The 72,089-nt window shown below is 38.3% G+C and overlaps 2 gene segments (V, D, J or C); both read left to right on the top strand.

Annotated features, from left to right (window-relative positions):
- Positions 1–58,844: 58,844 nt before the first annotated feature.
- Positions 58,845–59,425, top strand: LOC131405500 (T cell receptor alpha variable 3-like). The segment is given in 2 exon segments: positions 58,845–58,913; positions 59,004–59,425. Coding segments are annotated over 2 exon segments (468 nt in total).
- A 7,226-nt stretch (positions 59,426–66,651) lies between these two features.
- On the top strand, positions 66,652–68,861 carry LOC131405314 (T cell receptor alpha variable 4-like). The segment is given in 3 exon segments: positions 66,652–66,776; positions 67,218–67,495; positions 68,610–68,861. Coding segments are annotated over 3 exon segments (324 nt in total).
- Positions 68,862–72,089: the final 3,228 nt, after the last annotated feature.

Here is a 72,089-nt window from a genome sequence, read left to right as displayed (position 1 = left end):
CCTGTTTTCTCTAACAATTCTTGATACCAACTGTATCAGTTTGAATCCTCCAAAAAACATATGCCAAGACATATGTTTTGACAGGATTACACATGCAAGAGGTTTATCGGAGGAAACATCTATGAAGAATAAAGGGATAGGATCTGGAGTAAACAGGAAGGACTTTCAGACTGTGATGCAGATCTGACTCCTGTAAAAAGAGAGGAGCAAATAAGAAGCACTGGACACAGAGAGTCTCAGTCTGCAACATGGTTCTAGGAAAGTTTCTACCAGGCCGATGGGGAATGTGCATGCCAAAGTTGCCCATTAGAGGAGTTCTGCATCTTGCAGGAATGGACTAACACAAGTAACCCCAGCACTCAATTATTGGCTAGGAACAGCTTGCACTTCAAGGTCCCAGTGCAAATGCAATGGTAGATCCAGAGGGATGATGCATGAAGCTATCAGTCAACTATGTCCCCATGTAGGTTCTCTTGAAGGAGACCTGAGAGGCACATTTCGATAGATGCCACAAATAGCACATCAGGAGCGCAATCATAGTTTCTGCTCTTGGCAGGTTTATGACACAACAGAGACTGTAGCCAGATAGGCCTTGAGTACTGGAAGTCCATGTTCTTGAGCCCACACATAACCCTTTCCCATGCCACTTAGTCTGTCAACTCATTGGGCAAGGACAATGTGTCTGATAAAAGAGGTTGACATCTATAAAACGGATCATTCTCTCTGCCTAAATATTAAGATCATCCTTTGCTAAGGTTGCTTTTTGGTGAGAATTCACATGACACGCTAATATTTTTACACTCTATAACCATTCTGAGACCTCTATCCATGTACCTCTTCCCCCATTTCTATGTCACCAGTTATCCAATTGCGTTCAATAAAAGTAGAATCTCCTTTTGTCACAGTCCTTCAAACCCACCCATGAGTGGGATCGCAGTATTACAGATGTCCACTTTGGTGTGGTGCTAACATATTCTGCGGAACAGTCTGTAAACCATGCCTATCTTTTTTCCTCTGTCAACTAGTCATAAGAAACTCTTGATGAGGCCATAGGTGCAAGCTGAAAAAGACGAGGCAGTGTAGCAGAATTAGGAGCCATGGTAAGCTGAGCCACTTACTAATATCAAGAAATGGTCAAGCCTGATCTTATATATACCTCTCCCATGCCTATGCATACCCAAATTTATGGTTTTGTGGGTCAAGCAAAACCCACTTCATGTTGGGCATTTCAGGTCATATGGTAAATTGGTGGTCCATGATCAAATACTTAATCTCTTCTAAGTCCCAGTTAAAAAGCCAAGAACTGCTTCTCAAAAGGAGCATATCTGTCGAGTATGGTATGGTTTTGCTCCCAGATCCTAAAGGTCTGCTCTGTGATTCACCTGAGAGGCCTGCCACAGGCTCAATAGACACATTAAGCATCATTGAATTAAATGTGTCATATGACCAAAGTGGAGAGAAGCTTGCATAGCAGCCTGGACCTGTTGCAGAACCCTCACTTATTCTGGGCCCTATTCAGAATTGGAAGCCTTTTAGATTACTCAGTAAATAGGCCTAGGCTATCACAACGCACCCACATAGGGTGTATGTTGCCTCCAAAATCCAGTGAGGCATACTAAGCCTTATGACTCTTAATGGTAGGAGGGACCAGATGTAGCAACTTGACCTTCATCTCGGAAGAGAAATCTCAACTTGTCCCAGACCATGGAAACCCAAACAAGTTCACTGAAGGAGTAAACCCCTACATTTTTCAGGGATTTATTTCCCACCCTCTGGCATATATGAGTCTTACCAAGATGTGTAAAGTAGTTGTTATTTCATGCTCCCCTGGTCCTTCAAGGTAGTGGATCCATGTGATTTCTTGTGGAATGGAGAGGCAATCAAATCCCTGTGGACTAGAAAAGGACAGGGTTGGAGAGTTGATATATCTCTGAGGTAAAACAATGAAGGTATATTGTTGGCCCTTCCAGATGGAAAAAACCATGCTTCAGGTAGTCTCTGCTAACAAGTATATAGAAGGAAAAATGATTTTCCATATCAATACCCAAATCAAATGTCAAGAGATTTGTTGATTTACTCTAGCAATGAAACCACAACTGGAACAGCAGTTGCAATTGTATTCACCATCTGATTAAGTTTACAATAATCCTCTGTCATTCTTCAAGAGCAATTTATTTATTTATTGTTTTATTTATTTATATGATTATCATATAATTATGAGAAACTTCTTATGATGAAAAATTATATTAAGAGGAATTTGGAAATATTATATGAGGTATTATGTCAATGAATATAATTTTGATTTTTCACATTTTGTGCATATTTGACACAAAATTTCATTATACCACAGAGGCAAATTGTAATCAATTTTTAAAGATATTTTATTTTAACTTAAAACATGAATAAGCATTCATTCCCTAATTAGATTGTGTCTGAAGAAAGTAATTCCAAGGCATCTTCCTTGCATGTAACTCCCTAATTACATCTTTATTTCTGACTTTTTATGTCTTTAAAATGGGATGGGAGGGGAAAGATAATTTTAAAACAATCTGAAGGCAGAATACTTCTATCATCTGAGCAGATTTCATATGTCCCTTTCCAGTCAACCCACCTCCTAAAGATGATGGCTATTCTTATTGCTATTACCATAGATTTATTTTAACTGGTTTAGAACTTCAGATCTGTGGAATCATATGACAGGTACTTTTTTGTGCTTGGTTTCTTTCACTCAGCATGATTCAACCATGTTCTAGTGTTTATCAGTCATTGATTACTTTTTATTAGTGAGTATCTTACTATACAAATATACCACAATTTATTAATCCATTCAGCTGTATCCACCACTGCCTAGACACAGGCTATTTAGGGATGAATCTTTGGTATCATGCATAAATGTGCAAGATACAGGCTGCTCTAGATTCTTGTATCCTGTTCACACAAGATTAGAGTATGTTTCTAATATATTTTAGCCAAAGAACCTATCCTAAATATTTTTATTTGAAGACACATATCTAACATTCATTATTTTAGTTAACATGCCACTAATTTTTGCCGGTAAATCCCCAACATTTGATATTCTTTATGGTATTTAGCAAAGTTTCAGGTATTGATCAATATGTGGATAGCTGAATTGTAGTTTCCTCTGTCATAGCCTTCTATTACAATGCAAGCTGACTACCCCTGGAATTTGCTTTCTTGAGTGGGACAATTGACTCTTCTCAGAATTGAAGCTTAATTTAAATGACACACACACGATACCCTATTGTCTGTGTGGAAAAAGTTTTAATATACATTACACATCTTTACACTTTGGTATATTAGTTCTTATTATATAAGTGACATAGAGTTACTATAAATTTCTGTGGATAATTGTTGGGGCAAGTTCTGAATATCTATAAGCGATGTAACTATAATCCTTTCTAATTAGTTCTTCCAGAGATTTTGTAGTTTAAAATTTAGAGACACTTTGCCATAAAAGATAATTAAAATATTGGAGGTGATGTCAGCATCATGGCGGAGTGAGCTTTCCCGTGAATTCTTCCCCCACAAGATACAATAAAAGCAACAGCCACAGACCAACAACGGAATCCCAGACAGTGAAAAGCTAGAGCAGAGGGATCCACACTGCCGCACATCTGAGAGCGGAACGTGCTGGGCCCCCGGAGGAAGTGGGGAGAGGTAAGGAGAACTCCGCTCCCTCCCCATCAGATCAGCGATCCGGTCCGCGCGGCTCCCAGAGAGGGGGGAGGGGCGGCCCTCGGCGGGAAACTGTAGCTCTTCGGGCTCTCTCAGCCAGTGGGAAACTCCTGCACAGAGGGCTCAGAGGAGCCACAGGGCTACCATCAACATCTGAGCACCCCAGAGAGCGGATAAAGAGGGGCAAACGAGAAGCCTCCCACGTCAGGGACCCAGAGGGCAAAAGAGAGAGCTCCCCCCTCCCCGCAACCCGGGAGTCTGCAGCTCGACCAGATCTAGCGATCTGAGGCAGACCTGAACAAACTGGACTGGACCCGTGGATCGCAGTGGGGAAAACAAAACAAAACAAAACAAAACAAAACAAAACAAAACAAAACAAAACTGCGGATCGCAGCAGAAAAACTGGGGCAGAGCGCAGGGGGCTTAGACTACACAGCCCTTTACCACCAGACAGTGGCGGCAGGTGGAAATTGCAACCAGAGACTTCCAGGATGAGGAAAATCAAAACCAACACAGGAACCACAATGCAAAAATATATGAAATCACCAGACTAGAAACAAAATGACAAGCACCCAGAAATCAACCCCGAAGACACAGAAATCCATAAACTAAATGACAGAGATTTCAAAATAGCTATCATAAAAACACTCAACGAAATACGAGACAACACAGACAAACAATTAAATGAGATTAGGAGTTTCTTCACAAAAGAGATTGAAATCATAAAGAAAAACCTATCAGTGCTGATGGAGATGAAGAACACAATGGAGGAGATAAAGGAGAATCTGGAATCTTTAAAGAACAGAGCTGACAATATGGAGGAAAGAATTAGTACTTTAGAGGATAGCAATACAGATATACTCCAGATGGAAGAAGAGAGAGAACTAAGACTAAAACGAAATGAAGAAAGACTCCGAGAAATATCTGACTCTATTAGAAAATGTAACATAAGAATTATAGGTATTCCTGAGGGAGAGGAGAGGGAAAGAGGAACAGAGAGCCTATTCAAGGAAATAATAGCTGAAAATTTCCCAAATCTGGGGAAGGAGCAGGAAATACCAGTAAGCGAAGCCAACAGGACGCCTATATATATTAACAGACAAAGGCCTTCACCACGACACCTAGTGGTAAGGCTAGCCAGGGTCAACGACAAAGAAACAATATTAAGGGCAGCTAGACAAAAACAAAAAATAACGTACAAAGGAACTCCCATCAGGCTCTCAGCGGATTTCTCAACAGAAACTTTTCAGGCTAGAAGAGACTGGAATGATACATTCAAAATACTAAAAGACAAAAACTTTCAGCCAAGAATACTCTATCCAGCAAAAATATCCTTCAAATATGATGGAGAAATAGTAACTCTCCCAGATAAACAAAAGCTAAGGGAGTTCATGGCCATGAGACCCCCACTACAAGAAATACTCAAGAAGGCCCTCAGGCCTGAAAAAAAGAAGAGAAAGGGAACACAAAGCTTGGAGTAAGGAGAAAAGTAGGTAGACAGAATCAGAGAAATAGTAGATCTTTACCGGAATAGGTTAGCAACCACTTAAATACTAAACTCAAAGATCAAAGGAAGAAATTCACCAAAAATAAATTTAACCTCATCACTGTAAACACACAGCCACAACACAAGATAGAATAAGGTATAACAAGAGCAACTTAGAAGGGGAAGAGGAAAGTGACTGAATTGACTTAGTATAAGGAAATAGGAGGCTATCAGATAATGGACTATCTCATACAGAAGATTTTTTGCCCAAACCTCAAGGTAACCACTAAACAAATAATCAAATTAAAACCACATATGATAAACAAAGAGAAAACTAGAAGAATCATAAGACAGAACAACCAAACTGAATTGGCAGTCCAAAACAAATGGGACAAGAAACAAAGGAAATGCAAAAGAACCAGAAAATAAGTGACAAAACAGCAAAATTCAGCCCTCATATTTCAATAATTACCCTAAATGTAAATGGATTGAACTCTCCAATCAAAAGATACAGAGTGGCAGGATGGATTAAAAAGCAAGACCCAACAATATGCTGCCTTCAGGAAACACATCTTAGCACTAAAGACAAGCACAGGCTCAGAGTGAAAGGATGGAAGACAATACTCCAAGCTAATGGCAAACAAAAGAAAGCAGGTGTTGCCATACTCATATCAGACAAAGTAGACTTCAAGATAAAACAGGTTAAGAAAGACAAAGAAGGGAAATATATAATGATAAAAGGGACACTCCATCAAGAAGACATATCACTTATAAATATATATGCACCCAACATAGGAGCACCAATGTACATAAAACAACTATTAACAAACCTAAAAGGAGAAATCAACAACAACACAATAATAGTAGGGGATCTTAACACCCCACTTACAGCAATGGATAGATCATCCAGACAAAAAGTTAATAAAGAAATATTAGACTTAAATGAAAAACTGGACGAGATGGACCTAGTAGACATATACAGAGCACTCCACCCAAAAACAGCTGACTACACATTCTTCTCAAGCGCGCATGGAACATTCTCTAGGATAGACCATATGTTGGGAAACAAAGCAAGCCTCAATAAATTTAAGAAGATTGAAATCATAACAAGCATCTTTTCAGACCATAAGGCTATGAAACTGGAAATGAACCAGGAAAAAAAAACTGGGAAAGTGACAAAAATGTGGAGATTAAACAACATGCTACTGAACAACCAATGGATCATTGATGAAATTAAAGGAGAAATCAAAAACTATCTGGAAACAAACGAAAATGATAACATGCCATATCAAACCATATGGGATGCAGCAAAAGCGGTCCTGAGAGGGAAACTCATAGCGATACAAGCCCACCTTAACAAACAAGAAAAAGCCCTAATAGGCAACCTTAAATTACACCTAACAGAACTAGAAAAAGAAGAACAAACAAAGCCCAAAGCCAGCAGAAGGAGAGAAATAATAAAAATCAGAGCAGAAATAAATGATATTGAGACCAAAAAAACAGTAGAAAGGATTAATGAAACAAAGAGTTGGTTCTTCGAGAAGATAAACAAAATAGACAAACCCTTAGCCAGGCTAACTAAGAAAAAAAGAGAAAAGGCTCAAATAAATAAAATTAGAAATGAAAGAGGAGAAATTACAACGGATACCATGGAAATACAGAGGATTATAAGAGAATACTATGAGAAATTATATGCCAACAAATTGGACAATCTAGAAGAAATGGATAAATTCTTAGACTTATACAACCTCCCAAAATTGAACCAAGAAGAAATGGAAAATCTGAATAGACCAATCACAAGTAAAGAGATTGAAATAGTAATCAAAAACCTCCCAAAAAATAAAAGTCCAGGACCAGATGGCTTCTCCAGTGAATTTTACCAAACATTCAAAGAAGATTTAATATCCATCCTTCTCAAACTATTCCAAAAAATAGAGGAAGATGGAACACTTCCTGAATCATTCTATGAGGCCAACATCACCCTGATACCAAAACCAGACAAAGACAATACAAAGAAAGAAAATTACAGGCCAATATCGCTGATGAACATTGATGCAAAAATCCTCAACAAAATATTGGCAAACTGAATACAATAATATACTAAAAAGATCATACACCATGATCAAGTGGGATTTATACCAGAGACGCAGGGATGGTTCAACATCCGCAAATCAATCAACGTGATACATCACATCAACAAAACAAAGAATAAAAACCACATGATCGTCTCAATAGACGCAGAGAAGGCATTTGACAAGATACAACATCCATTTATGATAAAAACTCTCAATAAAATGGGAATAGAAGGAAAGTACCTCAACATAATAAAGGCCATATATGACAAACCCACAGCTAACATCATACTCAACGGGGAAAGACTGAAAGCCATTCCTCTGAGAACAGGAACGAGGCAGGGCTGCCCACTCTCACCACTCCTGTTCAACATAGTACTGGAGGTTTTGACCAGAGCAATTAGGCAAGAAAAAGGAATAAAAGGAATCCAAATAGGTAACGAAGAAGTGAAACTCTCACTATTTGCAGATGACATGATTGTATATATAGAAAACCCTAAAGAATCTGTTGGAAAACTGTTAGAAACAATCAACAACTACAGCAAAGTTGCAGGGTACAAAATCAATCTACAAAAATCAGTTGCATTTCTATATGCTAATAATGAACTAACAGAAAGAGAGCTCAAAAAGATAATACCATTTACAATTGCATCAAAAAGAATAAAATACCTAGGAATAAATCTTACCAAGGAGGTGAAGGACCTATACAATGAGAACTACAAGACATTATTGAGGGAAATCCACGATGACATAAAGAAATGGAAAGATATCCCATGCACGTGGATTGGAAGAATAAACATAGTTAAAATGTCTATATTACCTAAAGCAATCTACAGATTCAATGCAATCCCAATCAGAATCCCAATGACATTCTTCACAGAAATAGAAAAAAGAATACTAAAATTTATATGGGGCAACAAAAGACCCCGAATAGCTAAAGAAATCCTAAAGAAAAAGAACAAAGCAGGAGGCATCACAATTCCTGACTTCAAAACATACTACAAAGCAATAGTAATCAAAACAGCATGGTACTGGTACAAAAACAGACACACAGATCAATGGAACAGAATTGAAAGCCCAGAAATAAAACCACACATATACGGACAGCTAATTTTCGACAAAGGTGCTAAGAACATGCAATGGAGAAAGGAAAGTCTCTTCAATAAATGGTGTTGGGAAAACTGGACAGCCACATGCAAAAGAATGAAAGTGGACCATGTGCTATCGCCATTCACAAAAATTAACTCAAAATGGATCAAAGACCTGAAGGTGAGACCTGAAACTATAAAACTCATAGAAGAAAATATAGGCAACACACTATTTGACATTGGTTTTAAAGGAATCTTTTCGGATGACATGCCTACCCAGACTAGGGAAACTAAAGAAAAAATAAACAAGTGAGACTTTATCAGACTAAAGAGCTTTTATAAGACAAATGAAACCAGAATCAAGATGAACAAACAACCAACCAGCTGGGAGAGAATATTTGCAAAACATACATCTGACAAGGGGTTGATCTCCATAATATATAAAGAACTCACACAATTGAACAACAAAAAAACAAACAACCCGATCAAAAAATGGGCAGAGGAAATGAACAGACACTTCTCCAAGGAAGATATACAGATGGCCAATAGGCACATGAAAAGATGCTCAACAACACTAATCATCAGGGAAATGCAAATCAAAACAACACTAAGATACCACCTCACGCCCATTAGAATGGCTATAATCACCAAGACAAAAAACAACAAATGTTGGAGAGGATGTGGAGAAACAGGAACCCTCATACACAGCTGGTGGGAATGCAAATTGGTGCAGCCTCTATGGAAAACGGTATGGAGATTCCTCAAAGAATTAAAAATAGAGATGCCCTATGATCCAGCCATCCCACTACTGGGAATCTATCCAACGCACCTGAAATCAACAATCCAAAGAGGCTTATGCACCCCTATGTTCATTGCAGCATTATTCACCATAGCCAAGAAGTGGAAGCAACATAAGTGTCCCTCGACTGACGATTGGATTAAGAAAATGTGGTATATATATATACAATGGAATACTACTCAGCCATAAAAAAAGACAAAATCGTCCCATTTGCAACAACATGGATGAGCCTGGAGCGTATTATGTTAAGTGAAATAAGCCAGAAAGAGAAAGACAAACACTGTATGATCTCACTCATATGTGGAATATAAACCAACACATGGACAGAGAAAACTGGACTGTGGTTACCCGGGAAGTGGGGGTGGGGGGTGGGCACAAGGGGTGAAGGGAGTCATATATGGGGTGATGGACAAACAAAAATGTACAACCCAAAATTTCACAATGTTAGAAACCATTAAAACATCAATAAAAAAAAAAAAAGATAATTAAAATATTGGAAAGCTTATTTGGTAACTTATGAAGAAAATTCCACTATTTTATTATTTAATATCAAATACACAACACATTCAATACATGTTTCCAATCTTTATAGCACATTAACAAAGTCATTAGGATAATTAAACCTCCATGTACAATTTCTATGGAGATATCTAAAACAAGGAAACTTTCATTTAGCAAACAAGTACACTAAAACATGAGTATAATAGGTGGATTGTTAAAATGTTTAAAATGTTATATTTCTAGTTATGACTTCAAATTGCTTTTTGTGACATGTTTCATATACTAGGATATTAAAATTGACCTTTGTATTAATTTTCTAGGGCTGCCATAACAAAATACCATAGACTGGGTGGCTTACACAACAGAATTTTTTTTTTTTTCTCAACACTGGACTCTAAGGCCAAGATTAAGGTGTTGGTAGGGTTAGTTTCTTTGAGGTCTTCTCCTTGGCTTGTAGATGGCCACCTTCTCACTGTGTCTCTGCATGGCCTTTCATCTATGCCGTGCATGTCTGTGTCCAAATTGTCCTTTTTATAGGGACACCCGTCATATTGGATTAGGACCTATCCATATGACCTCATTTTACTTTAATACTTCTTTAAAGGCCTTGTCTACAAATACAGATACTCACATTATGAGGTACTGGGGGTCGACATATGAATTTGGGGGAGACACAATTCAGCCAGTAACAACCCTCTAAATGAATAAACATGAAGTTCATAAACAAGACAGTTGAGGCCTCCCTTGATTAAATTTTCCCCTACTTTCAGGTGCAAAAATGATTATATATAATTTTGATGAAGAAGGTTCCCACTTTCTCTTAATTTGTTTTTAGAGGATTTTGAAATATACAATTATAAGTCATTTATGAAAGTTATTATTCACATTTAGCTTGTTTATCCTCTGCTCTATCAGATTATGGGAAGTCTTCAATTTTAATTTCATCCTTTGCTGTAAGTAAATCTTAATTTCTTCTTGATATTTCCTCTTTCCAGTTTTCCCATTCTCTTTTCTGTCTGAATATTAAGTGTTTTAAACTTGTCTGCCTATTTCTTCTTTTTTTATTAGATCTCACTTTTGCAGAAGTTAATGTAGTTCACTAACTTGGTGTCTCTGGAACTCCTCTTTTTCTGCCCCTTCAGCAGAATTGACCTTGCTTTAAGGTATCTCTTCAATGAGTGTAGGGGGGTTAGTGGGTGAGGGAGGGGACTTCAGTCTTTGCACAAAGGGGCAGCAGGAAGAACCCTACCATCTGTGCTCAACTTTCTTGGCTGTTTTCATTTATGTTTGTATCTTAAGCAGTATGTAACAAGACATTTTATTTTATTTCAGTCAAATAATCTCTTCACATATGTATTGGTTACTGATATATTTGGACTCATTTCTAATATTTTGGTTTTGCTTCGCATACTCTTGATTTTTTCTTGTCTTTTCTAGTCTGTCTTTTGTTGCATTGATAAAATTTTCTTTTTTTCTCTGTCAATATAAAAAATGTAGTGTCTTTCTGTTCTTATGAAAAGTATCCTTACATTATATATGTGTGTGTGTGTGTGTGTGTGTGTGTATGTACATATCTTATGCCCAAAGTTATTCTCTAACATTTCCCCTTGTATATACCACTCCTTCTTTTTGGTGTACTTTTTCTCTTGCTGACGCACTATCTTTAGAATTACCTCAGTAGCTGATTAGAGCAGACTACACACCAGTTATATGTCAGGACAGTAATTTCAGAGAGAGTTTATCCAATGAGTTGATAAACTACAGTTCCAATGCACATCAAGAAACATAATAAGAAATAAAACCATCCAGCATAATAATCAGAACATGAATTCACTCCGTTCTTCCTCAGAGCCTTTGTCCCAATCCTCCCTCTGCCTGGAGTGATTTTTGCCCATGGACCACATGGTTTGTCCCTTCCCTTCTTCCCAGTCTCTGCTCCCAGAGAAACGTGCGTGTGTGACTAAAGAGGAATGCTCAAAAATGTTTATTGCAGTGTGATATTTCATAGATAAAAATATCAACGTCTTAACTATTCATCAATAGGGGAAGGGTAAATGGTAGTATATGCATAATATGGGATACCGGGGAGCAGAAGGACCTTTGTGTTTTAATAAAATAGGACCTATGAGATTTATTATTGAGTTTATAAAGCAGGTTACAGAAAAGTATGAATGATACATATATTTTGTACTAAATAAAAACTATAAATAAAATGCTACATATTTTCTGTTGATTCAAATCTATACTAAAACACTTGGAAGCATAAACTCCAGGGGGGTTAAGATGAAGAAGGAATTAGGGAAATGAGTGATTAAAGGGTCAAAATTGGGAGTGATGGTCAGAGGGAATTTTAGTCTGTGTAATGTTTTAATTCATTTAATAATTCATATATTGTTCCATTTGTTAAAATTAATAAAAAGTCATAAATGCCATCATAAAGGTTTATCCATATTCCCCTCTATTCTCACCAAAAAAGAGAGAAGGAGAAAATGATCACCTTCTTCACAAGATTTTATCCAACCACCCCAAGTCTAAGTGTTTCTCTCTCGTGTGAGATCAGACAGCTTTTAGATCTCACTCTTCTTAGGTTCCTACTCTTTGACTCTATTATAGTTATGTATATTTATAGGCTTCCCCAGTAGACTGCAAACTAGCATGTTATCCTCTTTTATATATTCTGAAGACCTGGTAAATTACCCCATTTACACTAAAATTTCAATAAATGTTTATGGATTTGTTTGGAACTAAGTAAAAGAAATCAAATAGCACAAGATGAGATTTACCAAATTATCTTAAGATATTAATTTCCATGAAATGGACTTTTAAAAATAGAAATTGGTCAGGTGCCGGCCCCATGGAGTAGTGGTTGAGTGCATGCGCTCCGCTGCTGCCGGCAGGGGTTCAGATCCTGGGCGCGCACTGACACACCGCTTGTCAGGCCATGCTGTGGCGGCGTCCCACATAAAGTGGAGGAAGATGGGCATGGATGTTAGCTCAGGACCAGTCTTCCTCAGCAAAAAGAGGAGGATTGGCACAGATGTTTGCTCAGGGCTGACCTTCCTCACAAAAAAAAAAAAAAAAGAAAAGAAACTGGTTCATTTTTAACCCGCATTTAAGCTAATCAGGCATTTTGTTTTCTCACCATCAGCATTTCCTTCGCCAGGAAACAGGAAGTGACTGTTGCTGGGGTTGTGTGACTGCTGAGTGAGTTGGTCTGAAGCGGTCTTTGTTGATGGTTTCATCCACTAGGGGGCACTCTAGGCTTTACAAAGAATGGCTTTTACTGATGATCCCAGGGTTGAGCAGTTGAGACCAGAAAGCATGTGAGGCAGTCAAATTACAGACAGCGAAGGTGGGACAGGAGGAACAATATTTGTGTAAAGTTCAGCTCAGGTTTTCAGTTCTGCCCTTCCATATAAACCTCAGACAGCTGGAGCCCATGACTATAAATCCATTGTGAGGATGCTTCTCTGAGCAGACGTATGAGGATAGGAATATTAATGGGCATTGTGAGCATGGAAGCTCACCAGACAACATCTCCATTACCTGTTTTCAATTTTTTAATTTTTATGATTAAAGTTCCCAAAATCCACGGACCTAGAAATTATTCCAGTACCCTAGATATCTTTTCATATATCTTCTCTGAGACTGAAAGGAACAAGAATAAGGAGAAGAGAAGAAGAAAAGATAAAAAAATAAGAAACATGACTAGAAGGAGGTAAGGATAAGGACAACATTGAATTTGACCAGCAATGTGTGGCCTGATTAGAATCAGCTGTGTGGGTCCGGACAGGAGAAGGGGAGAGGTGGAAATTAAATTGGAGTGGACATTACACACATATCTTATTTTTCACCAACTGAACTTTTTGAAATCATTTTCTCTGCAGATGGTGGCTATATGGCCTGTATTTCTAGAACTCTCCTGGTTTCAAGAAAATATATTCACTTCTTCAATACACAATGCATGCTGTCTGATTGTTTTCCTTTATCATAATTTTCATATAACTGGATTCTTAATTCTATGTCAAACTATGGGGTCACTCTTCCTATGCTCTTCTTAAGGACTTTATGATTCTTCAAGGCTCTACTTAACCCAGTTGAGACACTGATTCTTTTCAGAAGTATGATCCCCTCTTCCTCACACACTAACACACAAACTTCCCTTACATAAAATGCTTTAAGAAAAAAGCACCTTATAACTTCATACATTGGAAATATTGCCCCTACTTCCCTGCACTGTTTGAACTCACATTTTTTTTGTTTTGTTTTGTTTTGTGAGGAAGACTGGCTCTGAGCTAACATCCATTGCCAATTCTCCTCATTTTTTGCTGAGGAAGACTGGCTCTGAGCTATCATCTGTGCCCATCATCCTCTATTTTGTATGTGGGATGCCACCACAGCATGGCTTGATGAGCGGTGCATAGGTCCACGCCTGGGATCCAGGCCTGCAAACCCCAGCCTAAGCAGAGTGTGCGAACTTAACCAGTATGCCACTGGGCGGCCCCCTGAACCCACAATTTGAGAAAGATCACTGTGCAGTCTCACTGGGACACTATGGGTGGAGGTTCCTGGTAAGTGAATGACAGAGCTCAGATGTGATTGGTGCTCAGTGATTCTGGTGGAACATACTGACTGTAAGAACAAAATTTGCCTGGACCCAGGACTCTACACCCTCCAGACCAGGGGCAAAGGAACCTCAGCAACTGGGCAAGGAGTCATGAGGAGACAACGGGGAGCTCTGCTGGGGCTTCTGTGGGTCCAGGTTTGCTGTGAGTTGGGGCCGTCCCAGATGCAGGACTGGGGAGTGTTCCACAGTTGACAGTGGGATGGAGGGGAAGGGAGAGCTGACACAGAGCTTCTAGAGGGTCCTACATCCTCATGAGTGTTTCTTGGGCTTTTTACAGGTTTAGAAACTGCATCAGTCATTCCTCAGTGACATCATTTGTGGTTGTTTTTCTCTTTCCAAGCAGGGGTGCGAGGGGTGAATGTGGAGCAGAGTCCTTCAACCCTGAGGCTCCAGGAGGGAACCGGTTCTACTCTGAGGTGCAATTTTTCTACCACCGTGACCTCTATGCAGTGGTTCCGGCAGAATCCTGGGGGTGGCCTCATCAATCTGTTTTATATGACTTCAGGGATGAAGCAGAATGGAAGATTAAACTGCACAATGAATTCTAAGGAACTCTATAGTACACTGCACATCACAGCCTCCCAACTGGAAGACTCAGCCACCTACCTCTGTGCAGTGAGGCACAGTGCTCCCAGGTGCTCTGCAGCCTGTACCCAAACTACAGCTGGGCCTGCAGCCCCACCCCTTCCATGGCTGGGGCAAGCAAGTTGTCCCAACAGTAGCCTTTGCACAGCAATCTTGGGCAATCTGGGCTCTGCAGGGCCCCAAAAGGAGTAAACCTTGTTGATAAATTATTATAAAATAAAAGTGTATACATGGACATTGTAATAAAGCACATCAGAGAGAGATTAGAATTCTCAAAAAGTTTAGAAATTCTTGTTTTAAAAATTGCTCAAACATTGGAAACCAAATATCCTTAGGCTAAGAAATAGAAATTAAATGTAAAGATAATAGCTTCAAAGGAAAGAAGATCATTTTCATGTGAAGTTTGAACTAATTCAATGAACCAATTATTAACACAGAAAATAATTAACAATTAATTTTCCTTATATTTAAAGATGCAATGATAAGATGCATAAACAAGTGTTCGGAATTATATACAAATCATGAAGCTACTTTTACTTTCTTATACTCCCTCCACAAGTTACAGAAAATGTCAGAGAAAACGTTGAAATGGTGCTATATAAATTTACATTTAAAATTAAATTCAGACTTACAGGAAACTGATTGGTATGAAGAGTTAAATCATTTATAGAAAAATTGTTCCACCAAAGACATCAGCTCTAGATTTACTACAATTTATATTTCATATTAATTTCTCAGATGTTTATGCTGATGTTGTCACATATAAAATTCTGTTAAGAGCTCTTGTATATGGTATTTGTTTCTATATACAAGAGCATCTTCTAAAGCAAATGATTTAAAAATGATTATTCAAGCAAAATGTAACATGTTTTAAAATCTTTGAAATGGAAAAAGCAAAGCACTATAGGGGTTTAGGATACACAGATATATATGCATTTGTCAAAACTCATGTTCATTTCACTGTGTGTAAAATTTACATTAAAAAATAATTAATAAATATCAAACTCTAGATAAATATCTGCCTGCTGACGTAAAAATAAGAGCTCTTGTATAAGTTGCATTAACAGTAATATCGTTCTCAAAATTAAAAAATATCAAAAATCCTTTTGCAGTCTTGCATTTACTAACAGCAACTGACATTGCTTTCAACAATATTAATTGAAATGAGGCTACTGAAAGTATAAATTTTGATAACCTAATAAATTAATTTGCAGAAAAGCAAGGTAGAAAAATTTTATTATAGTCAAGACATCACACTATAAAGTATTATTAGTTACTGTATTATATAAAATGATGACCCCAAAATATATTTTTGCAATTTATAAATTTATGTTATTAGTTATGTATCATTATAAATCCTATTGTGTTTTATAAATAAGAAAATTTTTTTAAATAGAGCTTTATATTTTATTACAGAATGTCAGTTCTTCCTGCTTTTTGAAAAAGGGGCTCCAAATTTTCATTTTGCACTGGGTCCCACAAATTATATAGCCATCCCAGGCTGGGAATTTTGAACACCCAAGTTAAATCTGGAAGGAGGGAGCTAGAAGCCAGAAAGCAATCAGGCTGCTTAAGAAAGTATTTTTTCCTTTACATAAGAGTAAACTCATCCACATCCTCCGGGTTCTACAAGTTGCTGAGATTTTCTTTTACAAGAAATATATGATATGTTCTAGGTATTCATATAATAAATAAATCTCGAGAAAGGAGCATCTCACCCATGGCTCAGCCATGGAGTCCACCCCCTCTCTCTGCCTGTGGGGATCTCTACACTTAGTGGTAAAGTCCCATTTTATTCCATTTTACTATGGCTTTAGTTTCTTCTTGAATGATTATTGATCTTACAGGAGAAATGAAAACCCAGATAGGAACTCATCCTGAAGACTCCATCTCTGAAGGGGTCACTGAAGAAGCCCCAGTGTTGGTTAGGGGCAACCTCAAACTCACCAGAATGCATGTGGATGTGAAAATATTCTTGACAGTTCCATGATGCAGGACAAATTCTCCCCACTCTCACACCACTCCACATCGTACACAATCTTAGTCTTCAATAAATATTTGCTTCATTAAATAGTATAAAATAATTTTAAAACTAGAAGAGTCCGTAGAAATCCTTTAGACCAACTTTATTTTACAAAGACAGAAACTAAATCCAAGATACTAGTATGAAATGATCACGAATATATTGTTATAAAAAATGTTATAAAAAATGATCATTGGAAACTGGAGACTAAGGAGAACATTGTCCTCATGCAGCCGGCACTCCATGAAGGTACTAGAAAAAGCCTTTCCAGGTCAACACTTTTTGATCATGAGTCAGGAAATATTCAATGAAATAATCACAGGGCTGAGAATTTTGCCCAGGGGATGGCTATATCTGTGCTATAATAAACATATGAAATACTGTGCTGAACAGAGCATGTTCAAACTCTAACATTCCCTTCTGGATGCATAATTCAAAAGGGCCAATACTGACCTAAAGTATCTGTCTCTAAGAAGAGGGAAATTTTCCCAATGTAGGATTTGGGAAGTATATTCTATGGAAGATGGGTGAGAGAGTAAAGGAAGATCCTTAGAAAGGAGAAGTTTTATATGTGTAAAAACACACATCTTATAGTTACATACAAATTTATATGTTTTTGTGATTCTTCATCATAGCTGATCTTAACTCTTTAAGGATGTGAAATATGGATGAAGAATTATATTTATTCTCCATAACTCCAGAGGATCAGTGAGTACAAGTCACAAGAAAGGGGCTTCCACTTCTGGAAATAAGGTAGTCTTGATTTCCCAGGGATCACTTCGCGTAGTCAGTTCTTAGGATCAGTTACCTATTTGTACTATTCACCTAGCAATATTTAGGCTTCCATAGAGTTTTTTCTTATAGAGGTAATTGGAAAATACCAAGTTATCAAAGTAGATGGGAAAAGGTTTTTGGCAGAGGGAGATAATTTTGGAAATTTACAAGACTGTGGAACTTTATCAATGTCTTGGAGAAAGAAAATTGTAGTGGAGTTTGGGAGAAAAATGATAGAGTATAGAATCTGAGCAAGCAATGGCCAAGGCAGCAGAAACCCATGCCAGAAGAGTTGGCTTATAGTTTAGGGGGAATTCCAGTAAGGATATGTGTCAGTCATTGCATTTAGGATATGCCATCCCTTTTGATATCAGAAAATAAAAGCACCCATAGAATAAACTTACATATGGTTACATTTTTTGAATCTGCAGCCTGATGTCTTCTTTGAATTTCGGATCTTTTTCTCATATGTTGCAGTATATAATCCATGGAGCAATAGGAATAGATTTCTTAAAACATTTCAGATTTCTCATTGCAAATCAATCCAATCTATGGGTCGAACTGTTTCCTAACTCATGGAACTTTCCCCCCTGCTCCCTTATCATTGAGATTTGCTACTTTATCGCTTATCACAATCGTCTTTACTGAAGGAAGTTTCCACATTTTGACGGTTGGTACTGTCAGTTTTCTGGGAATAGCAAGACTAGCTTGGAGGAGCAAAGTCTAGGATATTAGGCACTTGAAATATCAAATGATCTTGTCTCTCTTTCTCTGATAACTGCACTGAGGACTAATGAAAAGAACTATGAAACTAATTAATGATAAGAAATACTAGTTTCCAAAAATACTAATTTATTTTTAAGTGCAGAAAGCATTTATAAATAAGCTGCACAAAATATGATAAATATGATACATGCATATAATATATTGTGACTATTAAATAAAACTGACAATTGCCTTTAAAAGAGAGGAAATGTGTAAGAAAGTGTTATCTTAAGAGAAAAAAGGTTTTCTGGTTCTTGCGGTAGATCTGATAGTAGAATTCCCTTCTAACTGTAAACGACTATAAAACGAGAAAACATATGAAACAACTGTTTTCAAGGAGTATAGACAGTGAGAGCTTGCAATCCTTGGGAGAAAAGAAGCCTGCAAAGTGACTCCCACATTCACTCAGTATCTCTCTATTGGGGGTATTTTCTAAACGTCAGCACAAAGACTTGGAGCTGCAGCAGCAAGTGGCAGCCTTGCTGCGTAGAGGAAACAGAGATCAGAATTAGAGATGTTAATATAACCGGGATTTGGAAAATGGTATTGGAGAGAAGCAAGTCTCATACAAAAGGACTCTCAAATCTGTACAGGGGGCTTCCTGGGCCTACACATAAACTGCATGTACATGGAGAGAGACATCGGGGAGCCTAGTAGGAAACAGCTTCTGAGGGTCCAAAAGCCCCAAGGAGATTTTAGAGGTTGCACTGTGCTGGGAAGACATTGAAGTTCTGGCCTTGCTGGAGTAAAGAAATCTTGGTAAACACCTTGGACTTTAAATTGAGTCACTGGAATAAGGGCTGCATGCTAGGAGTAAAGGCTATGTCCTAGGACAAAAAGAAAATTGAAAAAAAACCCCTCGCCCTATCAGAGATTAAAGTAAGCCTCAACAGAATTTAAGTGATCTGCTGATAATTTAACAAAGTTAACATTTTTTAGAGGAAAATAAAATTACCCAGGTCTTTGCATATTATTACCCACATTGTATAGCAAAGAATAGAAAAAATTACTAAAAATGTAATGAAGCAGGAACAAGGGCTAGTAATTAAGTGATAAAATAATGAATAGATGCAGACCCAAAGATGATTCATTTTTGGAGTTAACACACAAAGATTTCAAAATAAATATGACTAGTATGAGTAGCACTTCTTCCTGTTGCTGACTCTGTTGACAAACCAGAACCATATACCTGTCAATGGGCCCATGGATATGGTAGCTACACATGGCAATAGCTTCCCTAGATTTCTCCATGAACTCCCACTTCAAATCACATTAAGCAGCTAGATATGCTTAGTTTCCCAGATTGACTGGTTAGGGATTCCTTCTCGGACCATCCAACTACCCTTAGACCTTCACTTTCCCAGCTCATGTCACAGCTGTGTAAGGCCAAATTCCTGTAATTGAGCCACTATCTCATAGAACTCATAATAATTTTGCTTCACTGACTGTACTTTGGCTGACATACTAGGCAAATATAAATGAATAGAATGAGAAGTTTTTCTGTTTTTATGAAATGTGTGTCAAGATATCTATTGGAAGAAATAATAATCAGAAACCTAGTGCATTTGTTTGTTAGGGCCACCATAACAAAATGTCACAGACTGGATGGCTTAAACAACAGAAATGTATTTTCTCACAGTTCTGGAGGCTGGAAGTCCAAGATCAAGATATTGATCAATTCAGTTTCTCCTGAAGCCTCTTTCCTTGGCTTTCAGAAGGCAGCCTTCTTGCTGTGTAGTCACATGGTCTTTTCTCTGTGCACACACATCTGTGGTGTCTTTGTGTGTCCAAAATACCTCTTTTTTTAAGGACATGATTCAGATTGGATTAGGACCCACCTTAACTGCCTCATTTTAACTTAATCACCTCTTTAAAGGCTTTATCTCCAAATATAGTCACATATTGAGGTACTAGGGGTTAGGGCTTCATTGCACGAATTTTGGGGGGACATATTTTACCCAATAACACCTAGTATAGCCAGGAAAAGAGCAGACTTTCAAAGAGTGTATTTAGCAACATGAGTTGCAATGGAAAGCAGAGAGAAAATAGTGATATGGTTTATGGTAACCTATGTTTCCATGAAGTGTTGAGTGTAAGGAGACATACTTATCACCCTGTAGAGATCTAGGAATAACATACATTTTTTTTATTTTTTATTTTTTGTGAGGAAGATCAGCCCTGAGCTAACATCCATCCCAATCCTCTTCTTTTTTTTTTGCTGAGGAAGACTGGCCCTGGGCTAACATCTGTGCCTATCTTCCTCCACTTTATATGGGACGCCGCCATAGCATGGCCTGAGAAGCGGTGCATCAGTGCACGCCTGGGATCCGAACCCATGCCACCAGCAGCGGAGTGAGCACACTTAACCTCTACGCCATGGGGCCGGCCCCTAGGAATAACGTATTTTTAATTAAAAAATTCTCATCAGGAAGGAATTACTTGTGATATAATTTTAATGAATAATTTTTAAAATATCAGTCTAATTCTGTGTTGTTACAGCAAAGATACCAAAGAAATAAACTCATGTGCCACACGAATTCCTGGTGGTACAACTGAGTAGTCTTTATTAGGGAAGACAGACTCTTTAAACATATCTAGTGGCTCAGGTCAGTCTATGCAAATATGAATGTGGATATGCTCTGACAACTAGTCCCATCCCCCCCCTCAACTAAACCATTTCCTGTATAGAGACAGAGGTGTCACTCATCTCTAGTGATTCTGCATGGAGCTTGTCACAAAAACTGAACAAGGCTGAGGTCCAGGCTCTTAACGTGGTTATTTCCTTAGGAACAAAGTTCCAACACAACTTTTCACAGCATGCTTTGGGCAGTGATAAGCATTCACTGCGTTAATGTGGAAGGTCCCTGATGGAGAGCTGAGCATTCAATAAATTCTTTGGGCTCATCGTCTGCTTTTCTGGAGGCTCAAAGTGCTCAGAATGTTTCCACCTCCAGAAAGGAGTTTCCTGCTTGTGCATGGCTGAGCCATCATCATTTCTTGTAATAATCATCACTGTTAGGAGAAAAAAGTTCTAATCTATTCTAATTGTTCTATGATAAGATTTAGAATCACTTTAGTGACACATATCCTTCAGCATGAGGATCTCTCCTGTTCCACCATTGATATCACAGGAAAAGCAGACTCTCCTGTGCAGTTGCTTGACTCAAATAACCAGGTCTTTGCTTGGGACAGGCTCCAGGGCAGGTGAGGTGGAACTTCTCAACGGAACATACTAAGCAGTCCTTGTTCTCTCTTATTATGTCTAGTATTCCATGCAAGTCCTCCAGCTCCTCCTGAGACACACTTCAGAAGAGAGCATCAGGGGTTTCATATCTGACTTGGACCAGGATGAGCTATCCTTCCATCTGAAGAAACAGCCGGCTAAGGAAGAAGACTCAGCACATACCACTGCACCATGTACTATACTACTGTGCTGCACTATGCCTGATCCAATGACGAGAACTGCAGGGGGACCTGACACTGCAGGAATATTGCCATTTTGCCTCTATATCTGCCCACAGACAACCATCACTGTTTCTTTTTCTCAAAGTATTACAAGGGTAATTCGCCACAGATTAAAAACTATCAGCTGTCAATAAGCCACAATCACCCAAATAGCTTGCTAAAAACAAAACAAAACAAAACAAAAATCAAAACTTGTTCCATCCCATCTCCCAATCAAACCAATTTTCTGTACTGAGAGGGAACGTTATCCAACTCCAGTGATTCTACATGGGGCTTGTGGTTGGTGCCTAAATTTGCGCATTGTGTGTTGTATGTTTTTGTTTTCCTAAGTGATGCATATGTGTGGATGTGTGTGTGTGTGTGTGTAAGAGAGATAGAGTGTGTGTGCATCATAGGCTAGCAGTCCCGCTGGACCTGGAAAATCAGCATTCTTAGTCTGTGACACATGGTTCCTCATGATTTGCATGTGACTGCCCTTCCTAACATCAATTCATAAACTTCCTACACACAGACATTTATCTCCAACTGTAATGAACTGAGGGAGTTGCCTGAGCACTCCTGGCTATAATTTGGCTGCTTACCTTTGAAATTGTCTATACCTTTCCCTGTATAGCCAATTTGTCTATCTTCCCTAATCTCTTAAAATCAAGCTAAAGAGCTCTGCTTTTGTGGGTCTTTCCTGACTCTGCATTGTTACCCTCCTCAGTAGAACTAATTGATCACCATTATGTTTCCCTCATTAAAAACCCTTAAAAATCATCCCATGTTGTAAGGATGTAGCTACACATTTGTTTTTTTCTATTTAGACAACAAGGTATTTAAGACTGAAGACTGTTCCATAATCATGTTGGAAACCCCGAACCAAGCACAGTAGCAGGTACCTCACAGAAACTGAATAAATGTCGATTGACTATATAAGTGCATGAATGAATCAGTGAACATTTTTCACTAGAAACTCTGAATTATATGGGTCTAAATTTTATAATGTGAAATAGGGGTAACTTATCATATTGTCCTGAATTATACAGTTTGTGTAGACTTCATAACATTGTGACTCCCGAGAATATGTTTCATTGTTGTTCAAATAAAATTTTGAAACATTTCTTCCCTTATAAAATTATACCAGAGATTATTTTATTCTGTGTTCTGTGTCTTTGCTCAAATTAATTCCAAAAAAATTATTTAGGCATTTATCCTTAGCTGCAATCATTAGTTGCCCTACTGATTTAGCATTGAAAGCTCAATAGATTCTTCTTGCCTCTTGCATTGGATTAAACTGTGGAGAAATATACTAGATATGGAGCAAGAGTGAAGGCAAATAAATACGTTGCCTCTTTAGTATCTTCTGGTAATTTTCATGATTATGGCCGTGTTTTGTCTATAGATTTTACAGGATTATATCATTGTTTCTCATTTGAGAATACAGAACACACAACATAAATGATCTCATCCGAGTTCCAAGAGAGATAACCCAGTGCAGAAGGTGATTTGATACAGAAGAAAAATTTTGCTGTCTTGACTTGTGTTTTTAAGAGAGGTGTCCAGAATTTTTATCTGATTTAATTATTTTGTGGCATTTATTTAACCAGAGCAAATATGGACTGCTTTTCACACCATGTGAGAATGCAATTACATTAAAGGCAAAACTACCAAACTCCCTGTGTTCTAAATTTGTAACCATTGTATTAAATAAAACATCATATCCTTGTGTGTTCCCAATAAACACCAATTCTTATTAATATTTTTAAATAGGGTGTCTTCCTAAGTATGCTAGTTGACAAAATGCCAATCACTTGACCTTCTATAATTCTCTATATTCTCAGTTATCATTTTCTACTATTGCAAATATATATATATTTGAATCATATGATCTCTGAAACCCTTTCCTTCACTTACAATCTCTTATTTTAACTTTTTAATAGAGAAGGGATTGCAAAACAAACAGATCTTTAGAAAATACAGAAATAATTTTCAGAAACTTTCTACATGTTGACTAAAGTGAACAGTACTTCTTTTCATAAAGATACATCTTTTAGCTAAAAACAGACAAGTCCTACACATGAGTTAAGAAATTCCCTGGACTTAGGGTGTCTAATAGGCTAACCATTCTCCTTTTCTACTTTCAGAGGGAAGTTGCTGGTTTAGCCAAAGCACCCATCTCTGGTGATGCTTTGTTCCCACCAGCTCCTGGAATGACATTAGCCTCTTTCCCTTGTATCCTAAAGGAAAAGATGCATTGGTGATGGGGAAGCCACGGTCCTGCTGTAAGTTCTCCCGGTGAACGTTTGTGTTCCTTTGAGTATCAGCAATCATGTGCTTCATTTTGTGTAAAATCAACAAAATAATCTCTTATTATTGTTTCTGGATAACTATGCCTTTACATTAAATGCATTTAAGAATGTGTATAAGTCATATTCATTTATTTGTTTCTTCACTTATAAGTTACGTCTAGGCATTGCTTCAGTAAATCACTTACAGTGCACTCTCTTTCCCAGGAAGACATTGAACTATTTGACACACTGTCTATCACTAAAAGGTATCACCCAGTGAATCATAATAACAAACAGAGGCATGTCATGAAGCTGAGCAGCTGCAAATCTTGCTATTGGTAGCCATCCTGATTCTCAGTGGAGATGGGTATATGGCACTGAGCATTGAGGATGGAGCTCAAAGTTGAGAGTGGAGAACCAGGCCAAGGTCATTCTAAGATCACAAGAAAGTAGAAGATGTGGGAAATATCTCAAACATTTATTAAGTCAGGGATCTCCAGTAGGTTGTCAGTCAATCAAAAATGCAAGCAGTTTCTAGGAAATAGATGAAATCTATTTCCTTGCAGCCTGATGACTATATGATTCCATTCACCTCATACATTTACTGACCACTGGTTTTATGTTTTTCACTTATGTGATGAATACAAGGAAATTAGTCAACCTGAATTTGTATGAAAAATTTTTCTTCTTCATGCCTAGAATTGTTCTCAGTTCCTTAAATATAGAATTTCAAGCTGAAAAGGAAAAAATGCCAACTATCAGAAGAAAAATAGAAATCAGATGAGACACTGTAGCTCTCCTGAGAAATCAAGAGACTGCTTGCATACATAATGTATATGTAGTGTAGTATTTACCTGTGAGTGGGGTGTGTGTGTGTGTGTGGTGTGTAATATCTGCACAGAAACTTTCTCATCATTCTTCTTCACCAAAAATCTAAAGGTGTGCCTGAAACGTCTTCCTAAGAATAAGATCCTGTGTTGTCTAAGGTGGTGTCTGAGTTAGGAAGCTGTATATATTGCACAGGAGACAGTTTCCGTAGTCATTCCATTTTGGTTGGGCTCAGAGACTCCAGATCTCTGGAACCATTAGAGACATCTAATCATGGAGTCAACATAAAGCTCATTGGAGAGCCTACCTACTCACTGTAATGCAATGTATCCTTATCTTCCAGAAGCCATACCATATGTTGTTCTTTTTAGCACCCATATGTCCTGCTGTTTCTATTAGCTATTTTTACAATAATGGTGCGTAACTCTAAAACTCAGAGGTTTAATACGGTAAATTATTTCACTCATCAATGTGTGAATTGACAACTTAGATTGAGGTCAGCTGAATGGTATTTCTGGGTTTGGATGAACTCACTGTTATGTCTGAGATCAATTGGCTTTTTGCTGGTCTAGAACGGCCCCATCTAGGATAACTAAAAATACTCAACTCTGTTCCATCTGCCTCATCCTCCAGCAGCCTAGGTTGGGCATACACTCACGGCAATCATGGAGGAGCAAGAGCAAGAGTTGAAACATGAAAGCATCTTTTAAACCTCTGCTTCCATCATAACTTGCAATATCAAATTGGCCAAAGTCAGTCTCAGCTTCCCACCATATTGTATCACAATATATTATACACAAATTTTGTGTATATACGTGTTATATATATATGTGTTATATATATACACATACGTGTGTGTTTTATATATATATATATAAGGTATGTGTGTGTGTAGTATATATATGTATATAACACATATATACACATACAATATATGTATATTCCACAACAGTAGGGGCTGGCTGGGAAAAAATAGTAATATACAAGAACACGATATAGCATTATATGCTATATTTTATTATATAACATATACTATTTATCTATATGTATTTTGCATTTTTATGACTTAAGATTATATATTATATTATTACAAATTCAATTTTCTTTTCTTTATTTTTTCTCTGAGGAAGATTTGCCCTGAGCTAACATCTGTTGACAATCTTCCTCTTTTTGCTTGAGGAAGATTCGCTGTGAGCTAACATTTGCACTGATTTTCCTCTATTTTGTGTGTTGGTCACTGCCACAGCATGGTCAGCGATGAGTGGTGTAGGTCTGTGCCTGGGAACTGAACCTGGGACACTGAAGTGGAGAGTGCCGAACTTAACCACTAGGCCATGGGACCGGCCCCACAAATTCAATTTTTTTATTATTTACTTTTTAACAGATTTTTTCCTCCCTCTCCCTATTTCTCTGTCCTCCCAGCACCTCGCAACCACTTTTCTACCTTCTGTTTTTACAAGTTCAAATTTTTCTTACCATTCCACATATAAATGAAGTTCATTTCATGCAGTTCATTTCAACTTCAAAAGATATGGAAATATGGATGAATAATCAGTCTAGTTAATGTACATTCTTGTTATTACCCGTTTCTAACACCCTAAGTCAGTGAATCAAATAACTTTTCCTATCTTCAGAAATGTTTAACATGATATAAATTATTCCAATCAGCTATAAAGTACTGTTACAATGGACATTTCTCACTCAGACTGCCATTGTACTTATCCTATTTCATGTCTATGTGTGAAGAGAGGCTATAATATGGGAATATATTGATGCCTTCTCTACATTCCTACGGCTACACAAAAAGTCATACCAGAGAAGGGAATGCTACATACAACCTTATCTCTGTTATTTTTGGTCAAGTTTCTCATACTACAACATTCACATTTCATTCATTACCACAGTTGTCAATCTCTATCCTATTCTTATTTGTTATATTTGAGAAGCAGCATTGGTAAAGAGCTGCTTTCTACAATTGACCTAGCTATGAGTGTGCTATGTCATCTTGAACAGGTGATGGACTTCTCAGGCTCTTATATTGGAACTTCAGGTGTAATACAAAGACAACAACTTCCAGCTAATATTGCTCTCACGTTTTATTCATTCAATCAATCAGTAATAATTCATTGAGTACCTGCTAAGTTCTACATACATGCTGGAGAAAAAGAGCTATGAGAAAATACATAGTATCTCCTCTCAGTGAATTTATAGTCTAGTTAGTTATATAGGTAGCTAATCATACAGAGTAAAGTGAGACAAGAACGAAGCTTGGGAAAACAAAGGGTGATATGAAGGCATAGAAAGAACTCCATGCCTACCTCAGCCTTAGTAGTGAGTCAGAGACAGCCTGAGTATGTGATGCCTAAACTGAGGTCTGAAAGTTTAGTGGGAGTTAATCAGCTTGAAAGACAGAAGAGTGGGGGAAGTGACCTTAAAAATGGGAATAGCGCATATAAGGCAATAGACATTATAGTGAATTTCAGGACTGAAAGCCAAGGTAATGCTAAGAATAAAATTATATATGTATAATACGAATAAAATTATAGATATAGAATTATACATAGAAATTTAACTCTCAAACCAACACAGCAAAGTAGCCATAGTCTCAATTATACAAGTGAACAATCATAATCATTGTGAAGTTACCAAATGTCTTCTCTATTTACTTGAGATTCTTCTAATAATATATTCATTTGATGCCTAGTATGTGTCCTAGAGCTGAATACAGGAGATGCAACCAGAAAGAAACAGACGTCGTATCTGCCTTCAGGAAGCATGTAATATTGTAGAGTGTATTACAAAATAGTGTAATCAAAGCTATCACAGGAGAAAAGTAAACTATGACCACCTAACAGAGGCATCTTTGCTGGAAACAGAAAATAAAGGAAGGCTATCTGAAAGACGTAATGTCTAAGTTAAGACTTATAAAAGAGTTAGTCAAAATGAAGTCAGGGAAAGACTACTCTAGAAAAAGAGAAATAAAATGTGCAAAGGTATAAAGTCAATATTTAGTTTAGGAAAATGACATTAAACTAATTCAGAATGGCTGGAACATACAAATCAAAATGGGCACCAGTAAATATAAAACTAAAGCAATAAGCAGAAACCACTTTGTGAAAATAATTATAAGGCATTATAAGATGCTTGTACACTATCTTGAAGGCATTGCCGAGCACTAAAAGAGATTTGAACAAGCAAATGCTATAAAGAAATATAACTATTTGAAGTATTATTCTGTTTTCATATATGCATATGTATATAGTTGTATATATATTTTTCCCTTGATTTTTCTTTTTCTCTTAATCCTGGAGTAATTCTCTCTCTAACACAGTATATCGATAGGTCCTTCCTTATAGCAAGAAAAAAACATATCTTGGATGCACAGTTATTCAAGAGAAGCTAAAATCCACATTTTACTCAACATTTCTCAGCCTGGCCACACGGGAGCACTATTTTAAAAGTATTCTAGGTAGATGTATATAATTCTGTTGCAACGGTGAAAGTGTTGTGATGTCTCTCTGATTGGTTGTCCCCCAAACTTGTAGTATTCTGGAAACAACTACAACAGGCCTCACTCTGAGCTCAGAGTAACTCCTTCTGAGGAAGCCCGCTCAGGAGCTGACCTGGTCCATTGGATTTGCTGGGGAGCCAAGGGATGGAGAGTCTCCTGATAGTGCTTTCAGGCCCTCTGTTGTGGCACTTGGCCTGTGAGTACACAGGTCAGTCTAGGAGAGGCTTATGATGGTGACAGCACCCTGAGGGCAGGAACGGGGTCCTTTTCTGTCCTGGGAAGGGCCATGTTGAAGATCAGACTTGGGAAGTGTGGGAAATGTTCTGTAAATATGTGGTGATGTTTATGTTTTGAGCAAGGAAGGAGTGGAGAAAATCATGCTTCCTTTTATAAAATTGAGCATCTCATGAAGGCTTCCTGTGTCCTTCAATTGTCTTTCTGAAAAGGTGTGACAAGCCAAGAAATGGAGCAGAGTCCTCAGTCCTTGATCATCCAAGAGGGGGAAGAAGTTACTATCAACTGCAGTTTCTCAAAAACTATATATTCCTTGCAATGGTACTGGCAAAGGCATGTTGATGGTCTTATCTTCTTGATGACGTTAGTGAAAGATGGAGAAGAGAAGAGTCATGATAAAATAGCTGCCACATTAAATGAAAAAAAGCAGCAAAGCTCCCTGTTCATCACGGCCTCCCAGCACAGTCACTCAGGCACCTACTTCTGTGGAGTAGAGACACAGTGATACCCAGGCCCCCGAAGGCTGTATTCAAACCTGAAGCTGGGCCACAGATGCTCTCCTAGCACAGGGCTCCTATAAGGCACTTACTAGAAGGCTCATCCATGACAAAGGAGAAACTTGAAGGAAATTCAATTGTATCAACATATAATGCAACAAGTGGGCCATGCTCTTAAGATCCTCTATAATTTAACATTTCTTTCTTGATAATTATATATTTGCTGGGTAGATAATTGTGTAATTGCATGATAGGTAACTCAGATTAAGAAGAGAATCACATAAATTTCAGGTTTCAAAAACCAGAGTGAATTACCCTATGACAAGCTACATACGTGAACTACTTTTGTGTCTGTATTTCTGTCTAAGAATTAAAATTAACCTCTCTTTCTTCTGCTAGGTGACCTCAGCTTGTCATTAGTAAGATAGTGGAAAAAAAAACAAACAAAAAGAGGTTGGTCTAGTTCCTTCTGGGGCATCAGGACTGTACACGATTACGTTGCTAATGTTGTCACTTACCTGGAGAGGTCACCGGCAATATTTTTTCCCGAGGATTTAAATATCTGTTTTGGGGAATGTCATGGAGAGCACTTCTACTTTTAGATTCACCTTCACTTCTCTTCTCGCTGTGCTTTGTCTGGAGTACTCTGAGTTATAAACATGACACCTTCTCTTACCAATTTGCCCAAATGTGCAATGGTCGAGATCCTTCCTTAATTGTTCCCCAACATCAAACCCAGAGCAACACTGGCATGTAATACATGCTCGACAAGTTTGGATTGATTATTTATTCATAAGAATTTAGGATGACAAAGAGGAAAATAATGCTTCTTCATCAGAGAAGTTAAAGTTCACAAATGGAACTATAGTCATTGATTTTCATTATACAACCAAAATTTTTAGGAAAAATGACTCGTAGTCAAGAAAAAAAGCAAATAGCAACTGACTCTCAAGGTCCTAAATTGGGCAGACAGATATTTTAAAGCAGCTCTAATAAATAAATGCAAAGAACTTAAATAAAATATATTCAAAAAATTGAAGAAAAATGTGTTCTTAATAAGTGAACAGAAATAAAAGCTCAGCAGAGAAATAGAAACCATAAAAAAGAAACAAATGGAAATCTTAGAACTGAATAGTGTAATAATTGAAAAATTCATTGGATGGGCTCGAGAACAGATTGGAGATGGAAGAAGAAAAAGTCCATAAATGAATGAAGAAACTGGTATATTCATAGAATTGAATAATACTCAGCAACAAAAATTAAACTACTGAGTCGTCCATCAATATGGATGCATTTTTAAAACATTATTCATAAAGAAAGAAGCTAGACACCAAGTAGTACCTACTATATCATTTCATATAGATGAAATCCCAGAAAAAGGCAAATCGAATTTATGGTGACAAAATCATGTTTGTGGTTGCCAGGGGTTGGGGATGGACAGAGGGCTTTGACTACAGGGTGTCATAATGAAACTAGATCCATATATAAAAATAGATAAATGATCTATTTGATATATTTGTCACAACACTTTATGTTACACTTGAAATGTAACATATTGTTTCATGTAACTTATATCCAATAAAATTGATTTCAACAATAAGGTGGATAAAAGTCTTCAGGTTCTAGACCTCAAGATAAGCTGTAACACTTCTATTAACTCAATAGTTAAGTAATTTTTGTGTTTCAATTTAGAATAGAAAATAAAAGAGGAGAAGCTGAATGTGGGTGAAGATAACGAGAGGTAGTACATAGTAATTGAGGTTCAGTCTCTTAAATTGGAGAGCACTACACCCCAGGTCCTCCATTTACTGTGATCCTGAGCAAATTTCTGAGCCTCTATCTCCCTCTGTAAAGTAGGAAGGAAGGGAAGTGATAATTTCTCACAAGGGTCACCTTTCCAACAAGAAGAGGTTTAAGTAGAATTATATACATGGATTTCAAAGAACATGTTAAGGGATCAGTGAATTTTGCCAGTATTTTTATTATTAACTAAAGGTGGCCATTTCAAGTGAGCCTAGGTTTTCTCGATAAAATTGTGGGAGGTGATCAACGTGGCATGGTGGCTCTGGGATTTTTTCTTTTAGGCAAGCAGCATGAAGGGTTGGAGGTGAGAGTAGAGAAAAGACAATTTTCTCCTAATCTCACAGCCTGGCCAGTGACCTGGAATCATGGGAAAGAATATCTCATCATTAAGTGATCTACTATATCTGAGCCCAGGGCAAAGAACACTGAATAGAATGGAAATTTTCTTTTATCCTAACAAAATATAGTTACCTAGATCACAAGCAGAAGCCTAAGGTAATCAGAAAGAAAGAGTAGACTTTAAAGGAAAGTGTTTGAAAACATGAATTGAGAGGGAAAGGAGACAGAAAAGAATGCATAGGTTCCAGCATTGCCATGAAATTTGCCTGTAAGAATATATATCTATCCTCTTACAAGAATATAGAACTATATCTGCATTTTAATTTAAAATATCTTTTCTTCATTTGGAAAAGAAAACATAGACATTGTATTCTTTTTTTTAACGTCAGTGTAAACCTAGGAATAAATTTACTTGGTCTTCAAATCTCTGGAGAATAACTAAACAACTTTTATCAGGGGAAAAAGGCTATCTATTTCCCCCACATGTAGTGGATCAACTTAGTCCGTGCCAGTATGAGCAGGATACGATCTGACGCCTCGTCCCACCCTTTCCCCACCAACCAGATTTCAGGTTCTGAGACACCTGCATTGCCCATCACCAACAATTCTAGGTGTAACTTTACGCAAAACTTAATGAGACTGAACCCCAGGCTTAGAGCATGGGATATTTTCCTAGAGACAGAAGTGCCAAAATGACTCCACTCAGCATGTTATCAGCACTGACCGTCTTTGTCTTCCCTAGTTGGGACAGTGGCTGATAGTGAGGCTGAGAACAGTTTAGGATTAGGGGGAGATAGTGGGGAGGGGATTAACAATGGTCAACCGTAACAAACATTCCAGGACAATAAGGAAGGGGAAAGAAACCAGATTTTGAGACCACATTGTATGAAGATTTAACTCTTGCCCTAAAGTTCTTGGCAACTCCCTACAGGTCAGCTCAGAGGATCAATCTTGTTATTTCTTCTGTCTACAGGATCCAGTGTGTCCCAGGGGTCATTCAATCCCAATCACCAACATCTAGACAGAAGGGAGAGATTGTAGAACTAGACAATTCATGTGACACCACGGTTGTATATCACGTATTGTATCGGTACAAAAGGCCTCCCAGTGGAGAAATGATGTTCTTCATTTCTCAGCACACAAACGTAGAAACCAATTCAACAGAGAGTCAATATTCTGTGCACTTCCAGAAAACAACTAAAACTATCAGGCTCATCACATCACCCTCACAGCTAGAAGACTCTGAAACATATTTCGGTTGTCTCCGAGAGCTTTCTATAAAAAAAAATAAATATTCTAGAAGAGCCTTAGAAAAAGACCAGAACTCAACCAGAGACAATTGCCTATTCCCATATTCTCAGGGAAGACTCACAAATCTTACCCAAATGTTTGTTAGCAGTTAGTGGTTAAGGTGCATAGGATAAGATCTAGAAAGTAATTTGTTGAATTCATTCTAGGAAGCATTCCCTCCCACCTGGCTCAGAGACCACAGAGGACCATGTGTAAAAGCCATACTCCACAGATAACATCATATTTCTATTTCTTCCCATGGAGTATGCCATAAAAAATGCATACAACGTTTTAAACTATACTTGGTTGTTCCAGATTTTATACCTGCTCAACTCAGTCTTTTGGGGAGGATAGCATGGAAGACACCAGGAAAAAATAAGCACATAAAATAGAGGTTTATATACCGGGATACCTAAAGACTGGCCAAAGAAATGCAGCCTTGTCTGAGTTATACACTGGAATCTATTGAACCATGTAGAATAGTAACCCGTTCTGGACTAGACACATTTTCCTATATCCTTGGCTACGTTTTGCTCTAACCCTTGCTAACTCCAGCTTGGCTTAGCTTCCCTTTGATTCTCATGCTCCTGCAGTTGGGTCTGATGATTGAGGTTCCCCCTAGTGACACATGCCTGTCAAAAGCTTTGGTTAACAACAACCAAGAAAGAATGTATGTGATGAGGTGCTGCTACAGATACTAACGTCTGAAATTGATCTTTCAGCCACCTGACTAGTTCATGGAAGCACCAGAAATGAGACTGCAGTTTCTAAACCACAATATTCATTTATTTAGTAAACTACTTCCCAAGTGTTTAGGTCAAGTCTACAGGACTAGTCTTTCAATGCTGATGCATCATTTTCCTTGCTTAGGAATTCCCTAGAAATCCCTCCTAGAAGTCCTCTGTTAAGAACGCTGTGGACATTATCTCATGTAGCTGCAGGCCTGACCCAGTGCCTAATTCTTAACCTCCTTTCCTCTTAATCCTGTGCCCTCAAATAATGATTTGACAACTTGTCAGAAATAAAAATGGAACACATGAAGTGTGACCTCTTTCTGGGTTGTTATCTATTGCTCCACAATTTGGACACTCCTCCTCTGAAATTTTATCTGCCTGAATTCTAAGTAGGGTTGCCATGTTTGTTAGATATTTACTTTCATTGGTTTAGTCAATCACTTCTTCATTCAAGAAAAAACAATATGCCCTATGAGAAACCCCTCAGTTGCTTCTAAGTGTTTTGAGGGTAATGTCTATGTCCTAGTTCACTTATATGTATTACAAAATGCTTCTCATCATATCTTTGGATCAAGACCAAGGTAAATAACAATGGGGAAAATGTTCCCTGGCTATCCTTAATATCCATAATCTCATCTTCAAAACCTATTTTAATGTCCCAAAGAGAACCCCTCTGGATCATAATAAACTACAGTTACCTGATTCCTCAGCCTTGTAATGTTCCTTGGGATTTCTCCTTATTGAGTCCGAATTTAACTCCCAAGATTCACAACCTAGCTGAAGCCAGAATCAGTAACGATGCCCTTGGAAGCTTGCCCATTCTTCCATCAGCAAAGACCCAATAAAGATTCTAGTTTCTTTGAGACCCCTAAAAGTAAAATATAAAATTGGCTCAACTTTTTTTATAAAAATGGCTTAGTGACGAATAGAAGTCAAAATACAACCAGCAGAAGGTAAAACAGTTCTCTCCTTCTCTGAATGAATAGGAAGGAAGTATTTCAATTATGAACTGTGATTTATAGTAACAGTATGTTTTGCAATGCTGCCTGTGGTTCAGAAAGAATGCTGCATTCCTGATATTGATATTTCAATTTTAGAAGCAATAGAAGAAGGACAGCGTTCCAACTCCTCCTAGGATATATAAAGCATGAAAGACTGTTGCTTCCACTCTAACATGTAGAACTAGATGAACAGCAAAATCATAACTATGCTTTAACCTATCAGAGACCTGAGGTCACAGGGCAACCAAGTAAGCTGTATGGCAATGAGGAACAGACTTCTCCAAGGAGAGACAGGCATAAGGACTGGCACAACTTTAGCAGAGCAAAGGTAAAAGAGGAGCTGGCTGCCATATAAGCAAGAAAGAGAACTCAGCTGAAAGACTAAGTGAGGGCTCTCATGACAATATAGAACTTGTGGGAGTCACAGACACAAGAAGAGTTTGCGCTCACTGGCAAGGCCATTTTCACAGACTCCCACCATGTGTTTATAAGAATGATTGTGGATAGAGCAGGTGACAGAAGTTGCCCCATCAGAGATATAGGACGGCAGGACGTGATTGGCTGTGACCAAAGGAAATCATAAATACTGACACCTTTCCTAGATCAATCTCTCACATGAAGGAAAATCCTGAGGCTGTTGGGGATGGGGATAAAGAGATGACAGCAAATTTTGTCACACACACACACACACACACACACACACACACACACGCACCCCACCCAGGGCACAGTTAAGACCCATTGTAGCAGAGGGAGGAGTCAAGGAAAACAGCCTCTACCCTTGTGTAAGGGACAGGAAACCATTCTGAGCTGAAGATGCTATAACAATACCATTATATTTCTGCTACCAATGAGAGAGAGATAGAAAATTCTCTCACATAAGAACCACAGAGAAATATGGCAGTCAGGGTTTGGTTTCCATGACTAGGTGAAGCAAGAATACTGAGAAAATCCTAAATCCAAGAGTCAGACACACGGACCCGTCTAAGATTGAAGCTGCACCAAGACAACAGAGAAGTAATAAGATTCTTTCAGGAACATTTTGATACTTACATTAAGGGTAGCATTACTGTAGAATCCTCTATTTCCAGGTCTTCTATTTCTTTTTATTCCTAGAGTTGACATGGCTGGACACCGTATCAGGCTGAGTGAACCACCCTTCTTACTTGTGTTATATTATCTTCTCTCAATCCTTTATCTCCATGGAGTTTTACCTTAAAAGATGTTTATTCATATGCTTTTATTCACGAGGTATAATTCTGAGGAAGTTGGTGAAAAGAGATGTGTCTTATTAATAATTTAATCTGTACAAAGTTTGTAATAGATGCTAAAACTGTGGCTTCTGGAAGGGTCCATTGCAAAACTAGGGAAGGAAGAGAGCCATCCTGGTTCTCCTCAAGTTTCCTGTAGATACATTAGAAATGCAATGTAAACTCTGAAAATGACCCAGCAACCCAGCTTCATTGTCTCAACAGTGGTGAATGACCAAAAAAAGGATGTGATGCAAAGTCCTTCAATCTTTGAATACCTGGGAGAGAGAAACGGCTGTTATCACTTGCAGTTATATAGATGGGGCTTTGAATTATTTCTCTTGGTACTTTGCTTTCTCAAAGGAAGCGGAGAAAGACTGTACTCTTCTAAAAGAGATTTGTTTAAAAGTGGATAGAAAACAGGACAGAAGATTCACAGTACTGTCAAATAAAAAGTTCAACATGTCTCCTTGCATACTGCAGCCACCCAACCAGGAGACTCAGCCTTGTACTTCTGTGCAGGTAACACACAGAGCTCTCAGGCCCCTGCAGCCTGCAGCGGGGGCTCCAGTCACATGCTTTGTCCTTGACTAGGGTGTGTGTAGAATGGTTGTCATAATGTGCTTGTTTCCAACTGGAAAAGAATGCGGAGATCTAATCGTGATTATAAAAATTTCAGTTTTCAAAAAGCTCAAGATTAACTACTACAATTTGTATTAACTTCAATGTATTCTACAGGAGAAGTCATGGTGTTCTAACAGATATGTAAACTGTAAAAATAACCTCACTGGAGTATTTGAGGTTCTCTCATTGAAATTCTGCACCTTCCATAAGGTACCAAGGAAATCTGAAACTCTTCTGGGTGACAAATTGGCAGCCTCCAGAAAAAAGAAGTTAATTGCTATAAAATTAACACACGCTCATTATGGACACTTGTGAAAATATAGAAAATATAATAGAAAAATGATAATCATTCGAAGTTTCACCACTCAAATATAATCATTTATTATAAGTATTTTCATTCTATGTGTCAATTATATGTCTTCATGCCTTAATTCATACCATATGCTTTAATTCATATCAATTTAAAAATTAAGATATATCTTTCATGTAACATTTATATCCATTCTCTTTTGTAAAGTTCATCTTCAGAGTATAGGTGCTCAGCTATAAAAGGTACAATTCAGTTAGGAGTCAGAGGGATACCCGCAGAGCTTTTTCCCACTGCAACTGTTCTGCGTTCAACAAATATTTACTGACTGTCTACCCTGTGCCAGACACTGTTCTCAGTGCTAAAGATTGAGCAGGATGAACAGAAAGGGATGGCAACGTTTAACTCTGTTCTGCCTCTCTCTTCTGATAGATGTCTGCTCACCAGAAATAACTGGGATGGTTTTTGATGAGTGTACACCCAGGGTTCAATGACACTACTCAAGAGTTTTGAGATTTTGCCCAAACATACCATCAATTCCTCATACCTCTTAGGTCTTGATATACATCAGCAATTGTATGAACTGTCTCAGTTTTTCCCAATGTTTCTTCAAGAAAGGAAAATAATAACTATTTTGAAAAAAATGTTCAAATTAGAGGAAAAAAAGCTCACCAACCCCTTTATAAGGCAAAAAGAGTAATCGATATTTTAAAGGAGGGCTTAGAGCAGTGCAAATATTTTCAGTGAAAAATTTTCTTGGATAACTAATAAATACATATGGTATAAAATAAAATTATACAAAAGGAAATACAGTGGAAAGTAACATTCCCTCTCACCTTTATTTCTGCTATCCCCCAAAACCCAGTAAAACCACCATTAAAATCAAAATTTTGCTTGAGTCATTGGTCTTTTTGTTCTTGAGTTGTAAGAGTTCTTTATATATTCTAGATACTTGACCCTAAAAGGATAAATTATTTGCAAATAGTTTCTCCTATTCTGTGGTTATCTTTTTCCACTTTCTTGCTAGTATCATTTGAAGCATAAGAGTTTTTAATTTTGATAAAGTCTAATTCAACTATTTTTTTTAGTACCTGTGCTTTGATGTCATATTTTAAAACAATTGTCTTATCCAAGGTCACAAAAATTTACATCTGTTTTTTTCTTCTATGAGTTTTACAGCTTTAGTATGTACATTGAGTCATTGATCCATTTCAAGTTAATTTTTGAATATGGTAGAGGTAGAGATACAACTTCTTTCTCTTTGCATATAGATAAAAAGATATTTGGAGCTCCCAAACAAAAGAGTAGCTATACTAATGTCAGACAAAGTAAACATTAAACCAGGAATTATTAGTAGAGATACAGAGCAACATTTCAAAATGATTAAGTGCACACACTACCAGGAAGATAGAACAATTCTATTTTAATATGCACCTAATGGCATAACTTCAAAATATATGAAACGTAAATCAGTAGAATTAAACTAGTAGAATTTGTTGATTTAAAAAAATCAGTAAACATGGGGCCGGCCCGGTGGCGCAAGCGGTTAAGTGCGCGCGCTCCGCTGCGGCGGCCCGGGGTTCGCTGGTTCGGATCCCGGGCGCGCACCGACGCACTGCTTGGTAAGCCATGCTGTGGCGGCGTCCCATATAAAGTGGAGGAAGATGGGCACGGATGTTAGCCCAGGGCCGTCTTCCTCAGGAAAAAGGAGGAGGATTGGCGGATGTTAGCTCAGGGCTGATCTCCTCACAAAAAAAAAAAAAAAAAAAAAAAAAAAAAATCAGTAAACAAATATACAACCATACTGGCAGGCATTAATACACATCTCTGAGTAAAAACAAGAGAAATTATGACAAATGCAATCAATATTCTATATCTAACTTACATATCTTGAACACGTTACCTCCAAACAACAGGAAACATATTCTTTTCAAATGCACATGGAACATTTATCAAAGTTGCCTCTATTCTGGCTCTTAAAGCAAGACTTAATCAATTTCCAAGGATTTAAATCATTCAGAATATAGTGTCTGATCAGAATGGAATTAAGAGAGAATTCAATAACAAAAAGATAATTAAACTTCATTCCTGTATCTTGCTAGATATAAGAGCCATTTTTCGAATGGATTCCCACAGAAAATACGTCATGGCAAAACAAAGGTTTGGGGTAGAGTAGATGTTCCAGTCTCTGAATAGGGCAGTGTAACATCCTGCTTATGAACTTTACTTCCTGTTTGGGGGCAGAAACTTTTAATAACCCCACAAACTCCACACTCAGGGGCTCAGAGAAGGACTAGTTGCTGGGCTTGAGTGAGAACAAGAGAAATTTCCACCAGAGAAGACCTTCTACCATGCTCTGCCCTGGCCTGCTGTGGGCATTCCTGGCCTCCTTTGGCTTCAGTACATGTGGCCCTAAACATGGGGCCTCGGCTTCCTCTCAGAGCTCAAGGAAGGAACAATGCAAGTTGTAACTAGTGGGGGTATCAAGTGGGAAGAGAGGTGGGGAAATGAAACACAATGTGATTCTTTTCTTTGTCCTTGCGACGTAAATGAATCTAGTCCTCATGGCCCATCTGAGGCATTTCAGAGGACCAATACTCTCTTCTCGTTTTTCTACAGGATCCAACATGGCTCAGAAAGGAACCCAAGTTCAGACCATAATGACAAGGTGGGAAGGAGAAGCTGTGACCATGGACTGCACATATGAAACCAGTTGGAGCAAACATCATTTTTACTGGTACAAACAGCAGGCCAGTGGAGGGATGGTTTTCTTTATTTATCAGGATTCTGATAAGCCAAGGGCAAAGCAGGGTCTCTTTTCTATGAATATTCAAAAGGCAAAAAAAATCATCAGCCTCACCATCTCTTCCTTACAGCTGGCAGACTCAGCAACATGCTTCCGTGCTCTCCTGGATCTCAAAGTAATAGAAATGACGGTGAAAGAGAAGCAAAAACCTTAGAACTCTAGAAAGGCAGTCACCTGCTCAGAGGCTTGGGAAAACCCATGAACCACAGATAGGAAAAAGGCAGGCACTGTGGAAGCACAGTTGAGACCTTCTAAGGTAAACTCTCCTTCTATAAAAAATGTTCCCATATTTGAACTCAGTTAGTAAAACCGCATTCTTCCCTGAGATTCCCAGGTATCATGTTTGTAGCTTAGGTTAAAAATAAATTGGAAAGTGTGCTCAACTTTTTCCTAAACAGCTAGATTGAATGAACCCATTCATTTCAGGAAAATCAGGAGTAGTTTTCTAATTATCATCTCGAATTGTTGGATTTTCAGATAAGAAATAGCACTAAAAACCATTCATTTTCTTCTTCCAATGTCATGCTGATTTTAACAGTTCTTTAAACATAAAAATTCATTTTATTGATTTATGTATTTATTTGTATGTACATAAATTTTATAAATACATAGATTTATATTTATTTTAATACATAAAAATATGAGTCTTACTGAAATCAAATAGATAATAAGGAAATTAAGCTTTTGAAAGAGCTGTATGGCCGAAAGCAGCTTTGATTAAAACAAACTATGGTCATTAGAGATTCAGAGTAATTCCTTAGCTCTTAACAAACTCAAGCAGAGAATGGGCTGACATGTGGCTAAAGAAGACCATGGAAGAAGAATGTTCCAGAGGGCTGAGCCAGAGAATGTGAAAATAATGAACAAGATAGCTCCTGGTATAAAGCACAATCAGAGTCTCATCACAAGGGGGTAAGGAATGCCATAATCAGTGCCTCCTGGAATCACAGACTAGCTTCAGATCGAAAATGTATGTCTCTCTTCATTCTCTTTTGCAAGAGTAGCTTTTACGACATAATCTAGTAACTGTTCCAAAATTGCATACTGAGTCTGTCGAGGAGGCACTTTACTTGCTTTTGTTTATTTTTTTGTTTGTTTTTTCTTCGTAGATCTTTAGACCCAGAGGAGCCACATCAAGATGAGAGGAAGACTATAGAAGATCATCAGAGATCCTCCCTTTGATCAGAAGGACTCACTGAAGGGGGATCCTAAGTTGTCTCCCTTGGAGAAGGAGTACCTATTCCTGCATGGGGAGAAGAGAAGAAATGAATTCTTGGTTTCAAGTCCAAAGGCTGTCTATGCACTGTTTATCAATATCCAGTTCCCCTCTCCTTCCAGCAACAAGGAGAATTGCGTGCCTCTTGAAGATTGGCATGGCCATATGACTTGCTTTGGCCAAAGAAATGTGAGTAGAAAAGGCACCTGTCAAATCAGAATAGAAGCATTTAATTGCCTAGCTTAACTTTCCACCTCTGCTTTCTCAGACTGTGGTGACTGTTGAATTGTGTATTGATATGGAGGTTCAAATGTTAATCATCACATGTAGTATAGCTGACCTGGAGAATCACCTTGATTCAAAATGGACTATGTATGTGCAAGAAATAAACAACTGTTTCTCTAAGCCACCAAGATTTTGGAGTTCATTATTTATTATTATGACAGCATAACCTATCATAACATCACTGGTGCAACAAACTTACTTAAAAACAGAAAAAAAGAGGGAACATTTTACAAGGACACAATAATCTTAATACTAAAACATGAATAAAAAAATTTTAAAAAAATTATAGGATAACCTTACTCAATGAATATAAATTAAAAACTTCTAAACAAAATATTAGAAAAAATAATTAGTAGTTTATATAAAAGGATAATATATCACAACCAAGTTGGGTTTTATGTAATGTCTATTTGACATGTTAAATCAAAGTGAAAATCCACATTAACAAAAACATCATTTCATCATCTCTATAGTTACACAAAAATATTTGATGTTTAAAAAACTTTCATTCATAATAAAGAAGTAAATTCTAGCAAATTAGGAAGAAAAGAAAAGTTTCCTCATTCTGGTAGAGGGTCTGTGCTACAAAAATAAAGCAAATGCCAAACTTCATGGTGAAATGGTAAATGTCTTCTTTCAAGGAAGCCAAACAGCACTATTTTTTATTAAACAGTGTACCTGAGGTCCTAGCCAGTGTAAAAAGGAAAGAAAAAGAAAGAAAAGTTTTAATAATTAGAAATCAAGGAATGTAAATAACATTAGTCACACATACAATTGTGATATAGACAAAGTAACCTACAAATATATTACATTACTAAAGAAGTTTAGCAATATGTTTAAAATTGCATTTTGTATGCAAGCAGCTAGAAATTAGAAATGGAATTTTTAAAAATACTCTTAAAATAGGATGACTGCAAAATACTTAGGAATAAATTTTTTAAAGTATTTAGAAGACCTAAGCACAGAAAAATATAAAACATAAATTAAAAAAAATTGAAGAGGGAGTCAGCTCTGATGGCCTAGTGGTTAAAGTTTGGTGTGCTCTGCTTTGGCAGCCTGGGTTTGGTTCCCGGGCACAGAACCACACCACTCATCTGTAAGCAGTTATGCTGTGGCAGCAGCTCACACAGAAGAACTAGAAGGACTGCCAACTAGAATATACAACCATGTACTGGAGCTTCTGGGAGGGAAAAGAAAAGAGAGGAAGATTGATAACAGATGTTAGCTCAGGGCAAGTTATTCCCAGCAAAAAAAAAAAAAAAAAAATTGAAGATGTAAATAAGTGTGAGAATACAGCATATTCATGAACTGGAAGGTGCACAATGCAAAAATGTCCATTCTATCACCTTTGGTAAATAAATTCAATGAAATCCCCATCAGTGTCAGCTCTGTGTCTCTGTGTGTGTGCATATAGAAAGAAAATTCTAAAATATATATGAAAAAAAGGTCAAGAATATTCTAGACACTCTGAAAGAAGATGAACAAGAAGGAGGACTTCCTTTACCTAATATTAAGCCTTTAAAATTGTGAGTGAAAGAATAGACAACTAGACACAGATCACCAGCTAAAAGTGTTCCATTTGCCTCTCATCCACTCTCCATCTTTCTCCTGCCTCAGGAGGCTGATCTGAATGGATAACATCAATAGAGCTCCTTTTCCTTCTGGATTCTAGTGGGTTTTTGCCAATGAGGAGCTCCCTGCAGAAATTTGAAAGAGGTAACAGTGAGGTCAGCATACTAATCCCTTGTTCCCTTCCTGATGGATCCCTTGAGTAGGTTACATAATTTGTTCAAAGACTGTAGCTCTTTCCAAGTTGGCTCTCTACATGACCATCTCCTTCAGGTTTTGATCTGCCCTACTTCCTGTATACGCTTTGGACCTAGGGATAATAAGACCTCCCTTGGCTACAGCTAATGACATTGGAATGCAGACACTTCCTGGGTATCTTATAGAGGAAGCAGTCTGAAAATTCAAGGAAATGAGAATGTTGAAATGGAATTTATAAGTGCAATCTGATCATATGCTTGCTAACCATACTCCCTGGGAATACCAGAGGACAATTCCTTCACCAAAAGATCAAGAAATTTATTGTAGTGTAGGTCACGAGAATCCTTAAAATGTTACTTGGAGGCAATTCTTGTAGGGTGAAGATGATGGCGACAGGAGTGGGCAAAGAAGGAGGATATTGCCATATAAGTTGTTTTCCTGATTCCAATGGGCATAATGGGATCCTGGGGTGATAGATGGCAGTGTTTAATAGACAGAGACAAGGTATGTGATATTACCACAATAAATCACAGGGAAAGATTTTAATCAGTGTATTTTAACCTTCAGAGATCTTTGGACAGAGCTCATTAATCATGGAGTACCTAGAAATGAAAGGGGAAACTTACTAAGGTCCTGCTTTATATATTCTAGATATGTAGGGGAGGGGGAACATAATTTGAGTTGCTATAGTGGGGATCCATAGCCTCCTTATTCAGTTCCTAGAACTAAGCCAATGGAGAGGCCTGGAACCCCTCAAGTGTGAAGAAGATCAAGTCCATTTGAAAAAGACTGCAAGACAATGGAGCATTTACAACTGCTATTGGCTTATTCTTTGTTGCTAGGAATATCAAAGTGTGCCACCACTTTGAAAAATGTTTTAACGTTTTTTTTGTAAGGTTAAACATACAAAAGCATATCCTCTAACAATTGTACTCTTAGGTTTTACCCAAAAGAAACAAAAATATGTTCACAGAAATATTTTTACTCAAATATTTATAGTAGGTTCTTTCATAATAGCCCAGAACTGGAAATAACACAAATGTCCAACAACAAGTGAATTGAATGCTACTCAGCAATAAATAGAAACGAAATACTTATACACACAGTAACAAGCATGCATTCTGAAAACACTATGCGGAGAAAAATAAGCCCGATGAAAAGAGTTTACACTGTATGTTTCCATTTACTTTAAACTCGAGAAAACACAAACAATTTATATCAAGAAGAAGAAGATCTGTGGTTGCCTGAGTCCTAGAGTTAGGGAAGATTGACTGGTAAGGGGCACCAAGGAATGTTTTGGGGTGAAATAATTTTTCTATGTCTTCATTTAGACAATAGTTACATGAGTCTATATTTTAAAATTCACTATATTTCAAAACACTTAAAATGGGTTGTACTGCACCTAATTTATGCCTCAGTAGTATTGATTTAAAAACAAAGGAAACAATAAAAACAGTCAGCTGTAGCTACACACCAACAAGAAAGTCTAAACTTGAAAAGAAAGACAATACCAAGTAATGGAGAGAATGATTCCCTGACACTCTCCTAGGCTACAAGCAAGGTTGCAAATTGATAATAATACTGAGAAAAACTGTTTAGCACTAACTTCTCAATTTGAAGTTTTTCATACTTAATGACTCAATAAGGATAGACATATAGATCGATGGAATGGAACTGAGTGTTCATTAATAAACCCGTTAATTGATTTTTGTGTGTGTGTGTGGGGAATACCGGCCCTGAGCTAAGATCTTTTGCCAATCTTCTTCTTTTTGCTGAGGAAGATTAGCTCTTAGCTAAGATCTGTGCCCATCTTCCTCTATTTTGTGTATGGGACACCACCACAGCATGGCTTGATGAGTGGTGCATAAGTCCATGCCTGAGATCTGAATTGTGAACCCCAGGTCGCCAAAGGGGAGCACGCAAACTTAACCACTAGGCCACCTGGCCAGCCCCTGGTTATTTTATTTTTGACAAGGGAATGAATAGTGTTTTCAATAATTGAAGATCCACACATAAAAAAATGAAGTTGTACTCTTGTAGCATACACAAAAACTTAACTCAATATGAATCAAAGACATAATAAAAGCTCTAAATGTAAAACTTTTAGAAGAAACATAAAAGTAAATGTTTGTGACCTTGAGTTAGGCAAAGCCTTCATAGATACGATAACAAAAGTACAAGTGACAAAAGCTAAATCAGATAAATTGGACTTCATCAAAATTAAAACTTCTGTGTTTCAAAGAACACAATCAAGAAAGTGAAAAGACAGCCTGCAAAATGGAGAAAATATTTGCAAATCATATGTCTAATAAGGGACTTACATCTAGAATATATAAAGAACTCTTGCAACTAAACAATAAAAAGTATAAACTCAATTTTAAATGAGCTAAGCATTTGAACAGATCTTTCTCCAAAGAAGATATGCAAATGGGCAATAAGCACATGAAAATTTGCTTAACTCTGATGGCTATCAAGGAAATATTAATCAAAACCACAGGAAAATACGCAGCCACGAAGACGGCTAAATCAAAGACAGAAAATAAAAAGTGTTGGTGAGAATATAAAGAAATGAAATCTTCTGACATGTTTGTGAGTGTGTAACATGGTGTAGCCACTTTGGAAAATGATCTGGAGGTTCCTCAAACCGTTAATCATAGAGTTATCATATAATGCAACAGTTCTACTCCTAGGTACATACTCAAGAAAAATGAAAACGTATCTCCACACAAAGACTTATCCATGAACATTCATAGCCAAAAAGTGGAAATAACCCAAATGTCCATCAACTGATGAACTGACAAATGAAACATTGTATATCAATCCTATGAAATATCACTGGGCAATAAAAAGTAATGAAGTACTGATACATGCAACAACATGGATGAGCCTTGAAAACCTTATGGTAAATGAAAGGAGCCAGACTCAAGAGGCCACATATTATATCATTCTGTTTATATGAAATGTACAGAATGAGAAAATCTATAGAGACTCCTATGGTCTGAATGTCTGTGTCCCTGCAAAATTCATAAGTTGAATCCTAACACCCAAAGGTGATGGTATTAAGAGGCGGGGCCTTTAGGATTAATGATCTTATGAAAGAGGCTCCAGAGAGATCCCTTGCCCCTTCCAACATGTGAGGACACAGCAGGAAGGCACCATGTGTAAGCCCAAAAGTGGGCCCTCACTTGACACAAATCTGTCCCTGCTTGTCTTGGACTTCCCAGTCTCCAGAACTGTGAGAAGTAAATTTCTGTCGTTTGTAAGCTACCCAATCTGTTGTAACCTGTTATAGCAGACCGAACAGACTAAGATAGAGACAAAGTAGATTAATGGTTGCTTAGAAGGAGTTTCATGGGGGGAAATGATGAATGACTGCTAATGGGTACGGGTTCCTTTTGTGGATCAACAAATGTTCTATAATTGATTGTAGTAATGGTTGCACAACTCTGTGAATATACTAAAAACCATTGAATTGTATGATTTAAATGGGTAAATTGTATAGTATGTGAATTACACCTCAATGAAACTGTTCAAGTACCACAGTATTTATTGTTGCCTGGACTCAGTCTGGATTCTCCATAGCATCTGAATATTGCAGTAATGAACACCAGATAAAAAGTTGTAGCATTGGTCTGACTTTTGCATGATATAACTAGAGGACATAATGACTCTTACCTTGCATGTTTCTTTTAGGAATCCCAGTATTTCTTTCATTTGTATGTTTACTCCAGCATTGAATTACCATTGTTAGTTTATAATCTGGCACATAGTAGAAGCACATTTAATACTTATTAAATTAATTATGACTACATGACCACCATGCCATAGACTGCCATATTCTTATAATCAGCCTTTCTGTATTCGAGATTTGTGAATTTTTTTTTTTTGGAGGATCAGTAGTAAGAGCTGATGTGCTGTCTATTTGAATTTTGTCCATAGGTCTAATCTTGCATTTACCTTCACTGCTGGATACTTCTGTTCAAAATATTTTCCAGAAAATTAGAGGCTTGTTTTTTCATTTATCTTATCAAGGTCATAACGGTTTACAACATTGTGTAATTTCAGGTGTACATTATTATTTATCAGTTTCTGTATAGACTAAATTTTTATCCATCACCATACATATGTGCTCTTTTACCTTTTTCACACACACCCCAGTCCCCTTCCCCTCTGGTAACCACTAACCTCTTCTCTTTATTCATGTGTTTAAATATCATCCTCATATGAGGGAAATTATGCAGTGTTTGTCTTTCTCTCTGGCTTATTTTGCTTAACATCATACCCTCAAAGTCCATCCATGTTGTTGCAAATGGGATGATATTATCTTTTTCATGGCTAAGTAGTATTCCATTATACATACATACACACACACACACACACACACACCCCACATCATTTTTATCCATTCATCTGTAGAAGGGCACTTGGGTTCCTTCCATGTCTTGGCTGTTGTGAGCAATGCTGCAATGAATATCGGAGTGCATAAATCTCTTTGAATTGTTCATTTCATGTTCTTTGGATAAATACCCAGTAGTGATATAGCTGGGTCTTATGGTGTTTCGATTTTTAATTTTTTGAGAAATGTCCACATTGTTTTCCATAGGGGCTGCACCAGTTTACATTCCCACCAGCAGTGTATGAGGGTTCCTTTTTCTCCACATCCTCTCCAACATTTGTTATTTTTTGTCTTTGGTAATTATAGCCATTCTGATGGGTGTAAGGTGATATGTCATTGTAGTTTTGATTTGCATTTCCCTAATAATTAGTGACGTTGAACATCATTTCATGTGCATGTTGGTCTTCTGTATTTTTTTTTGGAAAAATGTCTGTTCATATCCTCTGCCCATTTTTTGATCAGGTGGTTTGTTTTTATCTTGTTGAGTTGTATGAGTTCTTTATATGTTTTGGAAATTAACCCCTTGTCGGATATAAGATTTGCAAATACTTTTTCCCAGTTGGTGGATTGTCTTTTCATTTTGTTTGTGGTTTCCTTTGCCTTGCAGAAGGTTTTTAGTCTGATGTAGTCCCATTTGTTAACTTTTCTTTTAATCTTAGAGTATTGTGGTAGGAAGCTCTTCACTGAGCCTTCCCACTACAGCAAGTTAACATATTTTATCTTGAGACCTGAAATAAAAACCTTGAAAGATTGCTGACTGACTTGGTTCCTGGTCGTAAGAAAGGAGTTCATAAGTACAGTCACAAGAGGGGGCTGATAGAACTGAAAACTGAAGCTCCTTCTAGGAGCTAGGTGAGGGAGAGGTTATTATTGTTGTGCAAAGAACTTACTCCTCCCCTTCATCAGTGTGTACCTCATAACATCACATTGAGTGCATGCACAGCTTCAAGGACATGGGTAAGCCCCTTCCCAAATGCAGAGGAAAGAGCCGACCCCTCATAGGGAGAAAAGAGAGAAGTGATTAATTTTAAATAACCAATATTTGTTCCTAATGGGACAAATGGAGTAATAAGTTAGTTATTGTTACTCCTTGTGGAGTAATAAGCTTAGTTATTGGAGCAGAGAAGGATGAGTAATTTTAATTTTATTCTATCTCATTTTGTTAGTACTAACCACTTCTGAGAATAACCAGAGAAATTGCTTTATGTTTATTTCCACCTCTCTTATAAAATGGCTTCATTTCATTGGCTTTCCAAATCTCTCTTCCCATGTCTTCCTTCTCTTCTTTTCTCCTTAGTGTCTTCAATGCATGACAACACTAGGCATGGGCATGGAGATGAGAAAATATATTTTAAAAAGGGCTCAAGTGGAATAGGAATAAGTACCATCCAAGTCATTCATTCCTGAATCAAGACCAGAGGCATCCAACAATGTCCATCCAGAAGACGCTTAAGACATCACTCAAAGTTTTTAATCCCTTTTAAGTTAATTTTGGGGTATGGTGTAGGATAATGGACTACTTTTATTCTTTTGCATGTGGCTGTCCAGTTTTCCCAACACCACTTATTGAAGAGACTTTCCTTTCTCCATTGTATGTTCTTGGCTCCCTTGTCAAAAATTAGCTGTCCATAGATATGTGGGTTTATTTATGGTCTCTTGATTCTGTTCCAGTGATCTGGGTGTCTGTTTTTGTGCCAGTATCATGCTGTTTTGATTACTGTAGCTTTGTAGTATATTTTGAAATCAGGGCTTGTGGTAACTCCAACTTTGTTCTTTTCTCTCAGGATTCCTTTGGCTGCTCAGGGTCTTTTGTTGTTTCATATAAATTTTAGGATTCTTTGCTCTATATCTGTGAAAAATGTCATTGGGCCTTTGGTAGGATTGCATTGAATCTGCAGATTGCTTTAGGAAGTATGGAAATTTTAACTATGTTAATTCTTCTAATCCGTGAGCATAGACTATCTTTCCATTTCTTTGTGTTTTCTTCTATTTCTTTCAACAGTGTTTTACACTTTTCAGTGTATAGGTCTTTCACTTCTTCGGTTAAATATATTCCTAAGTATTTTCTTCTTCTTGTTGCAATTGTAAATGGGATTGTATTCTTCATTTATCTTTCTGCTATTTTCTTGTTAGTGTATATAAACACAACTGATTTTTGTATGTTGATTTTGTATCCTGCAACTTTATCATATTCATTTATTATGTCTAAAAGTTTTTTGGTGAATTCTTTACAGTTTTCTATAAATAAAATCATGTTATCCACAACTCGTGACAGTTTTAATTCTTTCTTTCCAATTTGGATCCTTTTTATTTCTTTTTTCTTGCCTGATTGCTCTAGTTAGGACATCCAATACTATGCTAAACAAGAGTGACAAAAGTGAGCATCCTTGTCTGGTTCCTGCTCTTAAATGGATTGCTTTCAGTTTTTGCACCACTGAATATGATATTAGCTCTGAGTTTGTCATATATTACCTTTATTATGTTGAGGTACTTTCCTTCTATACCCATTTTATTGAGTTTTTGTCATAAATGGATGTTGGATCTTGTCAAATGCTTCCTCTGCATCTACTGAGATGATCAAATGATTTTTATTCTTTATTTTGTTAATATGGTGTATCAGCTTCATTGATTTGCAGATATTGAAGCATCCTTCCATCCCTAATAAATCTCAGTTGATCACGGTGTATGATCTTTTTAATGTTTGTTGTATTCAAGTTGCTAGTATTTTGTTGAGGATTTCTGCATCTATATTCATCAGCAATATTGGCCTGTAATTTTCTTTTTTTTGTTGTCCTTGTCTGGTTTTCATATTAGGGTAATGTTGGCTTTGTAGAATGAGTTAGGAAGTATTTCATCCTCTTCAATATTTTGGAATAGTTTGAGAAGGATAGGTAATATATTTTCTTTGAACGTTTTGTAGAATTCACCAGAGAAGCCATCTGGTCCTGGACTTTTGTTTTTTGGGACACTTTTGATTTGTTTCAATATCTTTACATTTGATTGGTCTATTCATATTCTCTATTTCTGCTTGATTCAGCTTTAGGAGGTTGTATGATTCTAAGAATTCATCCATTTCTTCTAAGTTATCTAATTTGTTGGCATATAGTTTTTCATAGTATTCTCTAGTCCTTTGTATTTCTGTGGTATCTGTTGTAATTTCTCCTCTTTCATTTCTAATTTTATTTATTTGAACCTTCTCTCTTTTTTTTGTAGTGAGTCTGGCTAAAAATAACAAACATCAATTTTGTTTGTCTTCTCAAAGGACTGGGTCTTAGTTTCACTGATCCTTTCTATTGTTCTTTTAGTCTCTAATTCCTTTATTGCTGCTCTGATTTTTATTATTCCTTTCCTTCTACTTACTTTGGGCTTTGATTGTTCTTCCTTTTCTAGTTCTTTTAGGTGTAGTGTAAAATTACTTATTTGAGATTTTTCTTGTTTCTAGAGTAAGGCTGGTATTGCTGTAAGTTTCCTCTTAGTACCTCTTTTGCTGCATCCCATAAGAGTCGGTATGTTGTGTTTTCACTTTCATTTATCTCCAGGTATTTTCTGATTTCTCCTTTGATTTCTTCATTGATCCAATGTTTGTTCAGGAGCATGTTGTTTAGTCTCCATATATTTGTTACTTTCCCAGCTTTTTTCTTGTAGTTGTTTTCTAGTTTCATACTATTGTATTGGTAAAGATGCTTGATATAATTTCAATATTCTTAAATTTATTGAGGCTTGCTTTGTTTCCCAACATATGATCTATCTTTGAGATTGTTCCATGTGCACTTGAGAAGAATGTGTATTCTGCTGTTTTGGGATAGAATCTTCTCTCTATATGTCTATTAAGTCCACCTGGTCTAGTGTTTTATTTAAGTCCACTGTTTCCTTGTTGACTTTCTGTGTGGATGGTCTATCCATTGATGTAAGTGTGGTGTTAAGGTACCCTACTATTATTGTGTTGCTGTCAATTTCTCCCTTACGGTCTGCTAATAGTTGCTTTATATACATTGGTGCTCGTGTGTTATGTGCATATATATCAATGTGTTATGTCTTCTTTCTGCAATGTCCTTTTAATCATTATATAATGCCCATCTTTGCCTCCTGTTATCTTTTTTATCTTGAGATCTGTTTTGTCTAAGTACATCTACACCTGATTTCTTTTGTTTGCTGTTTGCTTGGAGTGTCATCTTCCATCCCTTCACTCTGAGCCTATGTTTGCCTTTAGAGCTGAGATGTGTTTCCTGGAGGCAACATATTATTGGGTCTTGTTTTTTAATCCATCTGGCCACTCTGTGTCTTTTGATTGGTGAGTTCAATCCATTTACATTTAGAATGATTATTGATATATGAGGGATTAATACTGCCATTTTATCTTTTGTTTTCTGGTTGTTCAATACTTCCATTGTTCCTCTTTCCTTGTATTTCTGTCTGTCATTTCAGTTTGGTGGTTTTCTGTGATGTATTTCTCTATTTTCTCTTTATTTATGCTTTGTGACTCTGCTCTGAGTTTTTGTTTTCTGGTTACCATGAAGTTTGCATAAAAGATCTCATAGACGAGATAGTCCTTTTTCTGATAATCTCTTATCTCTATTAGCCTAGCAGGTTCTGTCCCTTTCCTTTTCTCCTTCTATGTTTTTGTTGTCACAAATTGTTATTTTTTGTGTTGTGAGTTTGTGAGTAAATTGCTTTGGTTATAGTTCTTTTTGATGCTTTATTCCCTTTATTTTTTATGTTATAATTAACTGTTTACTAGTCTATTCTGATATACAGCTGAAATTTTCTGATTCTATCTGCCTGTTTATCTCTTTGTTCAAGGTTTTTTGTAAACCTTTGCTTTTTAGTTTCAGATAGGAGGGCTCCTTTGAATGTTACTTGTAAAACATGTCTAGTGGCGATATAGGTTTATTTTTTCTGCCTGAAATGCCCTCTCCCTCTCCATGAGATTATAGAAAATATATATTGCCCCCTGTTCCTGGCACAGAGCTTTTAAAACCCTTGTAATTTCCTAAGTGATAAGAGCACTAGGACTGTCTTTTGTTATAATATTTGGTCCTTGACTCTGGTTCCTGACACAGAGATCCTAAATCCCTTGGAATTTCCTGAGTGATAGCAGTGTCCTTTGTTCTATTGAGGGACTCCTGGTGGGCTCCTGGATGGGGGCTGGTTGACAGAAAGATGAAGGCATGATTAGAAGCTTGGAATTTTCAGCCCCACCCCCATTCTTCAGCGAGAGGAGAGAGGCTGGAAATATGAGTTAATGATTGATCATGCCTACATGAGGAAGCCTTCATAAAAATCCCAAAAGTATGGGGTTCAGAGAGCTTCTGGGTTGGTGAACATGTGGAGGTGCTGGGAGAGTGGAGCACCAGGAGAGGGTGTGGAAGCTCCGCTGTCCCTTCCCACATACTTTGTCCTATGTGTCTCTTCCATCTGGGTGTGCATCTGTATATTTTATCCCGTGTTTTTATAATAAACCAGTAAATGTAAGTAAAATGTTTCTCTGAGTCCTGTGAACCACTCTAGCAAATTAATCAAACCCAAGGAGTTATCATGGGAACCTCTGATTTATAGCTGATCAGCCAAAAGCACAGTAACAACCTAGACTTGAGACTGACATCAGAAGTTGTGGGGGAGCAGTCTTGTGGGACTGAGCCCTGAACCTGTGGGACTTGGTGCTTTATCTGAGCAGATGGTGTCAGAATTGAGTTAAATTGTAGGACACCCAGCTGATGTTGCAGAACTGTCTGGTGTGGGAAAACCCCCCACACATCTGGTGTCAGAAGAATTATGAGTGCGGTAGTAGCGTGAGAGGAAAGGAGAAACACAGGAGGAGGACTGAAGTTTTTTCCTCTCATTCCCCATGTGCAGAGTCTGGTTCAAACCCCATACTGCCTGTGCTGAGAGCTCTCTCCCTGCTCTGTGCTGCTGCAGTACAACGATCCCCAAGGTTTTGATTGTGTTTTCCTAGCAGTAAAACACATTGCTCTTCCAACATATGCATATTTATATGCTGATAGATTATGATCATGTATGCGGCAAACAAAAATAGAAATTAGAACAAAAGTAGGTTGAGATAAATACGAATACTAATTCTCATGGTTTTTTTCTTGCACTCAAGAGGAACATCTTGTGAAGGAAATCCCTGTCCCTACTACAGGATGAACTAGAATAATTCCATCTTTAAGTAATTGGCTAACTTCCTTAAGCTTTGTAAGATCCTTCCTTTTCTCATTTAGTTGGAATATCCCTAATGATTTCTCCAACTGCTACAATTCTAGCACATTTTACTTTAGTTTTTGAATGGTCTATCTCCTGAATAAGCATCCCATCTACCAGAATGGATAGAAAGTTCTCGAGGGCATGGACTATGTCTTGTTCTGTTAATTTCTCAATGCAAATGGTGTCTTGTATGTAACAGGTACTCAATAGTAATTTTCAAGGATCAAATGACTCACATGTTTTCTCCTGGAATTATCAAGATGCCAAGGCAGCTCCTGAGTGTACTCTTGGGGGAGAGGATGTCTGTGAAGGCAGTTCATTCATGACGAAAGAAGGGAAACAGTGCTCTTACTCTATTGCTTGGTGTCCAGCAAGTAAAATGACTTCTCATTGCATGGATTTCTGCTAGCTCTGTGTACTTATTTAAAGTTTCAATCATTTGAAAAATATTTATGAACACCTATGATTTGCCAGTCTGTGATTGTTTTTCCCTTTGCTCCTGTCTCATTAAAACAAAATAAAACACAGGTCTGGCCTGGGGGTGCAGCAGTTAAGTGCATGCACCATGCTTTGACAGCACGGGATTCACAGGTTTGGATCCTGGGTGTGCACCAACGCCACTGCTTGTCAAGCCATGCTGTGGCAGTGTCCCATACAAGCAGAGGAAGATGGGAACGGATGTTATCACAGGGCCAATCTTTCTCAGCAAAAAAGGAAAAAGAAAAGAGGAGGATTGCCATCAGATGTTAGCTCAAGGCTGATCTTCCTCACCAAAAAAATAAAAATAAATAAATAAATAAATAAAACAAAACAAACAAAAAAGTCAACCTCAGACTTTCTCTATAAAACAGAGACACCAAACTAAAAAGAAAGAAAGCATGAATCTCAGGAGGTAAAGTTCTAAAAGGAAAAATAGACCATCTGTCCATGAGATGCTTGGATCTCCTAACAGCATCACCAAAGGAAGTACCAGTATTTTCTTGACAGCTTCTTGGAACAGGGTCCTTGCTGTTGCCATATTGTCTATTCAAACTTCAGGCAGCTGTGAATTAAAAAGCAATTATCTTTATATTGAGGCAGCACCTGTGTTCCAGTGGCTCCTACACTTTTGCGAGCCTAGAACAGTTCACATGTCCCCTTCACATATTTTGGACTAGATCTAACATTTCCACTGAGTATTTTTTTCCATTTTAATATTTATGTTTTCCTAACCATTTGTTATATGTATATGGCAATTTTGATTCCCCTCTCTAATGTGTACTTCAAACTGTTTCCATTTGACATATATTGCTCTAAAAACATAGTTCCTAGAACTTAACACACCTCAGATGTAGCTTGACCTGTTATTAAACAAGGAAACAAGGAGGAAACTTGTCTGGATGAGGGAAGATAGACCCAGAGAAACTGTAAAATCTCTTCAGTCCATAGAGATACAGAGGTCGTTGATTTATTGGAGGTAAGAGTGCAGAAGGTTAAATCATGGATTTTCCCTTTTACTTTTGAGAGTTCCCTAATTTATGTAGAAAAAGTATGATTTTCTTAGTTTGAGTGTATTCTTTGTCAAGGTTTCATATAAAAAGCACTGATCTTTCTCCTTGCTCCAGCTTTATTTTGCGCTGATTTTTCTCTGATATTTCTAAAACGAATATAATCTACATTTGAGTCTGATGTTTGCAAAGATCTTTCTCTTTATTTTACATGAGTCATTTCTTGTTGTCTCCTGGGAAATCAGGGACATTTGCAGAGCTCTGATGTTCATAAACAAATTATTGGGAAGGGCAGGAGGCAGTCTTACAGAAGTACCTGGAGTCTCAGATTGAGGCTCCTTCACATCACTGTGGGCCACGTCTTCCACACCTTCGGTGTCCTTGTGTTGTGATGCTCATGTCTCAGTGGTAGTCACATAAGAAGGAGTGAAGAGAGGTACCTCTTGGAGGGCAGGGACCTTGGAGGAGAGCAGGGATCTCCACCTGCAGCAATTTGGGAACATTCCCCATCGGCTCTCACATCTCACATTTGAATGATCCCCAAATAGACAGCACTGCACTCAGTTTACAATAAGTTGTCAAAACAGTTCATGTCAATTTTCTGTGAACTTGATGGATCTTTCTATAGAAATTGGAGAGTTGGCAGAACAGTCAGAATGTGGTCCAGATCAGCCACATATGGTAAGTTATTATGAAAAAAAATCAAGTTTTTATCAAATTATCTGCATATAAAGATGTAATGGCATAGAAATGAGCAAGAGGTGCTAGAGAAGGTGGGTGATCACGGTATCTTAGCAGTGGTTTGGAAGCAATTATCTTCTGGCAGCTGTTTTGATTAAGTGGCACATACATGTGGGATCAGCATTTGGGATACACTCAATTTACAAAATGATTTCTAAAGTTCTGCTTGGCCCATTCAAGTCCATGATTGCATAATTTTATTATGATAATGGGGCTACTTTCCATTATAAGGTTTTTAAAAATCTAATGGTCAAGATTGATATTCTTAATGTGATTTAGTGGAAAGAATGCCTTTGAAGTCAGAAAACTATAGGTTAAAGTCTTTATCTTATTTCTTTAGGGGAGACTTGACTAAATTATTTAATTTTCCTAAAATCCAGTGTCTTGATCTCTAAAATGTGGAATGTTAGGAAGAATAAATGTGACAAGGAATGTGAAGGGCTTAACATTATGCTTACAGTAGGCATTTAATGAATAAATTCCTCATTAATCTCATAAATCAATCACATAAGCAGAATATCTATTGAAGCTATGTTGTTCAGTTCTGAAAGCTCAGTTGATGGCCCAGGCATCTATTGGGTGTGCAGGATATTATGTTGAGGTCCTCGAATCTTTCCCTACTTCCTCAGCAGTGAGGAAGCAATTGTTTAACTGGAAGCAAACATGAAGATTGAACTTTTTCACTTTTCAAGAAGGAGAAGAGTAAGGCTTCCCCATCAGTCCTGCCATTGCAAATGGATGCCCATAAGTTCTAACCATAGCATAAACTCAGAGGAAAACTTCCCTCCTCCTATAACCAAGCATACTTAATTAATAAATACGGTCAGTTCCTCCCATGAGCACCCTTTGAGGGGAACCACTAAACAATCAGTCATTTCTAGCGTAAGATTAAAAATATAAGCCTCCTAAAGGTTAGTGTATTTGTAGCTCTTGAGATTAATTATTAAGTGGTTGAAGGCAAACAATATCTGAGCCACTTGCACTATCTAGGCATAATCTTGTGTGTGGTGTGTGCTGCATCTGTAGAGGATACAAGAAGTAGAGACTGGGCAATTACCTGGAAAATTTAATTGAGGCACTAAAGTCTATACTGGACTATTGTTTTAATTTGACTTATTTGTCTCTCTACATTGATCAAAATGCAGCATAGATACGCTCATATGTACATTTAGGAGAGACAGGCATCTCTGCCTGAGTGGCAAGGCAACAGTAAACCTGTGTCAGGGGGCTGGATGTTCAGTTTTCCCCTCCAGGTCTCCTCTCCATCCTGCTCTATGCCCAGCAGGCTGACTTCTCTGCACTGCATCCACTGGTCTCCCTTGTCCTTTTGCTTCTGGTTGGATTTGGTCCAGTGAGAGGCATCGGCAGGAAAGAGTGGTCACGATATTTACATTCTAAGATCTCTTCTTTCCTGTACTGAAGGCCACAGGTCCTACTGGGCGGTATTCTCCCTCAGTTATGGCTCTCCCCAGGCTAGGCTAATTTCCTCCTCTGTGCCTTCCTGCCTAGGAGTGCTGAAGTCTTTTGGCTGTTTCTAGCCCCAGAGTATTTCACCTTCTCTTGTAGGTTTCCCTTAATTCTTCCCACACGTTTCATTCAGCTTTTTTCCAATCATCCTCTTGAGGTGATTGCCAGGAACCTCAAAGATACAATACTAACACCCATCTTAGTCTCTAGGCAGAGAGGGAAGAAATTTATTACATGTCCCATTCATCACAGGTCTCTTGGGGCTTGAAGACTGGTATTTAAAGATAATTTACATATTCCAAAGAAAGACATTATCATAGGGTCAAGGTTTCAATGATTAAAGTATGAGATCCTTCGCAAGCTTTCAGAAACAGCTACATTCTGCTTTTTCACTTGATTCAAAGCAAAAAGATTTTCTATCCTCTTTTTAAAACATATGGTTTATTTGGACCTTATTTAAAGGAAAAATAAGGCAAATCAGAGGAACAATGTCTTTATATTGATGCTTCCTTGTTTCCTTTAAATTCAAATCTATTGAACAATCACTCTGCTGCTACTGTGGCATTTTTTAGCACAAAACTTACACCTGTCCTCCTCTTAATGAGCCCTTCATCAACATAATAACACCTCAAACTTAGTTAACCATCAATTTTTACTCAATATGCACTTCAGTTGAAATCTTTCTTTTGTTGTTGTAGTTGAGGAAGATTAGCCCTGAGCTAACATCCATTGCGAATCCTCCTCTTTTTCCTGAGGAAGATTGGCCCTGAGCTAACAGCTGTGCCCATCTCCCTCCACTTTATATGTGGGATGCCCACCACAGCATGGCTTGATAAGCAGTGTGTAGGTCCATGCCCAGGATCCAAACCTGTGAACTCCTGGCTGCCAAAGCACAGCATGTGAACATGACCACTGTGCCAAGGGGCCGGCCCCTGAATTATTTTTTAAGTAGCCTCACTATGTGGAAAATCTCCATTTTTGTAACTCCTTCACAGAGATTTTTTTGTTTTGTTTTTGCTTTATAATCTACGGTGTAAAGGACAAATGTGCCAGGAGGTGTTCATAACACCATCCCTTCTTTCTCTCTCTCTAAAAATGTTTCAAGAGAAGTTTCAAGTTATTTTTGTACAAATCTTTAACTAAAGATCATTGTGGGGAGGGGTCCCAACAGGCCTAAACTAGAGAAAAACTTGAGTTATCTTTTGGTCAAAGAGGTTTACACAGAAGCCTGCTCTAAATTATTTCTAAAGAGAAGAACAAGGTTCTCATTCTTTCTTATCATTTCTCTTCTCTTATCTTAATCTTTTCTCTTATTTTGCCTTTTCTTATCTCTCATTTTAATTTTTATTTTCCTCTTCACCCAAAGCTATACTTTCCCTTTTTTCTATTTATTTTCCCATCCTATTAAAATATTCTATTTCCCTTCTTTCTGTTTCAATGTTATCTAAAGAGAGCATAAACCATTTAAAGCTTGATGCACTCAGCATGCATTTTTTCCACATTGATTCACAAACTCCTGTTTCTTCTTCTTGACACCAAATTCCCCTTCTGTCTCTCATGCAAAATGTAAACATCCAGAGGTCTAGTCCTGTGATAGGACCTGGAAGCACCGGCTACTTGACGGTAAAGTCACCTGGTTCTGCGTGTGGCCTCTAGCGGGTGTTGCAGCGTGAGGCTTGTCCCGGGTGCAGGAGGAGCAGCAGTCTTGCTCCCCACAGAGCTCTGAGGAGCCTGAACCAAGAGCTTTCTCAACAGAGAGGAGACACAGCTGCCAGGAAGCACCAGGTTCCCTGAAGAAGGGCCGTCTGTAAAAAGGTTGTGCTGACACAGAGGCGCTTGTCCCTCTTCAAGAGCTCAGTCTCTGGGGTGGGGCCATATCTCCAGCTGAGGAGGGCTAGAAAGGAGCCCCCAGATAGTTCAGCTTAAGCCATGGCCTCTGCACGTATCTCAACGCTTGCAATTCTCTTCACACTGAGTGAGTAATATTCTCTTCCCATTTTCCACATGTATTATTTGCTTACATTCTTTCCAGCAGCTTCACTGATGCAGGTGGATTAATTTACAGGTGGGCTGAGAGCTCAGTCGGTGACTCAGCCAGAAGATCAGGTCACTGTGACGGAAGGGGATCCACTCACTGTGAAGTGCACCTATTCAATTCCTGGGAGCCCTAATCTCTTTTGGTACGTCCAATATCCCAACCAAGGCCTCCAGTTCCTTCTGAAATACTTTACAGGGGACAACCTGGTTAAAGGCAGCAATGGTTTTGAGGCTGAATTTAATAAGAGCCAAACCTCTTTCCACCTGAAGAAACCATCTGTCCTCGGGAGTGACTCTGCTGTGTACTTCTGTGCTGGGAGTGACACAGCGGTGGGGGCTGCAGGGAGAGCTGAACACAAACCCCTGAGAACAGTAAAAACCATTTCCCTGAAGCTTTTATGTCCCTCCACAAGAGGGTGGTGTGGTTCCAGGTTGTGTCACTTATTATAACTGAATTACAGTTTAAAGTCACAGAATTTTTTCATTGGACAAATATTTATTAAATCCTTATGTGCCAGGTACCATGTTAAGCACTGATCATAAAGAGGTGAAAGAAGTGATCCTCAATCTCTATATGCCAGGTGGGATCCCAAACTTCTATGAATACATTTAATTCTCACAACTGTTATCGCGATATTAACTTCACAGCTGAAGGAACTAAAGAACAGAGAATTTAAGTATCTCACTCAAGTCACAAAACTGTTAAATGGCAAATTGAAACCCAGGCAGTCTGCCTCTCGGGTGCATGGTCTAGCCACTCCACTTCTCTGCCAGCATATAGGCTCCTTAAGGCATGAGCTTGTGGTTTCAGTGATGGTGTAGTCCTAACTCCCAAAATGGTCCCTGTCAAAAAAACTCTTGGTTGTAGGAACGAACAGTAAACCAACAACTCAAAACAGCATGATAAGTGCTAAGATAGAGGACTGCACAAAATGCTATGTGAGATGAGCTGTTAGAGGTAGCTTAGCTGTGAAGGAAGCAGAGAGAGAGAGAGAGAGTGCATAATGCAAGGAGAATTTGAATCAAGGGAGGATTTAAACATGTGGTTCTAAGCATGGCTGCTTACAGCTCCTATGCCCACGTCTTCTTATGTACACCCTTGAGAGGGACTGGACTTAACGCTCTTGCTCCTCCTCCCTCCTTCTCCCTCCCTCCTTCTCTCTCTCTCTCTCTCTCTCTCTCTCTTTCTCTCTCTATTCCCTCACCCAACATAGAATATCCTGGGAACGGCTCTGATTGACTCAGTGTGAGTCGGGTGCTCTTTCCTGGACTAACCAGTGGTGGCCATGGGTGTGGGCTGCTAGGATTAGCCCAGCTTGGCTTTCACATTGGGCCAATTGATGGTGAATGGGGACATGATTCTCCAAAAGTGTATATGGGGACATGTGTACAGGGAATTTTGGGCTCCTGGGTACCCAGAACAGGTCTAGAAGTGGTATTCCGATTCCAGAGGGCCATGTCCCCTTGGCCCTGTGGATTTCTCAAAAGGAGTAAGGTAGGATCAGCTAGAGGTTGGATGAGATAGAGCCTGTTAAAGAGTGCGACTAGAGCAGGGACATTGCTTGCTCAGGTCTAAGAGTGGCAGTGTTGTGTACCATTACTGCCCCAAGTACATTTGTGTTCATAAAACCATGGGCTCTATTTTAGACTTAAATATATAGTTGCCTTACCTCTAGGTAAGCCCTCAGCCCTCATCATTGTTTTTCTCCAAAGGAAGTTCATGTCCAGAAGCCTATTCTCAGCACACTACACCATCAACCTTGCTCCATGGTCTGTTTCTGCCCTTGATACCTTTAAGTAGGTTTTATGCAAGTCCTGCAAGTGAAAGAATGATATTTACACAATTTGAACTCATCTTTCATTTACCCATTGAATCAACAATAATTTGTAGCATTTCTACTATGTGCCAGGCATTGTTCTTGTTATTGGGAGTACAACAGTGAACAAACTCTCACCATCCAGTCACTGCCCAGACTTGGAAAGTGATGATATCATTTTTCTACCCAAATGGAACTATTTCTTAGTCAAAGACACACATGCACCCCTGTGTTCATTGCAGCATTATTCACAGTAGCCAAGACTTGGAAGCAACCTAAGTGCCCATCAATGGACGAATGGATAAAGAAGGTGTGGTATATATACACAATGGAATACTACTCAGCCATAAGAAACGATGAAATCCAGCCATTTGTGACAACATAGATGGACACTGAGGGTATTATGCTAAGCAAAATAAATCAGAAGGAGAAGGTCAAATACCATATGATCTCACTCATAAGTAGAAGATAAAAACAACAACAAGCACATAGAGACAGAGATACTATTGGTGGTTTTCAGAGGGGAAGAGGGGAGGGAAGAGGGATAAAGGGATGGTTAGACACTTGTGTGTGGTGATGGAATGTAATTAGTCTTTGGGTGGTGAATATGATGTCATCTCTGAGGAAATGGAAGTATAATGATGTACACCTGAAATTTATATAATGTTATAAACCAATGTTAACACACACACACACACACAAAAAAAAGTCAACTCTCAAGAATATTTCCTTCTCAGGACTATTCTCCAAGGTCAGATTATCCCTCAGATGTGTGTTTTTGTTGTGTGGTGTGATGCGAGGAGAGTCATGTAGGGAAATGGGACTTTATATTTTCCCCATTTTTTGAGGTGTCTGGGAGAGATAACTACGTTTCCTTAGACATTCTGTTTTGTCATTTGGTCCTGGGTATTGGCCTGTTTTACTGTTAACCTAGTATTCTTTTTCTCCTGTGCTTATTGGAAAATTTTTCTTATAACCAGGTAACCTTTAGGCAAAACTAGAGATTCAATAGATTTTTTCTTCATAATACTAATATTTTACCCCCCCCTTATCTCCCTTCAAGAACTCTGTAGAAAGAGGACTAAATTAAGAATTAGGAAGTGTCAGCTGTATTTCCTGATGTGACATTGCATAAGCCATTCATACTTTGTGTGCCTCATCTCCTTATTCATTAAAGTGAGATACTTGGAAGGATTGTTGTGAGGATTGTATATGTAAAACTATGCCTTAGATTCCAAATAAAAGTGAGTGTTGCGGACGGCATAGCAATTAGATACTTAGGTCACTGCTATAGACTGTCGGTCTCCCTCCAAAATTCACATTTTGAAACCTATTTCCTAGTGTGATGGTATTTGGAGGTGGGACATTTGAGAGGTGATTAAGTCATGAGGATAGAGCCCTCATGAATGGAATTATAAAAGAGACTCCAGAGAGCTCCCTAGCCCCTCCTTCTACGTGAGGACACAGCAGGAAGATGGTGGCCTATGAACCAGGAAGTGGGTTCTCACCAGACACCGAATCTGCTGGCACCTTAATCTTAGACTTCCCAAACTCCAGAGCTGTGAGAAATAAACGTTTGTTATTTAAGCTACCCAGTCTATGGTACGTTTGTTATAGCAGCCTGACTGGACTGAGACAGACACCAACATTTGGAGCTCCCATATCTGCTCTGAGCCGCTTATATTTAGACTGAACAGGAGAAGGAAATAAACTTCCATCTTGTTTAAGCTACTTTACTTTGGCCTTTGCTACATCAGTTGGATCTATATTCTAATAGCATCTTCTATACCTGAAAACCTGTTTTTAGGAAAGAAGTTGATATTATCTATTTACATTGTGGTTAAATTGCATTTAAGCCACAACATTTTTTTCTATTACTTGTGGAATCTTAGTTTTTGTCCTTAAAATGTAATTTTAAGTATATTAGAGAAGGTAGGGATAGAGAAACATTTTGGGGGGCAGAAAAGTTGTCCTGGTTTTCCTGAGAACATTGAGTGTAGACAGCCACCTGCTCCATCCATGTGAGAACTTGCCCCTGCCTGGGTGATAGGGGGACACCTCGCCTCAGGAGGAACCACCCTGCACGGAACCATCTCATGCCCCATCCAGTCCTCCCTCCTCTGATCTTTTCCTGATTGCATAGTGGGTTTCACTGGGTTGTCTGCAAGAATCCAGTAGCACCTCAAATTGAATGGTACAGAGCTTAGCTCTTCATCTTTTCTCCTTCCCAAAACAAAATGAAACAAAACAAACAAGACAAACTCACTCCTTCTATTTTTGTTTTCCATATCAAACAATGGCACCACCATCTACCCCAGTGCCATCGACTGTCTTGATTCCAGGTCTGTCCGGGTGCTGTTCCTTCTGCCTTCCTACTTCCTATTTCTTCCTACTTGGCCCAGTCTTTACCAGGTTCGTTCCTCCTCTTCCCTTAGGTTTTAGTTCAGGTGTGACTCCTGCTGGGAAATCTTGCTGAAGCCCTACAACCAAAGCAATTTCACTTCCCGTGTGTTCCTATAGTACTCAGTACTTTCCCTATCACAGCAGTTATCAGGGATTATCACTGCTTTTAAAATTCTCTTCCTTGTCACTAGACCACTGGGTCTTTCTCATCATTGAATGCCCAGTGTCTAGCTCAGTGCCTGACCCAAGTAGGGACTCCACAAATATTGTTTGATTGAGTAAATTGATACTTACCAAGAGTTTTAAAATGTTCTTACTCTTTAATCCAGGAAATCCCCTTTGCAGAAGATAGTCTAAAGAAATAGTTGCAAGTTTAGACAAAGACTTATGTACAAAGCTGCTTACCATAGTATTTTTTTTAATTCAAATATGTAATACTAGGAAAATTGGTAAATAAATTATAGTACATCTCTATCATGGTATATGTTGTGGCCATTAGAACTGAAATTTTATGTATATCTATTGACAGGCAAACATGTTTGGGAAATAACATTAAGTTAAAATAAACCCAGGGTACCCAAATGTGTGTGTGTATGTGTTTGTGTGTGTGTGTGTGTGTGCATGCAATCCAGTTTTTAAAAAATATTTATGCATAGATAAAGGACTGAAAATAAATATTTCTAAATATTACTCAATGATATTTCTGGGATATGGTGTTACACATGATTTGTATTTTTTATACTTTTTCATGTTTTCTAAATTCTGTATTTGGAATTCATTTTGTAAATAACCAGAAAAAAAACACTTTTAAAAAATTTAAAATATTCCTTTGGTTGGTGGCTCTTGCTATAGAGCATGTGTTTCTTTCTTAACCTCAGGAATTTCCTAGAATTTAAAAATGGTTTAAATTTTTTATTATAATATATATATATACACAACAAATCACATTAACGCATGTGATACACTCCTGTGTTTACCCAGATCTTTTGAACACAAAAATGTTTTTCAAAGGAATGCATATATAATATATAACATAATTATTGGCATCGTGTATTAGTTTGCTAGGGCTGCCATAACAAAATGCTAAATTAAATTGGATGGCTGAAACAACAGAAATTTATTGTCTCACTGTCTGGAGGCTTGAAGTCCAAGATCAAGGTGTCAGCAGGGCTGATTCCTTCTGGGGGCTGTGAGGGAAGGATCCCCTACAGGCCTCTCTCCTTGGTTCATAGATGGCCATCTTCTCCCTGTGTCTCTTCACATTGTTTTCCCTTTGTTCATGTCTGTCTCTGTGTCCAAATTTCCCTTTTTTATAAGGACACCAGTTATATTGGATTAGAGTTCACCCAAGTAACCTCATTTTAACTTGATTACGTCTGTAAAGACTTGTCGCTAATTAAGGTGACATTCTGAGGTACCAGGGATTAGGAATCCAACATATCTTTTTTGGGGGCTGGGGGAGGGACACAATTCAACCTGTAACACCAAAACCATTAATGATTACTTTCATTCCAAAGGCTGAGACAGAAAAACTTTAGTGTTTCTTCCTCTAGGTGCTTGATGTCCACTAATATTCTCCTAAGTGAGATAATAGATGGTGACGCAGAAACATTAAGTTCCATTTGTTGCTCTGAAAAGGTAAGGTCATGCTGATGTTGTGGTATTTCCTGTTAAACATAGTTTGTATCTGTATAGAACACCGTGTTTTAGAAAGAACTTTCCTATGCTCATTTAAGTGATCCCATAATCTCTCTTACAGATGTGAAGAAACTGTGCCTCTCAGAGGGTAAATGATTTGCATAAAATTGCACAACTAGCAAGTCCAGAGAATTGCTTACAATCTAGTTTGTCTAACTCTTCATTCAGTGTTTGTTCCATCCCATGAAATAGACTCCATGCTCCACATGACCAAGTCAAACTACCTGAGACTGCATTTAACAAAGAAATGTGGTGGTCCCTAAGTTGCAGAGTGTGAGACCTATTGACTTTTGTGAAATAAGTATATTTACCACAAGGGGTCGCTGTTGCTGAGAGTTGAGTGAGGCATATCCGTTTTATGTTTTATTTCTGTACAAGGCATCTTAGCATCTGCATCTCCCTCGTAAATACTTCTTTCTCCTCCACTTGATACTGAGGGCAAGCTGGTTATTTACTCCATCATCTTGTGACATCTACTCTGTCAAAATGTTACTAGAAGTCATCAGCTCTCACTGACACTTTGCATAGGAAAATGGAAAAATTGCTCACTCACAATACCTTGGACAAGTCTAGACCTGGAAGAGGTACCTCTCAAATATTTTCTAGTGATTTTCCATTCCTGTATGATTGAACAAAGAACTCAAACAACACACCACTATCTTTTCCACGTTAATGTGAGTGTCTAACATGTTTTGATTACTACCCTTGGCTGATTCAATGAACATTATGGTTTCTTTGGATTTGACTCTTTTCCTGCATGGCTGTTATTAAAAAATGTTTTTGTGTTACTGTTATTGAATTTATATTGGATATTTCTTGAAGGAAGGGTGAATTAATTTTTTTTTTGAAAATCACATATATAATCCTACACAACTGCTTTCTACTGACTGTGGTAAATTGCACGTGATTAAGATGAGAAGGAAGGGGATGAGAAAGAACTACAATTTACTGTTGACTACATGCCATAGGCTGACTCTGAAGTAGGTAATATTGTTTCTATTTTACAGATGAAGAAACTGAGGCTCAGAGGAGTGAGTGGCCCATGGTCACAAGGTGGCAGAGCTGGGATTTGGGTTTAGGTCTGTCTGACTGTGAACTTGTGCCTTTTCTTCTTCAGCTCACTTCCTCCCTGGTTAGGGGAATGATTCCACCTCCAATGTCCTTCCCTAGGTGGACAGTAGGGACTAGTGAGGGGTCTGCTCCCCTTTTATAACGTTCCTTAAGTGAGATCCAAGAAGCAGATGTTAGATGTGGACTGAGCGAGATTATAAAAGGACACCAGGGCATCAGGAGGTGAGGGTCCCGCTCAGACGGTCTCATTTGCTCTGTCGTGGAGTAAGATTAGGATTCCCTGTTTCGTCTGGCTACATAGGGGTCAATGGGGGATTTCTGGACATAAAGTAGCAGGTCAGAGGTGTTATCCTCAGAGCTCCATGAGTCTCAGACTGACCAGAGTAGATGATCATCTTCTGGAACTGTGGAAAAGTTATGGGGAATAAGGAGCCTGATGGAATCTACCCTCTCATGTATTTGCTTCATTCAGACCAAGTCTATAAGGGGCTAGACCTTGGCAAAGATCTAGAAGGAAATCGAGGCTGCTACACTGTTGTGCTGGAAGTTTTTACCCCCTATTCTTCCTGAGTGCTCAGGTGAACCTTGAGGGGAAGCCCATTCTGAGGAGCTGCCACCCTGCTATTGGCTGGCTCCTGGGGACAGCCCCAGTGAGAGCTGCTAGTGTGGGCTCTGGAAGGTGCTGCTGTGTCTCTTCCCTGGTTCGTATCCTGTTCCAGGTTCAGACTCAGAAACAGAGCCGAGACCCTGAGTCCCGGTTTACACATAGAATATGAGGCGGGTGACAAGACTGACGGTGCTCCTGATCTTGAGTGAGTTATTTTGGGATTAAGAAGAGTGGAATCTGGGTCTGGACAGGTATCTGCATCCTTACCTCTACCATTGCTCTTTATCCGAGATGTTGAGGGCTGGCTTTGAGGTCCTGTTTTCTCCAGGCAGTTATGTGCATTATGCGAGGGGTGTCTCAGGGCAATAAAGAGGTTCTGGGTTACTGAGCCCCAGATCCATCCATAGGAGGGAGAAAATAGAACTGCCCCCTCCAGACATGTGCTCCTGGGATTCCTTGGAATAAATATTTAAAAAATGTTGTCCCAAAATGTAAATAAGAAGCAAATTGTATGTGTCTGTATATGGTGGGGAAGTAGGGTGTGGGGTGGATTTGACTGTGAGAGAGAAACTGGAGGGAGCTGAGTTGGACCTTCCATTCACCTTGGTTTTAGGATAGGATTAGTTTTGTGTTTTTACTCCTACAGGTACTTTGAGCCTTGCTAAGACCACCCAGCCCCTCTTCACTGACGCATATGAAGGACAAGAGGTGAACATACCCTGTAACCACAGCAACATTGCTACAAATGAGTACATCTTCTGGTACCGACAGTTCCCCAACAAGGGACCACAATTTGTTATTCGAGGATTTAAGACAAACGAGACAAATGAAGTGGTGTCTCTGTTCATCCCTGCAGACAGGAAGTCCAGCACCCTGAGCCTGCCCCAGGTTGCCCTGAGAGACTCTGCCGTGTACTACTGCATCGTGAGTGACACACAGTGAGACAGACGAGGCTGCACCTGTGCAGTATCCCCCAATGTGGGGGGGCACCACAGCCCAGGGAGAAGCCGAAAAGTAGTGCTTTCTAAAATGCTTATTTTATTTTCAGAAGGTATTAGCAAATCCATGTATTCTTTTACTACCTTGAAAAATTTCATCTTATTTATTTCTTAAGTAGGTATTCTACTTACATGCTCTAAAATTCGAAAACTATAAAAAGGCATACAGTGCAATGTCTCCATGTCACTATTGTCCCTGAGCTGCTCAATTATTCAAAAGGAGGCAATCTTGGTATTGATACTATTGTTGCTTAGCTCACTGGTGTCTCTCATCGTGTGTGTACACACATGAACACACACACAATGCATACACAAATGCGCACACACATTATGCACACACACACTACACACACTTACATGCACACTGTACACAGTCAATGTGAACAAGATGTTTCTCAGCTTTTGTAAAATTCAGCCCAAGTGTCAGATTATTATTCATTGTCGAACAAATTTTGAGCATTTCTTTGGCCATTTTTAAGCACTTACAAGATGGTTTCCAAGTATCCTCGAAGTTTAGATCTCTCACCCTCACTTTCTTTCTCTTTTCTTTTGTTCCATTTCCCTTTTGTGGATTGTACAGGAAGGAGAATGCAGATGACGGTAGAGGAGGGGATGGAGAGAGTTTTTGTTTCTGATTGGTATGATAGACTATTTTTGCAGCATCTGAAGAAACAGAGGTTCTGGGTCATTATCACTTTTCAGAGTTGGGTCCTTTGGGGCCCCAAGGGAGATAGAAATAATGACAAAGTTCCTGGCAATCTTGCTAGTGCTCCTGTGGCTTCATCAGTAGTATGAGGGTATTATTGTTGTTATTATTATTACTATTTTGATGGGAGGTTGTCTTTGATTTTGGAAACAGGGAAAGCAATATTCTATGATCTTTTCTATTAAGACTGATAGGGCGAGACCATGGGATGTGAGAGTGTTTCCATCTAGCTCATCCTTGGTTTGGGTGGGGAGTAGTATCATGGAAAAAGAAATAATCATGGAGCATTAGAGCCCATAAACTCATCTCCTTTGGCTGATGTCTTTCTAAACAGGGATGAGGAGCCTGCTGAAGGTGGAGCAGAGTGCTGAGTCACTGAATGTTCAGGACAGAGCCAGCTCTTCTCTCAACTGCACTTAAGAAGACCACTGTTTCCAGTACTTCATGGGGTACAGATAGTGTCCTGGAAAAAGCCTAGGGTTTCTGATTCCCAGACTCTCAAATGGAGAAAATGAGGAAAGGAGATTCACAGCATTTGAACAAAGACGAGATATACACCTCCCTGCACATCACAGATTTGAAGCCTGGAGATTCAGACACCCTTGTCTGTGTAGCAAGTTCACAGTGATCCCTAAGTGTTTGGAGCCTCTGCCAAAACCAGCGGAGGAGGGTCCAGCCATACTCCTGACTTGAGAGTTGAGAGGGTGAGGTAGAGGGGAATCTCTGTAATGTTTCTATCTACTTACGAAAATAAATACCCATATCCGAGAGGCATGTGTGTTTATCTAAGGAAGACATTAGACTACTCTATCTAAAGGAATTTCCACCTAAAGGAAATTATAGGTGGAATATTGGCCTGGATAAATGTTCAAAATGTCTCTATCCTTGTTGGAGTTTCATCCCACTCTTGTTCATGGTATCTCAGTTGGATGATGTCTTGGTTGTAGTCCAGAGGAAAAGAGCCCTGTCTTGAAGATGAGGGAGCTGGGAGTATAGCCCATGTTCTTTCATGAAGTCACTGACTATAAGGAAACAACACAATTAGGTTTAATTTTAAGATCTAGTTTTACGAACAGGAATCTGCGTGTTGAGCACTTTGGACGAAAGCCACTGAGGGATGGCGGGAAGAGCACTGGGATTAGAAGCAGTAAATTCTAACTCTAGTTGTATTTCATCTTTGTTACATGCCCTTGGGTAGCAGAACAGAGTGGAAAAAGAATAAGCTTTGGAGCCAGGCATCTGGGTTTGAATTTAAGATCTGTTACCCTTAAGAGTTTGACCTTTGTCAAATACTTATGGGTTCTGAGCTTCAATATCTCCTCTATAAAATGGGGATCATAATACTATCTTAAAGTATTTCTATGAGGTTAAAACAATATCACACCGAAGGTCCTGCACTTCCACAGCACTTATCAGACAAATGCTATCAACGTCCTGCATTATCATTTCTGATAAAGAAGTTGTTAAACCTTATCTGCCAACTCTACAAAGCTATTTGAAGGATGACATAAAATCTTGTGTGTTCAGATTCTTCATAAATTGAAGAATACCTAAACAAATATAAGAAATTTTGGGGGAGGTAAAACTCTTGGTCTTATCTCTGAACAAAATATCAATAAATTGATCAGCTGTTTCTCTGTATAAAGATCACATGACTTTTTTGCCAAATGATCCCCAGGGTGAGGCTTTCAAGGTTCAAGTAGATAAATGGTGGCTTGCAGAGTGATTGGTGACTCTGGGTTCCCAGAGATGGATGGGTAACTCTCTGTCTCCAGGCTGAAGACAGCCTGTAAGAATGAATGATTACAAAATGGTCAGAGCTTTGTATAATTACACAGACCAATATGAGTTTTCATCTGGGTTTCCAGCAGTCAACAGTTTATCAAGGTTGACAACCCTCTTCCTGTTTAGTGATAAGACTTCCATCATAGTGATCAGAATCAGAAGTATTTATCAAATACTCATTAGAGTAGGGCTCTGGCTTAGATCTCACCACTGCACTGAGCACATAACAGGCACACACCCTGCCTTATTCGGATATAGTCCCAGACTCACATGTGCTGACACACACAGGTGTGTGTGTGTGCATGCGTGTGTGTGTATGCGCGTGTGTGTGATTTTAAAAATATAGAATATTCTTGACCTTTCCATGTGGTCTCTGCACGTGGTGTCTCCAATATGGTAGTTGAATTTTTTACATGGCAGCTCCTGAGAGTGCAAAAGGAGAACTGCTTTCTTAAGCTTAAGCTCAAGACTGGTACAGCATCACTATTCCTGAATTCTATTGGCTATGTGAATCACGAGGCCAGCCCAGATTCATGCAGAGGGGACTATACGAGGCTGTGATTCATTGAGAGTCACCAGTGTAACAGGGTATTACAATAATCATTGTAGAAAATCTAGAAAACAATGATAAATTAAATGGAAAGAGAAATAAAAATGCCCCCATATCTCAACATCCTTAGATAACCATAATTTACATTTTGGTGTACAAATTTTTGGAATTGCTCCACAAAATATGACAATTAATTATATATAAGTAATAAATTGACCATGTGTGAGATAAGAATCAGAGACCCTGTAATCCAATACTTTGAAAAATATTGGGTGAATGTCTTTTGAGGGTTACATCAGATCCTCTGAATGAGTTGATTCTTAAAGTTGAGAATCAATAATAGGATAGGTATTATGCTATAACCACAGGTGAACAGCATTCTATAATTACATATTCTTTCTTGTACAGCTTTCCCTTTTTCATGGAGTTTCTAGTTTTCTCTTTTTCCCCTACTTTTTATCTTAATATCAATCTCTTTTCAAATTTCTCTAATTTTCTCTAATTCCACTTCTTCCTAGAGGCAATTATTCTCCTGTTCCGATATGATCTGGTTGTTTAGTTACATTTCTTTGAGACTGTTAATTAGAATTTTTGTAATTTTTTTTTCTGCTTACTGAATTATCTCTGTTTTTTTTTAGGGTCATTTTAAATTTGTTTATCTTGATGTCCATCATTCATATTGTAGACTTTCTGTAAATTTCTGCTGATCCCTGGCTTACTTTATTATTTAAGAATGAAGTAATTCAAAAAAGCTAACTGGAGATCCAGGTAGGTGGCAAGGGCTTGTAGGCAGGCAGGCTTTGCCCGAAAGCAATTGTGTAAGAGGCAACTATTTTCCTGAAAGCTCTAAATACCAGTATGTGGAAGTGTTTGCTCTGAGAGTACAAATATCCGTTCCAGTGTAATTTGACTTCCTTTTACATTTTACTAAATGTTTTTTAGAAGTTTATCTTTCTTGCCTGGAAGGTAAAGCCTGGCCATAGAGCATTCATCATTTGTGTATGTCTATATGTGTGGGAAGAAATGAACCTTTGAACTGAATGAATTACTAAAGTTTTGATTTAGACAAGACGAGGTTTGGAGTGACATCCGCAAAATGGTGGCATGAGAATTTCCACCACTCATCTCCCCCAGAAACATGCATATACTTGAACAATTATCTGCCTTCACAAGGGCCCTCACAAGAGCCAAGGATTACAAGTGAGGGATTACAGTACCTGGGTGAAGCACAAAAATAAGAAAATATGCATTGAGGAGGGTAAGGAAAGATAGATTCACACTACCCTCACCAAACCTCTCCCAAGCCCAGGCAGCCCAGTGTGGAGAAGGACACCTTCCCCATGGGAGGAGAGTGAAGTGAGTGCCTGAATTCATTGCACCTCGGAGCTGGCCTGTCCCAGCACCAGGTGGACTCTCACAGCCCTAGGTGGCTCTTGAGGGCTCCTGCTAACCTAGGTCTTCCCTGCTCACCCCTGTGTT

Source organism: Diceros bicornis, chromosome 5 (assembly GCF_020826845.1).
Source record: "Diceros bicornis minor isolate mBicDic1 chromosome 5, mDicBic1.mat.cur, whole genome shotgun sequence".
In the NCBI taxonomy this organism is placed as follows: Eukaryota; Metazoa; Chordata; class Mammalia; order Perissodactyla; family Rhinocerotidae; genus Diceros; species Diceros bicornis.
This window is presented reverse-complemented; position numbering and strand designations above follow the sequence as displayed.